General features: G+C 44.5%; 1 protein-coding gene across 3 annotated transcripts; it reads left to right on the forward strand.

Annotated features, from left to right (window-relative positions):
• Nucleotides 1-33,880: 33,880 nt before the first annotated feature.
• Nucleotides 33,881-37,629, forward strand: LOC146045173 (uncharacterized). Of its 3 annotated transcripts, XM_083163876.1 has the most exons (4): nucleotides 33,881-34,142; nucleotides 34,520-34,594; nucleotides 35,089-35,509; nucleotides 36,427-37,629. In XM_083163876.1, exons 3-4 carry the CDS (start codon nucleotides 35,327-35,329, stop codon nucleotides 36,970-36,972), a joined length of 729 nt encoding a protein of 242 aa, XP_083020002.1. In that variant the 5' UTR covers nucleotides 33,881-34,142; nucleotides 34,520-34,594; nucleotides 35,089-35,326; the 3' UTR covers nucleotides 36,973-37,629. The 3 variants fall into 3 exon arrangements, with proteins under 3 accessions (XP_083020002.1, XP_083020001.1, XP_083020003.1); XM_083163875.1 differs by having other exon boundaries at nucleotides 33,881-34,594; XM_083163877.1 differs by lacking the exons at nucleotides 33,881-34,142; nucleotides 34,520-34,594 and having other exon boundaries at nucleotides 34,654-35,509.
• The last annotated feature ends 23,319 nt before the right edge of the window (nucleotides 37,630-60,948 follow it).

Raw genomic sequence — 60,948 nt, forward strand, 5'->3', positions numbered from 1 at the left:
CCATTCAGTGGTGCATGCAGGGGGGGTTTCTGAGTATCCAGAAACCCCCCTTGAATACCAGTTCGTTTTTTCCTCCCCTTTGTAGGCAGAGGTGTCCAGCTGCAGGGACTTCAGCAGACGCTGATGATCGGCACCGCCAGGGAAGGAGGCCAGCCATGAGCCCAAAGCGACTCGGCTAGTAGTTGGCAGTAGCATGTAAGGGAGGGGGGCGGAGACCAGCCGGGAGCTAGGGACGTCAGCCGAAACTCGGCGGCGGCAGGTAATTGCGAGCAGCGCGAGAGGAGGCCGGCCAGCAGCGCGGGAGGAGACTGACATCTACGTGTGCTGCGAGAGACAGGACTACACCAGTAACGGCCGGATACTATGCAGCAGCAGGGGAGGTGGGTATACATTTAATGTATAGTGTGGGTGTGTAGGGAAAGCAAAATGGGGCACTTGCCACATAAATAGAAAAAAAAGTATTTAAATCCTTAAAAATGAAAACTGTATCCATAACAAACCTTTTCAAAAGTAACATCTCTGCATTTCAGTTCAATAAATATGCTGCCGCTGGACAATACTGTATATATTTATTGCACTGATGCTGTGATGTTGGTTTTCAGAAAGGTCTGTTATGCGACTGTGAACATATGATTTTTATATGAGCATTAAATACTTATTTTCTGCTATTAATTGCCCCAATTTGCTTCCATTACTGTATATTCTAAGAGAGTGTGTATAAATTAAATTCATAGTGTGTTAAATATTGATCCTTGAGGACGGGCATTGCCCGAAACATGTCGGACTAATAAAGGAATTTTTTCACCAGAAAACCGTGAGTGCCGCCTATCATACTCACCTGTATATCCAAGGCCGACCAGCCAGAACAGGAAGGCACCGGGTACATTGAATTTGTATTCACTAGTGGAGTGCTGGACATACAACCATATGTATGTATGTGTGTGTGTATATATATATATATATATATATATATATATATATATATATATATATATATATATATATATATATATATATATATATATATATATATATATATGTACTGTATATATTTATATGTGTGTGTGTGTATGTAGCTGTGCCGGTCCTCATGATAGATATATACACACACACATATATATATATATATATATATATATCCAAGAAGTAATCAGATGGGACTCTGGAGGTTTGAGTATTACTGCACGGCGGCAGTTAAACCATGTATATAATCAACACAACAACACTGGAGTGCGTCAACGTTTTGGGCATCAGCCCTTTATAAAGACATTTATCATGTCTTGATAAAGAGCTGATGCCCGAAACATTGACGCACTCCAGTGTTGTTGTGTTGATTATATACATGGTTTAACTGCCGCCGTGCAGTAATACTCAAACCTCCAGAGTGCCATCAGCTTACTTCTTGGATACATTTTCCCAGCATGGGAACGATTGGCACCTGAGTTGCTGTACATTGCTTTGTGAGTGCCGGGACCCTTCCTGCTATATATATATATATATATATATATATATATATATATATATATATATATATATATATATATATATATATATATATATATATATATATATATATATATATATATATATATAGAAACCCCCCTTTACAAATCCTGCGTTTGCCCCTGCCATTATATGCATTGCATATATTAACCACAGTGACCGTTTTGCAATTAATCCATGAAGCATACATTTTTTTCATAAACTTTGAAAGACAGGACTTGACTATTAATTTATGACCTGCCTGTGGGAGAGATGCCTATTGCATTTTTATCTGACTTATCGTGATTTATAAAGATGTTTAAGAGATCTGTAACTTTTGACTGGTTTCTTTTAAATAAAGAAATCCTACCTAGCCCCTCGGATTCTAATGTAAACAAACGTTTCTTGCCGAGCCATTCCTCCTGACTGAAATTCTTCACCCCCTCTACTAATTATGTTATTTCTCTCTGTACTCTATCCAAGTCCACATTGTCCTTTATATGACCTTGTGCCAAAAAGCTATCACACATTTGGGAGGAATTCAAATAAAAAATACATTAAGAAGTTATGAGATAGCGTCTAATTTTTTGGCTATGTTCACATACTGTAGGTAGTTAAAAAATAAAATGTGTTTATCAATACATTTACAAGAATTGAAAATAACTTCAAACAGGAGATGAGTGATATGTATGGCAACAGAATTATTATTTTCCTCTTTCTAGTTTCTTCCAATTTAAATAGTATTTGCACTTACTTGTTAATTTTTGACTGACCTTCTCCTTCCCCTGAGTGCCCGGGCTGCATAACACTCAGCACGGAGGAGGGAGAGGGGGGTGTCGGGCTCTGCTGCCTGGGCTGCATAACACTCAGCACGGATGAGGGGAGAGGGGGGGTGTCGGGCTCTGCTGCCCGCGCCGACAGTTCTGCCCACAACCATATTTGGTTCTGCTGCCCACCTACTTACTGGTATCCTCTGTTGCTGGCTCTTGAATGTGGGACACTGCTGCTGTTTCCTCTTACCGTCTCACTGCCTTTTTTCTCCCATCGCGCCTGCCCCTTCCGGTATGTGTGTTCCGGCTGCTGCTACTGGGGGAGCACCAGAACGAGGTACACACAGATATATCGGATCTGAAACATCGTGGGTGCTAAAAAGCACCCACGATGTGCCCATGATGGGTCAGATTCCGATGTATCTTATGTTCAGCAGGTGCTACCACCTGATCCAATCTGATGCGCACAGGAATGCGCATCGGATTGGATCAGATGTCACAAGCATCCGATTTTGTGCTGGTTTTACCCGATTTATCGGCCAAAAGTGCCGAAATTGGGTGAAATCGGCCCAAAATCGCATAGTGTATGGGGGCCTTTAGCTTTCAGAGGGTCATCTGTATCAATAGTACAGCTCTTGCTATCTGTGTACAGCCATTGAAGTGTGACTGAGCAGATCTATAATATCTTTTGTCCGTGTATCCGTGAAACTCTGCAGCAAGTGAAACTACATCTACTAGCTTTCAAAGCATTAGCTTAGAATGGGCTTACTAGTCAATAATAAAAAAAAAGAAAAGCAATTTTATATTGCCTAAACAACCAATGTGTCCCAGACAAAACAGAATTTTGGGCTCCTGAGAGAGCAGATCGCACTCCTATATCCCACAGTGAAATGTACAGGACAAGGGGGTTAGGACACAGATGCTAGTAAATGGTATCATCATGGCCCTTTGGTTGATGTGGTGTCGCAATTCATGGTGCTGCTGTATAGGCAGAGGTGTAGCTAGGTGCCACGGTGCACGGAGCAAGGGCATGTCCCCGCCCCCTCCCCCTGATTTGTAGTAGGCAGGGCTCTTGCGCTGTGAAAAGGGGGCATGGCCTAACAGAGCCGGCCCTAGCCTAAATTACGCCCTAGGCAAGATTTTGACTGTTGCCCCCTAGCACCGCCACTAGTTCCGTCTCTGACCCTGCTCCCCTTTCCCAAGATCATCAACCCTCATCATAGCAGTCATCATTTTGGTGCTCCTACCCGCAATATTTTAAATAGAAACAGCGCACCCATTCGGTGCGGTGCCCAAACAGGGGTGTGTTCTTGCTGGGAAGGGGCATGGCCATACAATAGTACCCCCAATTCAAATTATGCCACACAGTAGTGCAACTTTATTCACATTATATCATGCGATGGTGTCCCTTATTCACATTACATCACACAGTAGTACCACTTTACCTTATGTACATTACTCCTCATATTATTCACATTATACCATTAGAAAAAAATCCTGAGAAAATATTGTATTTTAAGCACCTCCATGGCCATACTGCAACCCAGCATAAAGCAGGGTGTGCTGGGCAGAGGAGAAGAGCTGCAGCTGCTGCTGTCACTTAAGGGGACGGGGCCCGGGGCCCCCACTGGGCCCTTCCATCAGACTTTGGCCTGGGTAATTTTTACCCCCTACCCCTTTTTCTCGGCACCCCTGATAATACCACACCGTAATGCCCCTTACACATGACACACCTTATTAATGTCCTTATAACTATAATGCCCCTTACACATTATGCCAACCTTTATTAATGCCCTTCATACACATAATGACACACATAATGCCCCTTACAGATATGTCACACATTATTAATGCCCTTATACACATGACACACATTATGCCCCTTACACATATGTCACACATTATTAATGCATTTATACATGACACACATAATGCCCCTTACACATATGCCGAACACTATTGCACAACCAACCCATCCACAGACAGGACTCGCACAGCCGCTAACAGCCTCACTCACACACACAAAATAGGCATGCTGCATATCATTTTAATCAGCAGAAGCTGCTGATGCCCCTAGGCATTCCAAATGCCCTAGGCAATTGCCTAGTTGGCCTATGCCTAAGGCCGGCTCTGTGGCCTAACATTATACCACACACCGTAATGCCCATTGCACATTTTAGCGAACTTTGTAATACCTATTACACATAAAGCCACATGCCGTAATGCCAATTACACATAAGGCCACACATGATGCTCATTACATACTTTAAAACAAACCGTAATGCCCATTACATGCTATATAACAAACCGTAATGCCCATTACACATTTGACACATAAGTGACACTTACCTACATGCTCATTGCTAGGAACTTTATGGTTGTTGCCAAGGGGGAGTGAAATAGCTCATTGCCAAGGGGGAATGCAAAAAAAAAGGGGGGGGGGAATATAGTTAATTTGGTATTAATAATTAGCTTCATGTTTCAATATTCAATAATCTCTTTCATTTTTTCATCCAGATATGTTGAGGTCACCTATGTCCATACAACACCCAGTATTGATAGTCTGTTGTTCTGTTGTTGCAGCCCACTCCCCACTGTGCCCGGCTGAGCAGCTGCTATTTTTAGTTCACAAGTCTCCCGCTGGACCGCTAGCCAATAGGCGCTCGCAGTCCAGCAGAAGGATAAGGGACAGGTGACCCAGAAACAAAATTGCGCTTAGTGTTTGAGCTGCCCAGTATTTAGGGTTAGTTGAGAAGAATATTTGCTATAAGCAAAGAAGAATACTCAGTGCTTGTTTATATGAGAAAGGACAATACGAGATTTAAGGGTGGGGAATGAAGATGAAGGTTAAGACAATATGGGAGTGATACCTAAAAGTATAGGGTTAAGGAAACAGAATAGTAAGTAAAAATAATGGAAAAAAAATAAAAAATTAAATGAAAAATGAAAAATTAAAAAAAGAATAATTAAAAAAAAAAATTAATAATAAAAGTAAAAATAAAATGTTCAGCAAATATGTTACAGCTCTTTTTAGATATATTGAGAGGGTCCATGTGGGTGCTGACTAGCTTGCCCTAGAATCTACCTGAGTTCAGATGACGGTAAACAACAGGCGGCTCACTGCAGAGTGTGTGCCGGTCAATGGCTCTGGCTTGTAGCGGCGGCTTCAGGTGACATCACCGCAAACTCCGGTTTCTGCTTCGGGGCTTGGTAGGCAGTAGTGTCTCCTCCACGGGTCACTCTCCTTCACCAACGCATTTCGCATCCATTGGATGCTTTTTCAAGGTCTCGTTGCAACTACTTGATAATGGATTATCGAATACTGTTGTAAAGATTGTTCTGTCTTGCCGTTTGTTTTCTTCCTCTGCACTAGGTATCTTTCAAGGTAGTGGAGTCACTGGATGTAATTCCCCCATTGCTGCCACATAATTGCTTTACTATCAACAGAGTTGCTTTTTAAACATGGTTGCCTACTTGCTTCTGATTGGCTGCTGGACCACAAGCGCCTATTGACTAGAGGTCCAGCAGGAGACTTTAATTGAAAATAGCGGCAGACTCCACCAGGCACAGCAGGGAGCATGCAAGCTGGGGGAGAAGGCGAGCACGGCGGGGGAGCCGGCGGCAGAGCTTGAGTTGAACAGCTCCGGCGCTCTGTGATATTTTGGTGCCCGGAGCTCGTGCTCCACCCTTGTGTATAGGGGCAGGGTCAAAATGACATAATTCACCTCACCCTGCCCCCCCCCCCCACTGCCATAGGCATGCACAGCACATTTTATTAGGGGGTGCACCGTCAAAGGAGTGTGCATAGCTCCACCTATTGGGCATGTCTAACACTGACAATCAGGCATGTTTTCCATCATCTATTGGCACTCGCTACAATATAAAACATCGCTCAGCTACACCATAATCTCCTACCTATTTCAGTTGTAATCTTCTAATTACTCTGTGTAACAGTACATGCAAATACAGTCATAAACATATATGGATGACACAGGTATTTAGTGATATGACAATGGTCTAGTTCAATTAACAATGCAAACACACATATAATTGATTGATGGGCACTTCTTTAAATGGAATACAGTTCTAAAAAGCAAAAGTCTTTGGTTAGGGTATTGCTGATATTGTTATCAGCAGAGGTGTTCATAAGGGTGGGGCACAGCATTAGGGGGTGCCTGTGCACCTCTAACACTCAATGTGCGCACACCTATGCCCACAGCAGGCACTTCCATCTCCCATTTGTGAACTCTCCCATGTGTGAAAGTGTAAGTGTAGTTCAAAAATGCCTAGTATTTATTTATTATTATTTATTAACAGTTTCTTATATAGCGCACACATATTCTGCAGCGCTTTACAGAGGATATTTGAACATTCACATCAGTCCCTGCCCCAATGGAGCTTACAATCTATCTGCCCTATCACATGTATACACAGACATTCTAGGGTTAATTTGTTGGGAGCCAATTAGCCTAACAATATATTTTGGATTGTGGGAGGAAACCGGAGTACCCGGAGGAAACCCACGCAGGGAGAATATACAAACTCCACACAGTTAGAGCCATGTTGGGAATGGAACCCATGACCTCAGCGCTGTGAGGCAGTAATGCTAACCATTACACCATCCGTAACCATAACAATCAATCATCATTTGGCTTTCATCATTTTTAATATAAAACTGACAAAGAGAACAATGGTCTGACTGGTTTCCATGGGTTACTGCATACATATCTGGACCTTGTTATGATATAACCACAGTACATCTGTGGTTATATTGCAAATTGCTACAACAGACGCAGTCTGTCTATATTTCTCATCATCAAATTACATTTCTACAAGTTTTATATATTTTAGTACAATTCCACAACTGCATAAGCATATCCATTTCAACTAACATATGTTATTCATTAGCCCATTCATAAATTCCATTCCAATTCCTCTGGAGATCATAAATACCCTGACCTGACTTTGTTACAGTATTTAAGTTTCCTGTAAAAATATAATTTAGTTAATATATTATTTAGTTTCATACTCATTAATGCTGTAGATCAAATTGAAAAGATGTGTGAGAAACGTGTGTGATTAGGCCAGGGTGATGGAGAGATGTGTGGAAGGCCGGCTGACAGAGTATATAAGATTAATTCCCAAAGGAGGAGTGTGTGTGAGTGACGTCCAATATATGGCCCTTATTCTGATTCGGTCGGTACGGCCCGCGTGCGGCCGTACCGCCGATGTTTGGACTCTGCACATGCGCAGAGGTCAATCTGCGCATGTGCAGCCCCCTTCGCCGCAGACGTATTTCGTCCGCCGCAAAGGGGGCGTATAGGGGCGTGAGAGGCTTCATGCCCTCATTTCCCTATGTGTACGCCCCGCGTTTCATGGGCGTTCCCATGCAAACGCGGGGCGTATGCATGGTAATGAGGGCATGACGCCCTCATTACCATGACATGGGGGCGGAAAGCTGACGTCGCCGGATGTCAGCTTTCAGCCCCCATACAAGCTACCACACGGACGATTGTCCGTGTGGTCTTAGCTTGCGGGAGCTGCCGCGGCGTGCGGGCCTGCCTTCGATGGTCGACGACCATCGAATGCAGGGGGCAGCTCCCACCATGGTGGAGGCGTAGCCTCCACCATTTTAATGCGGATCGCCAGCCGTCCGTGTACGGACGGCCGTGGCGATCCGTCTGGTGGGCGGCCCTTGGTTTGTGCGGTCGGAGCCCCGTGTGCGGCTCTGACCGCACCAACCAGAATAAGGGCCTATGTTATCTGTTTCCATCTTACACATTATAATGCAGAGAGGATATATGATGATAGGAATCATAGAGTACCACAGGCAAATATTCCAATTTCGGATAGTGTAATGGTTAGCATTACTGCCTCACAGAACTGACGTCATGGGTTTGATTCCCACCATGGCTCTAACTGTGCGGAGTTTGTATATTCTACCCATACTTGTGTGGGTTTCCTCTGGGTACTACCTCCCACATTCCAAAAATATACTGCTAGGTGAACTTACGGCCAACAAAATTAACACTCGAATATCTGTGCGTCTATATACATGTTATAGGGAATATAGATGGTAAGCTCCACTGGGGCAGGGACTGATGTGAATGTTCAAATATTCTCTGTGGAATATATGTGTGTGTTATATAAGTAACTGGTAATAAATAATGTTAAAAAAAATAGTTCAGCAATTATACACATAATTAAAGCTGTAGAGTTTTGTCATCTATCTGGATCATATTGGTCAATAGTCCTCATGATTGTTACATTATAAGGTGAATGATCATATAGGACAGTATTTGGACATGCCAAGATGGCTGTTTTACCTTATGCAAAAATGTGAAGTGGTTGACTCCTATTGGAATATAAACTGTTATTTAATAAATAAATAATATTATAACCATATGCCATGTCACCTTAACCCCAGGACATCTGATCCCCCCCATCTACCCTCCATTCTCACCTTTCTGTTGTTACCTGCTCTGTCATGGCCCCATCCTGAACCCCCCACCCTGTTGATCCATACCCCACCCATTATACTTTGCCCCAATTCTGGTGGCCATGAGAGCAGCTGGAGAACATGCTCAGGAAGCCACTGTATAGTGGAGATGGGACTGACATTCTGAAATGATTAATAGTACTATTATTATCAATGTCAGACTGGGGCGTGAAGGGCCCACTGGGGAATGTAATGATAGAGGCCCATGTTTAGGGGTGTGGTCAGTCTTCAGAGGGGGTGTGGCCATCTGCAACATAAGTTTGGCTAAGTATTATAGAGTAAATAGTGTGGTAAATTATAGGTATTTCTGCTATACACTATAATGTACCAGATTAATAACACCAAATCACTGTAGAAAATACACCATGTTCCTGTGCAGTATAAGGTTACATATGTGTAATTCAAGTGCACAATCTGGAACCTGATCCCTAGAGGAAGAGTGGGCCCTATTCCCCTGTGGGCCAGTCCAACCCTGATTATTATCAATATTATTATTTTGACATGGGTCCTATCCCTGGATCCAGGAGGGCCCACTGCACACACCCTGCATCCAGAGTCTGCTGAGAACATGCGCTGGACAGAGGGAGCCACATGGAGACTGGACATTGGCCCCCTCATTCTCTTGATCTGCCCCTAGAACAACTACTGTACCCTCTTCCAGGTCTATTGATCACTAATCCTGTATAACTTATCACAAATAAACAAATACACTATTGGTAAGAGTTCATTCACACAAGCCTTTTAGTCAACTGACTATTAAAAATGTATGAAAATAAGTCCTACACCCTCCCTTCTTTATTATATAGACTCTATGTACTAATGTAAATAGAGCCAGAGGGAATAGTTTTGGAGAAATACTGCATCATATGTAATGGTTTTTTTATTTTTACTCAAAAACATATCAAGATAATGGGTCTGGATATGTTTTCCCCGATCAGTTTAGAGTTTCCCATTAGACCCTCAGTGGCTCATGGGCCTCCTGTGAGCCAGGTCTGAGCTTGTAGTTTGCTATTACTAAAAATGAATGTAACAAGTATGGCTGCTCCAGAAGCTGAAGATAGATCACAGCCATTGTGTCAGTACTTTTATACTTTATTATTGGGGAAATGTTGCATTTATATTTTTACTTTTATAGCATTGAAATGTATGATTACCAACAATGTATTTATTCTTCTTGAATGGCATTGCATATGATGCCATCCGGTACTTGTGTAGTAGCTGGGCGCCCAATTTACATATGTACAGTTGTGGAAGGAAATTGCATCGCATCGCATGTCCCGTTTTAGTGCCATGCGATGCGATGCGATCCCAGTAGTTTATATGCATACAGTACTGATAGACGTTCGTCAGTTACCGTATCTATACTTTACAAATAGCGTAGTCCGTCAGAACTTGCGTAAGTGCTCCCGGTCACTCTGAGGTGATTTGGAGTCAGTGATGGATGCTACTCAGAGTTGTTCCAGTGTTTCAGTGACCGGCGTTCACAGTGCAGGCATGGCAGGCGAGCAAATGTCGATGTTCACCCTGCCTACATCAGAGGAGGAGGCTGTGCTTTTTTCAAGAAAAGCAATTGCTGCCCGTTACGCAGACTTGCTTTAACGGCATCCGACGTGGTGCTGCCACAAAAAGTGTTGCCAAAAGAAGGTCAGCATTCGAGCAGACCACTGGTTCCCTGGATGCCAGCTGCCGTTCCTGACCCTGGTCCGGTTTCTCTACTCCAGGGCACAGGAGCTTACCAATGTACAGTACTGTCAGAGGGAGCTAAATATGTCTATTAAGACGACGGTGCAATATAACGGCCTCATGAGGGAGGCCTGCACCATGGATCTGCTGTCACAGCCACAGACCCAAATTGGAGGCCCTGGCTTGGTGGTGGAGGTGAATGAGACTCTTTTTGTTAAGAGGAAGTATAATGTTGGGAGGATGCAGGGAGACAGGGTCCTGCTTCCTGACCGCCGTTGAAAGGCGAGACACCAAGACCCTTATGTCTGCCATCAATGCAAATGTAGCTCCCGGGTCCGTCATCTATTCCGACTGCTGGAGGGCATATAATACCCAAGAACTGCAGCAGGCAGGGTACGAACATTGCAGGGTGAATCCCAGCTACAATTTTGTCGACCTTGAATCAGGGGTACACACCCAAAATATAGAGTAGATGTGGGGGGCTGCCAAATGGTGCAATAAAAGACAGAGAGGCACTGCAAGGCACCACTTAGAATCCTATCTACAGGAGTTCATGTGTAGGAAAAGTTTAGGAGCAGAAGCTCCGTTTCAAAGAATCTTACATGCTCTGACCCTACTGCCAAAGGCTACTGAAGTGCCCTCTCAGTGACTGCATTTTTTATCATTATTTCATCTTTTCTTAGTATTGTTATTGTTCGTAATCTTTTCATCATTATTCATATCATTATTTAATCTTTTATTATTGATATTACTGTTCCTAATCTTTTCATTCTTCTTATATTTTATGATAATTACTATTCAGTAAATTGAAAGTTTAATGTTAAAATGTGTCCACATTACTGTTTCAGAAGTGTTGTATGACTGCTGTGAATGTGTTCCTTAAACCCCCCCCCCCCCACTATCCACGACACCCCGAAGTGTGGCGAGCGCAGCTGAACGTGCCCTCCCGACCTTTTCATACTTCCACTATCCACATCAGCGTGGAGTTCATCTTATATAGTGTGGCGAGCCACCGAGCCCGAAGCATGGCAAGCGCAGCGAGGGGATGTGGATTACTATACATGTATTCCGCCTCTCCTCGTGGGGCTCGCTGCGCTCACCACATTTCGGGCTCGGTGGCTCGCTGCACTCCCCACACTATATAAAATCAACTCCTTGCGGGGCTCGCTGCGCTCGTGGATAGTGGGGTAACGCTGCGCTGATAAGGCTTAGAGGTGGCTTGGATAGTGGAGGGGTGTGTACAAATTATAGTACAGGTAATGAGGATAGTGGGGGGTGTAGAAATGATAGTACAGGTAATGCATCTCACGCATCATTTAACAGGCGGGAAATGAGCAGTGAATAAATTACTTAGTAACATCGCATTGCACGCATCGTATAACACTAACACTAAAACGGTTACTGCGATGCGATCTTCTTACGGAGAATACCACACTAAGCAAAGTGCTTAGTGGGCGCCTGGGTACTACATAAGTATCTGCCATCCTACCAGGCTGAGTTTGTGCCTTAGGAGTTAAATCCTACTTGAGGTGGGCAGGAGATTTTGTGAGTTCTTTTATCTGTAAGTAGATTTCCATGATTTATTGTTAAATGTAAAGATGACAAATGATTGATCCCCAGCCACAATAGTGCTTTACATGAAATTTTATGACGGACAGTTTTCTGTTGCCTCTGCAGAAGACATTACCAATCATAATAGATCACTAGAGGCATTACTGTAGTCACAGAAAGGAAATAGCACAAATATCGTACACCAGCAGGTGGGTTACTTATATAATAAAGAGACAGGAAATGAAAATGAGTGTGTCTGAAATGTTACTGGCCCAGCCATTCCAAATAAGATTCCATCATGTCTGGGTTAAGTGATTTAGATGCACCCAATTTGTTCATGTCACCACATTTCTATTTAGAGAATTAAACAGCAGTCAGGGCTCTCTCATGGGGTTAAGTGACAACGCTGTCTTTGGTGGCCAAATTCTCATAGACCAGTCTGCTCCATCTACCCTTAAGCCTGTCAGTCAGTATGTTCCTGAAACATTGTTTGCAAACGCAGTACAGTTATCGCCAATTACAGGGCTGCCAATTAGAAATTGTGGGGCCCAGTGCAACTGAAAAACAGTAGTTTGCATGAATCTATGACTAGGGAATAGATTTACCACATAGCAACAGTTGATTGGATGACGAGCAAGCCTCCCAATTATTGTTGGAACAATGTAAAGTGAAACATAAAACAATAACTTAGCTTGTTTTACAGAAAAGTAAGGAGCCAAGCATCTGCTCTCTGAGCAAAAGGTCATGTGACTGCTTGAGCCCACCTTCAGTTAGATTTTTCTTTGGAAGCCTACTGATGGCAAAACCAAGCCTAGATTTGGATGATGAAGAAATGTAGAATCCCTTTAAATACAATGAAAGAATGAATCTTTCCAAATTCAACTGTTTACTGAACTGGCAAGAAAAACATAGTTTGGATTTATGTAAGGAAGTTATGTTATAAAACATAACAGCATGAAGAGCATCCACAGATTAGGCAGAGATATACTGTAGGCCCAAAATGGTATGAATGAGATAGAATGGTTGTTGACTTGATCATGGATTGGGCAAGCAAATGGTAAGACAGACAGAATCGGTTTATGTCTTATTTATTGATGCCTGTGGCTTCTCATGCTCCCCGGCTCACCCAGGAGAAAGCTATTCTGAACAGAGCAAAAAATAGACCTAGCAAGGAAATGGTTGGGTAGAGTGTTTGCTGTTAATTTGAGGGGTGGAGGCCTCGTGGAGTGACTGCTGCTATGCAGGTGTAGTTGGACCTCTTACCTGGTGCCAAATTCTCTCATCAAAAGTGTCGTGACAAACCGACAGTTCTGGTATCTGAACTGGACCTGGACACAATGACTTACTAGGAAGGAGATGAGATGAGTTCCATCCTTCCTAGGCACAGACCAATGCGTCCCCCATCCCACAATGGGCTAAGTGAAAATCATCCTTGGTACTCCTGGCCTCAGAGCCCGAATTGACATCTATCAGCACTTGCGCACCTTGGTGAAAACTTGACCGTGCACCTTGGAACAAAGTTAACTATTCGCACAGAAGAAAGGAAGATAGACAGAGACGACTCACAAAGAGACAGATGAATGGAGATGACACTCACCGACACTAAACTTGCAATTCCTCATAGAAACATAGAATTTGACGGCAGATAAGAACCACTTGGCCCATCTAGTCTGCCCCTTTTTTAAACATGTTATCTCAAACCATATTTTGATCCTTATTTTTTCGTAAGGATATCAATATGCCTATCCCAAGCATGTTTAAATTGTTCTACTGTATTTGCCTCTACCACCTCTGATGGGAGGCTATTCCACTTATCTACTACTCTTTCTGTGAAGTAATTCTCCTCAAATTTCCCCTGATTCAATGCATGTCCTTGTGTTCTGTTGCTCCTCTTCCTGTGAAGAATGTCTCCCACCTGTACCTTGTTAAAACCCTTGACATATTTGACAGTTTCTATCATGTCCCCCATTTCCCTTCTCTGCTCTAAAGTATTCATATTAAGATATTTTAGTCTTTCCTGGTAGGTTTTGTGATGTAGGCCATGCACCATTTTAGTTGCCCTTCTTTGTACAGTCTCTAATGTATTTATATCCTTCTGGAGATATGGCCTCCAGAACTGAACACAATACTCTAGGTGAGGTCGTACCAATGACCTATACAGTAGCATTATTACTTCTTTATTTCTACTGCTGATACCTCTCCCTATGCAACCAAGCATCTGACTTGCCTTCTTCATTGCTTTGTTACATTGCCTACCTGCCTTTAAGTCCCCTGAAATAGTGACACCTAAATCCCTCTCTTCCTCAGTAGTTTCCATTATAGTGCCATTTATACTATATTTAGTCTTTGGATTTTTGAGACCCAAGTGCATGATTTAGCATTTTTTGGCATTAAACTTTAGTTGCCATGCTCTTGACCATTCCTCTAATCTACCTAGATCCTCAATCATTTGTTTTACCCCTCCTGGTGTGTCTACCCTGTTGCATACCTTTGTGTCATCTGCAAAAAGGCACATTTTGCCCTCAATTCCATTTGCAATATCACCAATAAAGAAATTAAAAAGCACTGGTCCAAGTACAGATCCCTGGGGCACTCCATTTGTAACCTTTCCCTCCTTTGACTATACTCCGTTTACTACAACTCTCTGTTTTCTGTCCTGCAACCAAGATCTTATCCATTCAACTATCTTAGAATCCAATCCCAAGCTTTCTAATTTATTTAACAGTCTGCGATGTGGGACAGTTTCAAAAGCCTTACTAAAGTCTAGATAAGCTACATCTACAGCCCCACCTTGATCTATTACTTTAGTCACCCAGTCCAAAATGTCAATAAGATTTGTTTGACATGATCTTCCCCCAGTAAACCCCAAGCTGTTTCGGATCCTGTAAATTGCTGGTTTTAAGATATTCTACAACTCTTTGTTGTAAGAGTGTTTCCATCAATTTCCCTACTACTGATGTAAGGCTCACTGGTCGATAGTTGCTTACCTCTGTTTTCCAGTCCTCTGGGATTACTTCAGTAGCTAGTGAATGGTAGAATAATTCTGGTATTGGTTTTAACAGCTCCCCTTTAAGCTCTTTTAGTATCCTTGGATGTATCCCATCTGGCCCCATGATTTATCCTCTTTCAGTTTTGAAAGTTCTGTGAGGACTTTCTCCGCAGGTTCCTGTAAGGAGACAAGACAACCCTGCTGTGCAGGGCCTAATGCTACCTAGTGTAGCCCAACTAACTAAACTACATCACAAAGCCCTCAAACTGAAAATGTGTGTGTGGTTTAATACAAACTCTAACACATTTAACCAAACTGTGGCCTGCACATAAAACAACATACAACACCAAATGTCAATGCAAGTACAAGTGAAAGGACTGCCCCTTTAAATCTCTGCCATTATACCTTCCCACCTAAAGCTGGCCAGCCCCAAGATGTTCCCGCTAATCCTACTTGGGAACCGGAGAGGTGATAGCCCCATAGCCTATGCACCTCTTAACCCAATTACCCACAGGAAACTGCATGCTCCCCACTGGCTGGTTATACCTGGAAAAGTGACAGCCGCACAGCCTGTCCACCTTTAAACCAATACACCAGGGGAACTCTTTCACTGAGTCTATTGCTGAGGAATGTACTACACAATGGGTATTACACTACTGTGCCTAGTGCCCCCTAATCACTTGCAGGCCTAATGTCTGATCTGCAGCCTCCTAGTGTCTGCCTGAGTGACTTTAGTCTAATGCCAAAGTCTCTTACAACACTGTGCCAAACTCCTACATGTGGGTCAGTCCTAATGCCTGTCAGTGCTCACAGGCCTAGAAGCTGAATGAATAGCCCCAAGCCTGACTCATGGGTCCTCAGGCCCAGCACCCAGCTAATGGAGGCCATGAGCTCAGCGTCTGGCATGGGATAGACATAAGGCTATCCTTACAAAGATTTAAGGATCAAATAGGGTAACAATATGGTTAAAAAGGAGCAGACTAAATGGGCCAAATTGTTCTTTTCTGCCATCAAATTCTATGTTTTTAGGGAATTATAGACCTGTAAGCCTGACATCGATAGTGGGGAAAATACTGGAGGTTATATTAAGGGATAGCATTCAGGATTACTTTGAGTGCGATAAGATTATGAGTGGGAACCAGCATGGATTTGTGAGGTATAGGAAGAAAGGCCATGGTAGCAACAAATGACCTTGGTGATTGTCTAGGGATCAAAGTTTCCATTTTTGCAAATGACACTTAAGTGTGTAAAGTAATAAAATCATATCAGGAGGTTACCTTGCTACAAAGCGACTTAAATTGAAGAAGTGAGCAGAAAAATGGAAGATGAGTCAAGCAACAGCAGCAAAGGCCAGAGAGGTATTAGCATGAAAAAGGGGCATAGGCAAGGGAAGACAGTCTACTCTTGCCACTGTATAATTCGTTTCCTCTTTTTTCTACTGCCAAGTTATAGACTTTTTCAAGGAAGGGGCTGCAGCTTATTGAGGTTTATTTACTAAGATGGGCGTTATATTGAAGATGGGATGTTGCTATGGGTAATCAATTAGATTCTAAATTCTTATTGGTTGCCCATAGCAACATCCTATCTTCAATAGAACTCCCACCTTAGAAAATAAACCCCATTGAGTATGTTCTAAAAATTAGAGCAAACAGGGATACTCCAGGGGAAATTTACTAAGATGGGAGTTCTATTAAACATGGGATGTTGCTATAGGCAATCAATTAGGTAATATCTATTATCTTCTGGAAGGTGCTAAATTAACAAGAAGTAGATTCTGATTGGTTGCCAAAATCCTTTGTGAAACAGAACTCCCATCTTAGTAAATTTCCCCCTCCGTCCATTAGAAATTATTTCTAGGAGTCACCTGACTGAGCATGACCTATGTAACTTGTAGTGAGCCCTGACCTCACCTATAAAATCTAAGCCAAAGAAGTCTGTGTCTACTAGAATAGGCATGTCAAGTGGCCTCAGGGCTAAACTCATTAGTCCAGGTATGGTCATACAGCGAGCTCTTCACCAATGATGGGCCATGATGGCTATACATATCAGCCTCGACCAGCAAATATTTAGAGACTACTAGACTCTAATATGCATATAAACCCTAAAATCCTCATCTGTCATCTCTCACTGCATAGCTATTGCAGAAACAGGCATTCTAAACAAAAAGTAAATGACATTCAGCATTAGTGAATTTGCCTTCACATTTAGTACATGGAATTGCTTTGAGACCTATCACCCTCATGTGAACAAACAGAAGAGTCAACTTCATGAAAAATAGTCCGTGTTCTCCTGGTGCCTTGCATAAACGTTTAAAACCCATGTGTCATCTTTGACTAGGCTTGCTCTGACTAGACTTCCAATGTAAGTCAGTGGCACAACTATTTAGGGTGCAGGGAATGCAACTGTTATGGTGTCTAGCCACTTGTGGGGCCCCAAGCTCAGCAATTAATTCCACTGTACCTTTTTTATTTGTTTTTAAATACAGTATTAGGTGCCACATGCTGGTTTTAATACCTAGGAGGGAGGGAGATGGAGGTGCCCATTGGAGGAGGAAGCGGCTGACCGACAGCTCATGCTCAGACTACTTGATAAGAAACTTGATAATGCACACCTTGGGCCTCATGTCCAGCTCTGTAGTGTCATATTAAATACTTTAGGACTAATGCCCACCTATGTGGTCCCTTGGAATGATGGGCCTAATGCTCAAAAAAAAACCTGGGTAATTTGGGCCTTGAGCCTAGCCACAACCCTGGTGGTCTATTTGGTAATTATGACAAGTGGTTGGACACTGGGGTCCTATCAGTTCTGATGACTTCCTAGCTTCAGCCACCCCTCTGATGGAGGCTCTCCTTCCTTCACCTGAAGTACCCTATGGTACCCTCTTCAGTCCCAATTTGTATCTGGTCCATGGCAGCTTCTTCTAGCTATTTTGAAATGGCTGCCATGTTTCCAGGAAATTCGGTGACTTCATCTGCAGCTGTCTTTTTTGCCAACATCTTCTCTTTTCAGTCCATCTTCTTCATGTTCCACCAACAAACTATCTCTTTCTACATTGTTTCAGTTAACATAAGCTTTTGCTGAGGGGCTCTGCACAGAATGCTCCCCTTGGTTCACTTTTGCCATCTTCAAAAGACATGCAGCATACCCTGAATGGAATGCACAAGGCACCTTTTTAAAAAATAGTGCAGCAAGTGTGTGCTGACTGATACCCCTTTCAGACAGAAAAGTCTGAAAATCCCGGGATATACACAGCATTTCAAATGCTGTGTCATTTTGCTGGGAGCAGCCTGACCCCCCTTCACACAGAAGAAGAAATTACCGGGTTCAAAATTTCTACCCGGTAATTTGCTGAATAACACGGGTATTTCTTCTGTGTGAAAGGGTCACACGGTCATAAATCCCGTGTCCTCGACCCTGGTCAATTCCAGGGTCGGAGACACGGGATTTACGACACGGGTGTGCCCTTTCACACAGAAAAAGGACCCATGTATTTAATAAAATTCCCTGGTGGAACTGCTTCACCCGGGTATTTCATTTTCTGTGTGAAAGGGGTATTACTGATGATGCCTACAGTATTTCAAATGGAACTCTGATTAGACCCACCATAGCCTGAATGGGGCATTAATGATCGAGTGTTGCCGACTGCCCAGTTACTCTTTCACACGAGACAATAGATACCCACCATCCCAAGCCCTTAGTCTACGTAGGAGCTTTGGAGATTGGGCATGAATTGTCAGCCCCAACAGTGCTGTGTCCAACTGTAGCAATTACAAAAAGAAAAAAAATGCTTAGTATTTTTAATTGTAAAGAAAAAAAATCGATTTTCTACACTGTAATTATGTGATCACTCTTCCACTGGAGGCCTGTGGACCAGAGTCACCCGTTCAAGGGATTTTGGAGGGTCCCACCACCCAAACAACCCAAACAGGTCCAGAGGCAGATTTAGACCTCATGGAGCCCTAGGCAAAATACCAATTTGGGCCCTCCTTCAAACAATCCATAGAACTATATTTACTATATTTACCTTGTCATGTACACAGTCTACTGATAAATGCTGCATGGATATGGGAATTGCGTATAAATCTAAATCAAGCCCTAGGTATTTTGGAAGTAGGCTTAATACCTGTGTCACATTTAGCGTAAACAGAATGCACACATACAGTGGATGAAACCATGTTGTGTGTCCAAACATTTTTTATCCTACCAAGGAAAATTAAAGGGACTTTGGAGTGTGGGCAGTTCCATGTGATGTCATGACATCACATGGTAGTCACTCGATGCTCCTCTGGGAACATTTTGAATGGCTAGAAAATCTTTATGGGGCCCTAGGCAGGCACCTAGGTTGCCCTGTGGAAAGTCCTCCTTTTGAATAGCAGTTTTCGGACAACAAGTCCATGTACATATTTGGATGCAAATGCTTAAAAAAAAAACTATAAGCATTCCACAGGAAAATTCCACTACTTTCTCACTCTTTGCAGACATGTGTGACAGGCTGGAAACCATTTTGTACTGGCGTTCAATATGTTAAAAATGCAAACCAGACACATTTGCCAGCTATGAATACAAGTGCTCTAGTAGTTCCCAGAGCAGAATTCAGAACATAAACACACTTTGCAGGGACTGTCTGGTAGTTGGGCGATTACAGTCAGCTACTAATCAGGCAGCAGTCAGGAAGTTATTAAACAAGAATGTAGAATGTAAATCTATCATTAAAAATAAAAGAAGCTCATTCTTCTTAGACAACAGTAATTAAATGTTTGTGTGGACACAGTCTTGAATTAGAGTTGCCTACAAACCAAACTAGGTTATAAGAAGACAATTTGAATTATTTATTCTACTTATTGAGCTTGTTTACACGATGTACGCTAACCAGATTATTTCTGCAGGTGAGTGATTCTCGGCAGTCTGCGCTTGCATCTAAAAGCCCATACACACTGGGCAATTTTGAGCTGAACGTAGGTCAGTTTTGTCATTTGAGCTGCTTTCAGCTCAAAAGCTTCCCAATGTTTATGGGGCAGCGATGAGCGCTGATGAATGCTCCCGCATCATAGCCAGTGCAGTCGAGAGGGGGGGAAGTGGGTAATTTTTATCTGGGCCCAGGTATTTCAGATGTATTAAATGAGGACAGTCACTGAATGCTAGTTCCAAGTAGCCATGTTGTACAAGAACAGTTGAAACAGGAAACCACATCCCCAACTCACAGGGCAACACTAAGGGGTGTATTCAATGCGGCCGGTGAGGGGGTTAAACCACGGATATCGCAGAAAACAAGTGACCCTTGCTGTTTAACCCCTCCGCCGCCTTCTCACCCTATTCAAAGTTTCGGGGGAATCCTCACTGTCAGAGGACGGCGAGGATTCCCCCTAACAGCGAGGCTTGTGGCTAATGCAGAGAGCCTGCTGCATTTAGCCCATACTTTCCTACTTTCGAAAACTAGTTTTAGGAATATTATAGTTGGTAGTAGAATTTTACACAGCACCCCACTGAGGGGGCGTGTCATGCTCCATACAAAGGGCGTGTCTAGTTCCATATATGTGAGATTGTGAAAAGAGATTGTGAAGGTGGCACCTAGAAGCGTGGGTGTGTACTGCTACATCTGAGAGGAATCTTGTAAAATGACTTATATCCAGTGGCGGAGACACCGTAAGGCAGCCCCCACTGCTGCTTGGGGGAGCGTGGGCGCCGGGTGCTGGACAAGTGTCAGTGTGACAGACAGAGAGTGTCCGGCACACTACACAGTATGTGGCTGGTTGTTGTGCTACGGCCGCCCGCCCACCGCCGCCAGCTGCTGCCCGTGCGCTCGCTGATCACTGGCGAGTCGGCACGGGCGCGGCCATGACACTGTGAATGTCAGTGTCATTAAAAAAAAAAAAAAACATTGTCCAATGGGAGGGAGTGCGGGCGGGCTGTCCAATGGGAAGGCAGGTGGGTGCAGCCTGAGATGGTGTCAGAGGCAGGGGAAGCAGCAGTGTCTGCTGGTCCCTGCCTCAGCTTCTCCTATGCGTCTGACATCATCACGTCACACGCTGGAGTGGAGAGAGACAGACAGACTACAGAGGCCAGAGCAAGGAGAGGAGCCGGGAACGGAAGCCATCAGGGCAGGCAGCAAAGGGAGTGTCCCACCCAATCTTCACAGATAGTGAGTTTTTATGTATTTATATATGTATGTATATATATATATATATATATATATATATATATTCAGTATATATATAAAATAAAAATAATAATAATAATAATAATATATAAAAAAAAATAGAAATAGGTTAGCAAAATTTGAAACATAATGTAAATGACAGTTATAAAGAAAAGTATTTTTACTGGAAACAAGTTAATGGATCATAAGAGATAAGTTAGAAAGTTGTGGGGGCACCTCAGATAAAACGACCCCTGGACAAGTGAGTGTGACAGACAGATAGTCTGTCCCACTGCACTCAGTGGCAGAGATACTGTGTGTCCGGCACACTACACAGTATGTGGCTGCTTGTTGTGCCACGGCCGCCCACCCACCGCCGCGTGCAAGTATTTGGGATCACAATGATTTTGTATGATGACTCGGTCCCTTGTACAAAATACCATTCTGTATGCTGATCTCATCTCTAAGTGACCAATAGATCCTCACGAGGAGTGTTGTCTCTTCTTTCCAGTCTGGCCGTCCAGTAATACAATCAGCTGCGGCTCTTACCTTTGCGGAGGAGGGGGGCTGCCACTATGCGGAACCCACCTCCACACTCAGGGTCCCCTCCAGCTGCCACTGCATATCCTAGGCCCCAGCCGCCAGTACTCCTCGTGGGGCTGGCACATGTACAGGAGATTTTTTTGTACTGCGCAAGCCTCTATGGGCTTTTTTTGCAGTAGCCACCAGAGGCATATTCAGGGTCCTGGGTCCGGCGCATGTGCAGTATTATACTCATATTGTGCATGCGCGGAACCCGGTTTTTATAGGCTGCCACTCAGCAGCCCATATAGAGTCAACCCAAAGGGAGGCAACACCTCCCAATGGGACTGCCATGGGTGACTGGCAGGTCGGATGTCCAATAGGAAGTCACTGCCAGTCAGGGTGAAGCCAGAGCAGTCTCATAGTCTTTACATAGTCAGAGAACAGTGGCAGATTTTACCTGGGGGAGCTGCATCCCTGCAGCCCATAGGTAAAAACCGCCACTGAGTACAATAGACTTCAAAATCTGCAGGCTGTTATCCGTCATGGTGTGCTGCTGGAACTGATGCAGTCACTGATCAGTGACATTCACATGCCTGGTTAATCTGTGCAAAGTCAGTCATCACCTGCTGCATGGTGCACCCTGTGTGATAACTCTGGGCTGCTCCAGAGCTTCCACCCACAGGTACTGCTCTACTAGGAGTGTCACTGATATACATCTCAGGGCCTGGCATGTATGTAACACAGAGTTTGTAATTCTGAAATGTTAATAGCATACCATGAAGTCTTTTAGGTGCACAGAGAAGAGGCTTTTTAAAGATGCAATCAGCAGCTTAGGATCGGTTATCCACTGTAAACACATCCCGGCCATATAAAAAATAATGAAAATGGGAACAAGCAAACGCAATGCTCAAGCACTCCTTTTATTTTATTTTTTTTAATGAATATTTTTATTATTCAAAAATTCTTTTACATAAATACAATACATACAAACATATAAGCATAGAAACATACGCAAAGGATTTTTTGTTTTCTTTGTTTCCTTTAAAGTCATACATTAAGAGGTTCTTACGTTGTACACTTTAGTATTTTACAGGTATTGTCTAGGTTATCCGGTCCCCGGCGCCTCGGTAATGACCTCCACTTTTTATTTACTGTGCCTGATATATATTTTTATCTTTTCAAAAGTGCTTGGTGCTTTGTGAAATATTCAATTTATTCGGGTTTACCTTTGTCTATTTTTTATTATCCTATTAATGTGCGTTTCTTCTATTAACCCTCGCTATGAGAGATTGATTATTTTATATCTGATTAGTGCCCATTATGAGTTTAGATATGTGACTCCCCTTCCCTACTGTTTCCAAGTGGTTGTCATTATGTGGCACCGGGTCTCGGTCACAATTGGTCGTCTTCAGAGCCCGTGTTCCCTTCAAGTGTGTTATAGTTGTTATTTATCTAACCATCTTAGATATTATCCCCCTGTACCTGTGTAAACTAGCTTCTTGTATCGGCCTTCTTCCTTTACTCCTTCGCATATGCTACCCAGGCGGATAAATAAAAAAAGTAAAATAGAACATGAAAGGATATAAAAGGAATAACAAGGAAGGGAGGCGGTTGCCCCAACTTAAGATGTCCCGCTCCTATATCCCACATGTCCCCTCCATTCTCATTTTTCTCCCATGATTTTGGTTCCCTGTCTATAGAAAGGGATCTGAACCTGTAGCCTCTTTCTCTATATCGTACCAGGATGTTGTTATTATCGTCTTTCTTATTATTTCCTTGGCAGGAGGAGATAGCTTTTTAACATGGGGCAACCAAATGTCGAAGAACCCCTTCACCCTTCTATCCTTATCTATAACCATCTCTATCCAGTCCATCTGGTACAAGTACAAGATCCTAGGTTTTAATAAAGCAATTGAGAGTGTATTTGAAGCCGTCCATTGTGAGAGGATCGTCTTCCGTGTTGCTGCTGCAATTTTAGCTGCCAATTTCCGCTGCCCTTGCGATAATCTGTTCTGTTTGTTATTTGGCATTATATCCCATATGGCCCATTCAGGTGTCAGATCTATACTAATGCCATAGGTGGTTTGTATGTGTAACACGACTGTCTTCCAATATCTTTGCACCTCTGGGCAGCTGTACATGCAATGGTACAGATCCGCCCCCGATGTTGTACATTTAAAGCAGTTTGTATCCATAGATACTCCCATCTGGAATTTTTTTTGGGGTGTATAATATGCCCTGTGCAGGAGCTTGTACTGCATCTCCATATATGATGCTGTCACTAAATTTTTATTTATTCTGACAAAGGCATTTAGTATAGTCTGAAGGGATGTCCCAGGGAGATCCCTGCACCACTTCACCATCCCTGTCTGTGTATCATCCACCTGGGCCTGTTTTCTTATTTGTTCATACAATAGAGATGTAGTGACACCCCTGCTGGCTTCTTGGCCTGTCACCACATCCAAGCCTCCCATTGACTCTCTGTCTGGTAATTGGTTTATTATACTTACTACATAACTTTTTATTTGAAGAAAACTAAATATTGGGATATTTGCTTCAGGGTATTTTTCAACCAATCTTTCATAAGATAATATTGACATATCTTTCCGATCTAGTACGTCCCGTACAATCCTAATCCCTTCCCTCTTCCATTTATGTATATCCTTCTTGTTTTGTATAAGTGATTCCTGGGTTTTTAAATTATGATATAGCGAGGAGAATATTGAGTTATATGGGGATATTCCTAGCCTTTTCCGTGCGGATCTCCATGCTTTACACGTGGTAACCAGTAGTGGGTTCTCCATGATTTTGGCTGGGAATTGTGCTGTTCTCATATGCAATAAGTTACTTAGGGGGATTTCATGGCAAAATTATTGTTCTAATCCTGTATTCGCAAAGTTTTCTGTGTTATTAATCCAGTCCACTGCATACCTATAGTTAGCCGCCAGCCCATAGCTCCGTATACATGGCAGATTTATGCCTCCTACATTTGTCTTCTGGCTCAGTTTATATAGTGATATTCTTGCTTTCTTCCCTGCCCATATAAAAGTGCTCATGGCGGAATTCAGTGTTTTCAAGTCTGCCTCCCCAATCAGTATTGGTAACATCTGTATGTAATATAATAGTCGTGGGAAGGCCACCATTTTAATCAGGAGGCACCTCCCTATGTAGGATAGAGGCAGGGATCTCATCTCTTAAAATCCGCCAGGATACGTGCTATAATGGGCTGAATATTATTACTATATATGTCCTTAATATGAGCCGATATTTTAATCCCAAGATAGGTAATATATGAGTCTGCCCACTTAAATGGGAATGTTCCTGCCCACCCTTGTTTTGCCCTACTATGTAGTGCTAAGGCATTAGTTTTTGTCTTGTTTATCCTAAATCCTGATATTTGTTCAAAATCCCCTAGCATTTTAGTTATTCCTGGGACTGCTTCTTGTGGGTTAGCGATGTAAAGTAGCAGGTCGTCAGCATAAGCTGATACTTTCAAGACGTTCTGTCCCACCTGTATTCCCTTCCAAGCCTCATCTTTGTAAAACTGTCTGATCAAGGGATCTATTGCTATATCAAACAGCAAGGGTGAGAGGGGGCAGCCCTGTCTTGTGCCTCTATGTAATGTAAATTCTGTTGTATTCATTCCATTAACTGTCAAAAAGGCCTTGGGTGAAGAATATAGTTTCCTGAAAAGTGTGATAAAACCTACTCCTAGGTTTTGTGCGTGCATCACCCTTAGCAGATGTGGCCATGAGACCCTATCAAAGGCCTTATCTGCATCACAACTTATCAGGATAGAACTTCCCCCTGTATTGGCCTCAGCTTGAACTAGGGATGCTATTACTTGTCTTATGTTGTGAACAGATGATCTCCCACGCACAAACCCAGTCTGGGTGGAGTGAATAAGTTTGGGTAGTACTATTTGCAGTCGGTCCGCTATAATAGATGTTAAAATTTTAAGGTCTTGATTTAATAATGATATTGGGCGGTAGGAGGATATTAGGGTAGGGTCTTTTCCTGTCTTTAGTATAACTATTACCCTCGCTTTATTAAAGTCTGCATATGCTGGCTCTCCTGACAACATTGAGTAAAAAATTGTTTGGAGATATGGTACTAAGCAGGGACGTGCGGTGAGGTAAATGGCTCATGAGTCCCTGGCAAGTACCAGAGCCAGATTTGCACACAATATATGAGCCATGGGGTACATACCAGCATTATACACATGTACAGCAGTATACAATGCTGGAGATTCGCTGAGTTTTGATAAGAGAGGTGCAGAAAAGTTATCCAGGTGAGGCACTGCCTCACCTGCCATAGACTTTTTACTCCAGAGTTTTGACTATAAAAATGATTAGAATAATAAAAATAAGATTTTATTTATAAATTATTTGTATTTTTTACATAATTTATCAATTCAAAACACCGGTATATATGCTAGTATGACAGGAAAGGCTGTGCCTCACCTGCCTCACCCCACCGCACACCACTGGTACTAAGTGTGGTGTTAATAACTTATAATATTCTGCACTCAGCCCGTCCGGGCCTGGTGCTTTGCCCCTTGCCAACCTCCCAATCACCCCCCTTATTTCCGGGTCTGTAATAGGCCTTACTAAGTTTAAATTCTCTGACTGCGTAAGTTTAGATACACCAGCTCCCCTTACGAAGTCCATCCCTAAGGAAGGATTATCCAGGGGTGCTTCGTATAATTTAGAACAGTAGTCTAGAAAGGACTTGGCTATGTCTGCAGCCGTGTTTAGTTGTTGTGTCCCTAAACTCAGTTTGGGGATATGTGTTATAGGGTTTTTGCTTCTAATTAGGGAAGCCAATAATTTACCCGATTTATTCCCTCCCCTGAAATAGCGATTCTTTTGGCAATCTATATTGAATTGAGCCTTCTCTGTGCAAAGTGTGTCATATAGGGCTTTCAATTCTTTATATATTTCTTGCGTTTCTGTTGTCCTGTCCCCCAACATGTTAGAATAAGCTACTGATATTTCTTTACTAAGTTCACTATATCTCCTATTCATCTGCTGTTTTTTGGCTGATACGTATGCTATAATATAGCCACGCATGACTGGTTTAGAAGCAGCCCATAACAAGTTTATATCTTCACTGTGTTGTTTATTATCTTCCACATAATTCAGGAAGCTCTTTTCTAAGTGCAGTTTGAAATCAGAAGATTCGGTCAAATATGAAGGGAACTTCCAATTATAAGAATGGGTTTTGGGGCATGATAGTGTTAGGGTGAACCAGGTTGGGGCGTGATCTGTGACTAGTATATCTTCTATTTTTGTATCTCTGATCCTTACTAGCAGTGTTGTTGGTATGAGCCAGAAATCTATCCTGGATGAAGATTGATGTGGGTGCGAATAAAATGTGAACTCCTTGTCTATTGGATGTTGGAATCTCCAAGGGTCACTTAACTGTAAAGAGTCCATCAGTAGGGACAGTGCTGGAGGGGGAACATCCCTTATGGCCTTGTCTGATTTATCTAACCTTTGGTTTAGTGTTGTATTAAAGTCTCCTCCTATTATAATATGTCCTTCGGCCCACTCCTGTAACTGAACATAGAGGTTCGTGTAGAAGACTGTATTCGGACCAACTGGGCCGTATACTGAAACTAATGTATATAGTTCCCCTTCCAGCCTCATCTTCACAAAGAGATATCGGCCTTCCGGGTCTTGCTTCTCATCTATGATCACATATCGCAATTTTTTATTGATTATGATCAATACCCCTCTTTTTTTCTCCACAAAGGAAGCTTGTATATGCTCAGTAAACCAATTATCTCTGTGTGTGCTCAAGTCCCTATCCCTCCAGTGGGTTTCCTGAAGTAATACTATATCAGGTTTCAGTCTTTTTAGATGTTGAAGCACTTTCTTTTTTTTTAGGGGTGAATTTAGGCCCTCCACATTCCAGGATAAGAACTTGACACACTCTTGAACAATCATTCTCCCATTATCCCTAATCTGCCTGTTTACCATACCTTTGCTGATGGGACATATCCTTCATATAATACCATTTCAGCCAGGGATTCCGAGTATCCCCCATCCCAGGTCGCAGGACAAGCCCATGCCTAGAAATATCTGGTATATACATTAGACCCAAAACCAGTGTGGGGCTAGGTCCCTCCCCCACAGAAAACCCACCCACATACATTAGTTTCCCATGGATACTTGTGGTATTATCTATAAAAAGTTCCCCTATTCTCCTACTTTGGTTTCTTTGTGTACTCCGTACTTTTTCCATATGCATGAACCAGTTGGGGATTTGCTTCCCCTGTAATACTAGGTAGGTATTTTGTATTAAATCCCAAACACGCCACTGCAATAAGCAAACCAAAAATACCAAGAGCATCAATATACCGTACCAATTAGAAAACCAGTCTCCCCATATCCATAACATATTTAAGCTGCAAATGTTTGCATAATTCTACTCAGTTGGAGTCAATGCCCTTGAAGCAAATGCAACTGGTTGTCCTTCTTGCATCAGGCAACATCCCGGTCCGATTTTACTTGAATCACTCGGTATAGTGACTGGCTTGGGGACATCATAATATTTTCACACAGGTGTAACTGTGACCAAATGCTTTATTTCCTCCAATGCCTTGTCATGCTCAGAAGCCAATGTCATATTGTATCTCTATCCAGAAGTCTGCACAGGGGTTCACATACCTCTGAGAGGCTAGACATAAATTTGGCTAGAAATGTCACAAATCCAATCAAGCGTTGCACGGACTTTATATCAGTGGGTATTTCCAAGACCGCTCTATCTTTTTCAGGGACGACTTTTAAACCTTCAGAGGACAGAATATGACCATGAAAATTAACCTCTTTCAACTTAAATTGTAATTTTTTCACACTAATTAATTTCACTTGTTTGCAAAGATCCAACAGTGCTAGCAATTTGCGGTCATGATCAGCCTCTGCTTCCTTTTCAGTCTCACCACAGCCAACTACAAGGACATCATGTTGACAGCCAACTCCAGTCACTCTAGAACTGGAAAATATAGGATGGAGAGATGCAGGTTGCGCTGAAAGCAGCTTGCTATTAAAGTTACAGTAAGAAGGGTAACACAACACCCTTTAAATTGGAATGTGAGGAGTGTATCTGTGACTTAGATAGTGAGCGCTGTAATCAAAAGAGTGGTACTCCCCTGTTTTGATCATTTCTTTTGAAGCTCCTCGGCAGTCTTTTTGAGGGAGCCGTATATGCAAGACAATAAATTACACAAACACTTTGTGTGATACTGATAGGTTGATTCCAGTGTTTTACATTTGGTTGGGAATGTCCCCTTATTTTTGGTACATATAAATATGATGGAAATGGATTCAGGGAATTATCCCCTTTCTGGTAACTCACAAGTGTCGGAGTTAGTCAGGCGTATCACAATATTCTTGGTCTGCTTTGTCCAGATTGTGGATAGAGACGATTCATAAGCCACAACTAGCGTAAATTAGTTGACTTTTAATTAATTTTGTTAAAACATCAAGTGTAAAAAAAGTGGGGTACTCATCTTTGGGGTTTGCAGAGTTCAGCTGAAAGATGGAAAGAAACCAGGAAGAAACGGGGCCCCGTTCCCTGGAGTGGTCAGTAGTCCTCTTTCCCAAATGATGAGGTCACCCAAAAGGTCAGTCAGCACCAATACATTTCGATCTGCAATCCAGATCTTTTTGAAGGTGTTCTACCCTGCCCCCTCTCCATGAGTGATATCAGCCTTGTGCCTGCCCCCCTGATGTGTTGCCTCTCTGGGCTTCTCCCAGAGAGGTGAAAATAAAAGTAGTCAAGTATACCCCTTATCCCCAAAAGCAGGAGACTGCTGCCCACTGGTGGAAATTGGGACAGTTGGGTGGAATGACTGCATGTTTAAAAATATTTCTCTGTTATTAGTTATAAATCACTTTGGGAAATTGATCTAATTAAAATATAGCTTATTCAGTGGGCAGTATTCAATGAAAAAGTTCTCCATGCATGGAGAGCGTTTTATTTCGCTCTCCATGCACTCTCCGTGTTCCGGAGGGCTCGCTGCCACTCCTGCTCCCTCTATTCAATGTGGTTAAGACTCGCCGCCACTCGCGGAGAGTCTTAACCCCTGCAGGGAGCAGGGAGCTTTCAGGGAGCCGGAAGTAGCCAGAGAGATTAAAGTCTCCCTGGCTGCTCCAGAGGACTGTGGAGGGGAGGGGGGCTCTCCAGGACCCAGGCTGCACCCCCCTATAGCCAGCGGGGGACCTAGTATTCACTGCACCCGTTTGTGCATAGTTACGTTCGGGTGCAGTGAATATATGAATATCTAATGAGCGGCTCGAGCGCTCGGGCCCCCTGCTGGCTGCACTGTGTAAAAAAAAAAAAAAAATGTAATTTTTTTTTTTTTTTTTTATTAAATATATATTCATGTGCTATAAGCACATGAATAAAAATAACATGCCCATTCACAGGAAAAAAAACCTGATTTTTTTACACCAAAATTAAAAAAAAAACCTTTACGTTCAAAAGTTCACATTCCAGCTCTCCATCAAAAGATGGAGAATTGCTACACGGAGAGAGACGGAGAAAATCACTTAAAAAGACGGAGAATATTTCACATTGAATAGGGTTGCTCGCTTTTGGAGAGCAAAATGCTCCATCCAAGGCGAACAAAGCACAAATTCTCCACAAAACACGGAGAACTTTTCTCATTGAATACTGCCCAGTGACTTGGGGAAATATTTCTAAACGCTTGAAGGTAGATAACTTGTAGAGCCATCTTTTTTTTAAACATAGCATGTAAAATATCAGTTACAAGCTACAGTAACTGATTGGCATCTCTCTCCAAGGTTTGATACATCTGTCCTCCAGTCTGTACTGGCTCCTATGTGGAAGCCTTTCCTAAGCAAAACACTGCCATTTTCGAGGCCACAATAAAAACATTCAGTATTACTTCCAGTCAAGCAATACAAATTGTAAGTTGTAAAATGTCTGGCTCACTGATGTGACAAGAAGACTGAGCCCACATACAGAAAACTATTACATAATAGTATGAGCAATACCCACAAGATGATAATGTTTATCAGCAACTAAGCATCTATCACTGTTGCTAAGGGCAATAAATACTGTACATACATTTTAAAAAAGGCTAAAAAAACACAACAAAAAGTCATTGATAGAGATGAGATGAGATGTTAAATGGAGTTACTATGAATTGCATAACTGTAAAAGTTATATAACATGTTTATGGAGAAGAAAGAATCCAAGAACAGAATGGAAGAGGCAGTGAGTGATTAACCCTTTACTTGTGTTACATCATTTGAAGTGGGACTTTGTGTTTTGTTCTTATATGGTAAGGACCAATGAGGTGCCGTGTGTGCCCCTCACCCATTCAGACACAAATATTTTTTTATCTAAACTTACATGGTGAGGGGAAGCTGACATCTTCTGCTCGTCTGTCAGGCTGCAAGTGTGACATCACTGACCAGCGTCACACTCTGAACTTGCCAGCATGGAGAGGCAATAGCTGAATGCTTAACAAGAGAGTGGTGCAAGGAAAATAAGGATGCTGAGGACCATGGGGGTCATTCTGACCATGGGGGTCATTGTGCCCTGTGCAGTTGGTTGCAGTTGTAGTTCCTTCACCTTCATTTACCTGGGTCAAATGGCTGGAATACAATTAGTGGTGAGGATACACTATAAATCGCTGTGTACAGTGCATGTGCATGCCATTCAATGTTTGTGTAATTCAGACAAAATATAACCAAGTGGTCTGAAGCCTCTGAATTGCTAAACAAGCCAGATGCAAATATACATATATCCTGTATAATAAAAGGCTAGCACTGCGTCTCACCTCTTTGGGGGAAATTCAAGTGTTTTGCATCCTGTTGGCCAATAGATGGTGCCCAATGGAGCAATTCAAGTGTTGCTCCATTTGGGCACAATAACCCTTACTAGTTACCATTATGGGCGGATTTAGGCGGTCACGTGCCCCAACCCCCCCCCCCCCCCATCTGTGTGCCGATGCCGTGCCTGCTGTGTTGTCATGGAAACCCAGAGCAATTGACTAAACAAAGAGATGAGCAAGCAGGAGGAGGAGTTTGCAGGTGCACACTAAATATAACTATTATGGGCTTGTCCACAGCGTCCAGGTTACCTCAATAGGACAAGTCCCTAACACTACTCTGAGACAGGTCCTATTGAGGTAACCTGGACGCGGTGGACAAGCCCATAATAATGGCCATCATTATGCTAAGAACCTCATAAATGCAATATAGCAATGATATTAAAAGGTCTAGCATTTATATTTAGTGTGCACCTGCAAACTCCTCCTCCTGCTTGCTGCACTACGGGTCTCAGCAGGTAGCACCTCATATGTTCAGGGTGTGCAGTTTAGGGCCCCTCCCCCTATGTACTGATCTGACTGATCCGTGCAGGCTTCTGACAAATACCCCAGGAAAATGACGTGTATTTTCCAGGCGTATTTTACCGGCAATTAGTGGCCGTATCCTGCTAATTATCAGCAATATATTATATACTGCCACTTAGTAAATTAGGAATCACCATTCTTTTGAATGGTTATTCGTATTCATATTCTTTCGCTGGCATATACATTCGTATTTGTAAATACGAATATGAATGTGCCATTAATACGAATATGAATACACATATTTTCGGCAAAATATAGTAAATGCTGAAAATACGAATATAAATAAAAGAGAATACGGGGGAAATTTACCAATATGAAAAACCAAGTTTTTCGTATTGGTATTTCCCCTACGGCTGCATACGACTGTTTTAGTCGTATGCAAAGTCGTGTTCCGGAGGGGAAATTACAAAGCAGTCAGATACGACTCCCCTCCGATGGTGTAACAATTCGTATTAGCGGCACATATATACGGCCGCTAATACGAATTCGTACAGGCAGTCTGCACGGATCACTTAGATCCGTGCAGGCTGCAGGGTGTAAAAAAATAGAAAAATTAAATAAATAAAAAAAAAATGGCGTGGGGTCCCCCCCACAGCCGAAACCAGCACCAGGCTGATGGAGCCGGGGCCGGTAATTAAAAATCAGGGAACCCCGATTTTTAACAACCAGCCCCAGGCTCCAGGTCCGGGGCTGGTTCCCAAAATACGGGGGACAAAATGACTAGGGGTCCCCCGTATTTTAAGAACCAGCCCCAGGCCAAACCAGCCAGCAGGGTAATGTCACAGCCGGGGGACACTTATGATATAAGGTCTATTTGTCGGGTTCCCTGATTTTAATTACCGGCCCCGGCTCCGTCAGCCTGGTGCTGGTTACAGCTGTGGGGGGGACCCCACGCCGTTTTTTTTATTTATTTATTTAATTTTTCTATTTTTTTACACTGAAGCCTGCACGGATCTGACTGATCCGTGCAGGCTTAAAGCAAATACGACAGGAAAATGGTGTTCTATTTTTCTGTCGTATTTGCGTGGGTGTTTCACACCACTTAGCAGCCGTATTATCAGTACGGCTGCTTAGTAAATCAGAAACCACCATTCTTTTGAATGGTGATTTCTGTCGTATTCTATCAATGGTGTAGACATTCGTATTTGTAAATACAAATACGAATGTTCCATCTTTAGGACTACGAATTGTTGTATTTTTGGGATTGTAAATCCCGAAAATACAAATTCGTAAAAAAAAGGTGTATTTCTCCCTACGAATACACCTTTTTTCTACGAATCCATTTTGGTAAATGTCCCCCTACATGTTAGGAGGAAAAAACCTCAAACTGCATGTGCAGCCATTAGAAATCCTTACTGTTGTAATCCCCTTGCAACAGGCCTTCTGATTAGTCCCAAGAAGCCCTTTTTCCCATTTAGCTGGATTCATTACTACCAAATGACTTTTCAAGTTTTAGAAATCTGTTTACAGAGGTTAATGGTTTCTTTATGTGTTTATACTATAAAGAGATACAGACAGTTAAAACAGAATGGCAACAGTGTTGCAGCTTGCAAAAATCAGAACAGTTTACATTGTAACAAGGAGAATTCAATTACTGAAGGAACACATGAAATACAATGTATGGCAGATGTTCTCTTGGTCTTGCAATAACTATACATTGAACCACTTATTATACTCCTTTCACACTGCAACTCTAAAATGGTAGATTGCAGATTTTTCAGTCTTTTAAAACAGTTAGGGGCCGTACACACCAGGACGATTTGGCATAAAAATCTCCGATTTCGATGGGTCGTACGAGCGTTTGCTATAGATTGGTGCAAAATCTTTTGTTTTAAGCCCACAATTTCGATCCGATGCGCGTACCCGCCGGTCGTAGGTCGGATTGAAGATCCTACCTACTGCAGTAAAGATCTGTCAATCCGACCTCAGATTGGGGGCTGATTGTATGCAGATTGCGAGATGATCGTGTGCACTTGCCTCGTCAGACCGTCGTCAGATCCTGCTTGTTTATACTCATTTCCTGGTCACTCCCTCCGCAGCCATTTTGTGAGACTCGTGGATGGTACAGGATAGCAGTGACGGAGGATCCTGGAGCACAGCCAAATTGAAGACAGGTATTTGGACCTTCCCTACCCACCAATGCATTAGCTACCCACCAATGCATTAGCTGCCCACCGCTGCCCACCAATGCATTAGCTACCCACCAATGCATTAGCTGCCCACCGCTGCCCACCAATGCATTAGCTGCCCACCGCTGGCCACCAATGCATTAGCTGCCCACCAATGCCCACCAATGCATTAGCTGCCCACCACTGCCCACCAATGCATTAGCTGCCCACCAATGCCCACCAATGCATTAGCTGCCCACCAATGCCCACCAATTCATTAGCTGCCCACCAATGCATTAGCTGCGCACCAATTACCCCCCAGTGCATTTGATGCCCACCAATGCAGTGCAGTGATATATCTGTGTGTGTCACCCCCTCCGCAGCCATTTTGTGAGACTCGTGGATGGTACAGGATAGCAGTGACGGAGGATCCTGGAGCACAGCCAAATTGAAGACAGGTATTTGGACCTTCCCTACCCACCAATGCATTAGCTGCCCACCAATGCATTAGCTGCCCACCACTGCCCACCAATGCATTAGCTGCCCACCAATGCATTAGCTGGCCACCAATGCATTAGCTGCCCACCGCTGCCCACCAATGCATTAGCTGCCCACCAATGCATTAGCTGCGCACCAATTACCCCCCAGTGCATTTGATGCCCACCAATGCAGTGCAGTGATATATCTCTGTGTGTAAATGGTAAATAGCAAAACCACAGCAGGTCATGCTGGAATGTGTAGTTCAACTAAAGCAGGAGTGTCAAGGTTGGCCAACACTGGAATAGATGAAGCTGTGTACACTATCACCTTGTTTACAATAAAAAGGAAACTGGTTGGTGAAACTTAAAACTTTATTGTGATATTAACAAAAGTGAACCTGAAATAAAAGAAGTGTCTTAACAATATATAAACTATAATCATTTAATAATTTTTTTTATCTATTTTCTTATAGACATGTCTCAGGCTCTGGCAAAGGAGCGTGACTTCGTCGAAGCATTTATCGACAAATACAGGGAGTACGAATGTCTTTGGAAGACGAAGTCCAAAGACTACAGTAACAAAATTAAAAGAGCAAATGCCCTGGATGAGTTGGCCAATTTCAGCCGTTCATATCACCCTGAAGCCAATGCGGAGTGGGTGCGGAAAAAATCCAAAATCTCCGCACTGTGTTCCTAAAAGAGCATAAGAAAATGCAGACCACCAAGAGATCTGGTGCCGGAGCCGGCGACGTGTATGAGACCTCCTTGTGGTACTACAATCTCTTAACCTTCACCCTGAGTCAGGAGGCACAGAGGACCGGACTGTACCTCATGGTGGAGAGTGAGGGGGATGAGGTGTTGCAGACTGTGGATGAAAGTTCCCAACCATTGTCGGTAAGTACAGACCCGGTATTGACACATGTCCTTCCTCATTATTTTTTTGGGCCCGGAGAATAGGTTCAGTCCACACATGTCTTTAAATGTGGTTCTCCTGCCAATGGACAGCACCCACTCCATTAAAATAGTCCTTGTACTGGTCTCTAACCTGCATGGCGCGTGTAGTCCCCCTATACTGTTGCGCCGGCGTTTCCACAGAGGATATCTGCACTACCTCCTTTGGCTCCTCTGGGACCTCTGGTGGTGCTGGGCCTGTAGGCCTTTGTGGTCTTTCCTTGCGGCGCAGTAAATTGTGCAGGACACAGCACGCCATGACGACCCAGTCTATTTTGTCCACCCTCAGGTTGATGGCAGTATGGAAAATGCGGAAACGGCTTGCCAGGATACCAAACGCACTCTCCACAAGCCGCCGTGCCCTGGAAAGCCTGTAGTTGAAAATTCTTTTGTCGTGGTCCAGGCCCCTTTTGGCATATGGCTTCATGATGTGCTCATGAAGGGCAAATGCCTCGTCTGCCACGAACACAAAATTGAGCCCATGTTTGGTTTCCTGGACCGACGGCAAGTGAAGAGTGTTGGAGGTGAGCCTCTGGTAGAACTTGGTATCCTTCAAAGTTCCACCATCCGAAGCACGCCCATTCCTGCCAACATCCAGGAAGATGAACTCGTAGTTCGCATTAACCACAGCCATTAGAACGATACTAAAGTATCCCTTGTAATTGAAGTAGTAGGAACCACTCTGTGCAGGCTGGTTGATGCGGACGTGTTTGCCATCAATGGCTCCTCCACAATTTGGGAAATTCCATGTCTCTTCAAACTCTGCAGCGATGTTTTGCCAATCCTTCACGCTGGTAGGGAACTGTAGAAATAATAAATAAACTTGATTAATAAATTGAACTTTGTATTTGTTTCCACAGCAACACAGTGCAGAGACAGAACATTCACCGACCCTGGACCTGTCTGGATTGTCGGAGTCTCCAGGAACATCGCAAGGAATATCCACTACACCCACACCGCCACAACAGGCCTGTAAAAAATCGCGCCGCAAGGAAAAGAAAATAGACAACCCAGAGGAGGAATTACTGATACGGGCCGAACAGGTTCTACGTAGGCCTCCCGACCGATTTGATGCTTTCGGGAAATATTTGTCTGACGGCTTACGCCAGCTGAGTCCAACCCAGCAAATGGCCTTTGAACGCATAAGCAGCGAGCTATTGTTTTTTGGCCGTTTAGACCGCCTTACATTTGAATGCAACATAGCTGGCCTTCTTCCCTGCCAACAACCACCAGGGCCTACTCCCCCAGCACCCTTACCAGTCCCTTCCACTTTGCCAAATCAATCTCCACCTGTCCAAGCATCCTCCGCACAACCTTCAACTCCAGCCCGCTATACCCACCTGTACACCTCATTATTGCCTGATTTCACAGGAGAGCAGGACCCTCCGGTTTTACGTGAATTGTAAAACCAATTCTTGCCCTGTTGGTATGGAGCAGTATGACACATGATGCATGAGGCGCAGATAAAGCCCATGCACACGTGGCGCATGGTGTGGAGCAATGGGGCCGGGACCACTGCTTCTGCACTATGCACCGCGTGTGCATGAAGGTACTTTGATTATCTGCGCCACAAGCACTGTGTGTTCTACTGCTCCGTACCTCTAGTGAGTGCGGCAGTAGGTTTTAAAGCTCAGTTTGTTACAAAATTTTTGACTTGTTATAGCACTTTGGTCTATTTTTATATTATGCGTACCTAATGTTTCTAAAATGACACTTTTGCCATTTGCACATGCATGGAGCAGTATGACACATGATGCTTGTGGCGCAGATAAAGCCCATGCTCACGTGGCGCATGGTGCGGAGCAATGGGGCCGGGACCACTGCTTCTGCACTATGCACCGCGTGTGCATGAAGGTACTTTGATTATCTGCGCCACAAGCACTGTGTGTTCTACTGCTCCGTACCTCTAGTGAGTGCGGCAGTAGGTTTTAAAGCTCAGTTTGTTACAAAATTTTTGACTTGTTATAGCACTTTGGTCTATTTTTATATTATGCGTACCTAATGTTTCTAAAATGACACTTTTGCCATTTGCACATGCATGGAGCAGTATGACACATGATGCTTGTGGCGCAGATAAAGCCCATGCTCACGTGACGCATGGTGCGGAGCAATGGGGCCGGGACCACTGCTTCTGCACTATGCACCGCGTGTGCATGAAGGTACTTTGATTATCTGCGCCACAAGCACTGTGTGTTCTACTGCTCCGTACCTCTAGTGAGTGCGGCAGTAGGTTTTAAAGCTCAGTTTGTTACAAAATTTTTGACTTGTTATAGCACTTTGGTCTATTTTTATATTATGCGTACCTAATGTTTCTAAAATGACACTTTTGCCATTTGCACATGCATGGAGCAGTATGACACATGATGCTTGTGGCGCAGATAAAGCCCATGCTCACGTGGCGCATGGTGCGGAGCAATGGGGCCGGGACCACTGCTTCTGCACTATGCACCGCGTGTGCATGAAGGTACATTGATTATCTGCGCCACAAGCACTGTGTGTTCTACTGCTCCGTACCTCTAGTGAGTGCGGCAGTAGGTTTTAAGGCTCAGTTTGTTACAAAATTTTTGACTTGTTATAGCACTTTGGTCTATTTTTATATTATGCGTACCTAATGTTTCTAAAATGACACTTTTGCCATTTGCACATGCATGGAGCAGTATGACACATGATGCTTGTGGCGCAGATAAAGCCCATGCTCACGTGGCGCATGGTGCGGAGCAATGGGGCCGGGACCACTGCTTCTGCACTATGCACCGCGTGTGCATGAAGGTACTTTGATTATCTGCGCCACAAGCACTGTGTGTTCTACTGCTCCGTACCTCAAGGCAGAAAAGTGAAATGTTTTATATATTTTTGGACATGTTATTGCACTTTGGAACAGTTTGCAGTTATGCGTATCAATGGGTTCTATTTTTGTACCATTTGTATTTAATCCAAAAAAAAGGAAAACTAAAAATGTGTGGATGTCAAAGTTTGATTTATTTTAATAAAACATTATATGTTTTCACTACAAGTGTGTGGTGTATTTTTCCTTACCTTGCAATACTCGTGCTGCAGTACCTTCACGATTGCTTTGCAGGTCTCGGGGATGATGAGGCCCAAAGCTTGCGGGGAGATGAGGGATCCAAACTTCAGGTCAGCCAGAGACCGTCCTGTAGCCAGAAACCTCAGGGTCACCACCAGCCGCTCCTCAGCAGGTATAGCCATGCGATACTTGGTATCTTGCTTCTGGATGTGGGGGGTGACGAGACGCAGCAACTCATGGAAGGTGGCATCATCCAAACGTAAGAAATTCCTATAATCATTGGGATTATTCTCACGAATTTCCAGGAGCAGTGGCATGTGAGAACGAGCCTGACGGCTCAGCAGCCACTGCTTGGTCCAGCATGACCTAGCTCTTCTACGCTGGGCCCTCAGCTGCCTCACCCTGAGCACAGCATAGGAAAGCAGAAAATCTTGCTGGTAAGAATCCATCACTGCAGACTGCATAATGGACACAGGAAAAGCACACTTTGTAATGCCAGGCAAAAACAAAGCAGAGCAAACAGCTATGTACAGCGTTCAGCAGGTATACACCAAGCCTCACTAGTCACAAAGCACAAATGCACAGATCTAAAATGGCTGCTGTTATTTGTACCCCACAACTAGTCCTGCCCATTATTTAAATTTCAAAAACGACAGTCACTGTGCACACACGATGCACCAAAACGACAGTCGGACGACCATCGCAAACGACTCGCGATCGTTTGACGATCGTAAGTAAAAAATACACCATCTTATGCAAATCGTGAGTCTGGGCCCGGGGGAGCACTCCCGAGAAGTTCACAGCAAATCGGTTCACGATCGCCGCACGATCGTGATCGTTCTGGTGTGTACGAGGCCTTAGACCTGCAGTGTGAAAGCATCAGTTTTAAAATTACCGGTTCAAGAAAACCGGTAATTCAAAACGGGTAAAAAGAATGATCCTACACAGTTCAGACCCGTTATTTGTGCAGTGTGAACGGGTCTGAACCGGTATATTGGATCCCACACTGATGTCCCCTATGCCAGCACTCCCCCCCTCCCCTGGTACCTGGCAGCTGGTACCCTCGCTCCCCCCCTCTCCCCGGTACATGGCAGCTGATACCCCCCTCCCCTGGTACCTGGCAGCTGGTACCCCTGCTCCCTCCCCTGGTACCTGGCAGCGTGTGTGGATCCGGGCAGCGCGGTCCATGCTGTCTTTACTGCAATACTGTGTGTGGGCAGAGGGCTAGGTAGGCATAGTTTAGTGGACGTGCCAGGGCCGGGTTGCTAGTCGGCATGTGCCCGGCTGGTGCATGGTAGGAGGAGACTGCAGCAGGTGCGGGCAGTTTGTAGTGGGTGCCGCACCGGGGTTCCGGGCAGCGCGGTCCATGCTCGGGAGGCAGCGGGGTCCATTAGGAGAATGCAAATTAGCGGCGGGGTCCCTGCGGCGGATGGTAACTAGCTGGTTAAGCAGCATTAGCAATGTTAAACCATTTCTACTTGGCAAAGAATTACAATCATACTATGTTCTTAATTCTACACAACCAGGTGGACTGGACTATTACTGTTAGCTTCCACTCAACATATCTTCTAGTTTAACCCTTTCAGTGCCAACATCTCTGTGAGAGATGCTCAAAATATCTGCTAAATATGCCAGCGTCGCTCACATTTGTTATTTAAATACAAATAAAAAATGTTGTGTAAAAAATATTATATTTCCTATATAAGGTCATTATGATGATTACAAATATTTTCTAGGCAATTTTCACCCCTATCTTGACAAATTCACTTGGCATTCAAAGGGTTAAATTTAGAAACAATTATATTCTTTCCAATAATCATCGCCCTTGCATGTTTGTTATAAGATCCTGCCACTCAGCTTAGTCTTTATATCCTTACTATCCAGAAGAGGCAGGGCTGAAACTAGGGTTTTCATCACCTGAGGCAAGGCATTTCTTTTTTTTAACCCCAGTGCATTGCTTTGCCTAGGGCCACCAGTGGTGTAACAATAGCTCCGCAGACCCTGCGGTGGCTTGGAGGTGCTAGGAAGGTTTACGGAAGCTATTGCTGGGGGATAATGGGGCCACTGATGAATCTGTCACTGCTGGCAGGGCGCCCTCCCCTTCCCTCTCCTCCTCACCACTGCGGTGCAGTCCATTGCTGCCTGCCGGGAACAGCAGATAGAATGTCACTTGCAAAATGGCAGCTCCCTCACAGCAAATGGTTTTTAAGGATGCTAGAGGAGTCAACGACCTCCTTTTGCATCCTAAATAACAGTCTGCTTGGTACTTATGCAGTACCCAAATGCCCACTAAGCACTTTGCTTAGTGTGGTATTCTTCGTAAGAAGATCACATCGCATCGCATTACCTGTTTTAGTGTTATACGATGTGTGCGGTGGGATGCCATGTGATGCCATGCAATCTTACTAAGTAATTTTTTTCACTGCTCTTTTCCCACGTAGTTATTGCATCGCATCGCATGCCATTGTACCTCATGCAAAATCTCATGCGATTGCATGCGATTTTTTAGCTGGCATTAACTGTACTATAATTTGTACAAACACCCCCACTATGTACGCCACCTCTAAGCCTCCTAAGGCGCAGCGTTCCCCCACTATCCACGCCACCCCGAAGTGTGGCAGCATAAGAGCGGCAGCGTAACGCGACCTCCCGACCTTTTCATACCCCCAATATCCACGTCCGCGCAGAAATGATTTTATATAGTGTGGCGAGCTCAGCGAGCCACCGAGCCCGAAGTGTGGCGAGCTCAGCGAGCCACCGAGCTTGAAGCATGGCAAGCGTAGCAAGCCCCGCAAGGGAACGTGGATAACTTTACATGTTTTCCGCGTCCCCTCGCCACGCTCGGTGGCGAGCACACTATATAAAATCAACTCCACGTCGACGTGGATAGTGGGGGTATGAAAAGGTCAGGAGGACGCATTCTGCCACCCCTCGTGGGGCACGCTGCGCTCACCATGCTTCGGGGTGGCGTGTATAGTGGGGGTGTTTTAGGAACACATTCACAGCAGCCATACTGACACAGTAATGTGGACACATATTAACGTTAAACTGGGAATTTACGTAATAATGATTATTAGTAATGATGATATATGAACAATTACAAAGAATATTAACTGTAATAACGATAATTCATAACATATATGAAGAATAATAAAAAGATAAGGAACAATAATAACAATAATAATAGATTAAAGAATGATTAAAAAGCAGTCACTGAGAGGGCACTGCAGTAGCCTTTGGCAATAGGGTCAGCGTGTGTAGAATTCTTTCAAAAGGATTTTCTGCTCCCAAACTTTTCCTCCACATGAATTCCTGTAGATAGGATTCTAAGTGGTGTCTTGCGGTGCCTCTCTGCCTTTTATTTTGTAATTTGCAGGCCCCCACAGCCGCTCAATGTTTTGGGTGTGTACCCCTGATTCAGGGTACACAAAATTGGGTACTTGTTTCCTAGCACGGCCACACCGATTTACATCGGGGTGGTCGTGTCGGAAAAATCGGGTCGATCGCATCGCATGCGATTTGGTCGCATGCGATGCGATCGTCGCGACCGACCGATTTTGGACCCGATTTTTTTTTTTTAATTAAATGTAAATCGGGTCCCTGGGACCCGATTTTACATTGGATTCAATGTAAAATATTCCCAACCCCCCCAAATGTCACGGCGTACACCCCACCCCACGACAGACGCCAACCCGAAGCGTGGCGAGCGCAGCGAGCCCGCGAGGGGCGGCGGTGCGCGTCCTCCGACCTTTTCATTCCCCTACTATCCACGTCGGCGCGGAGTTGAGAATAGAATAGTGTGGCAAGCGCAGCGAGCCACCGAGCCCGAAGCGTGGCGAGCGCAGCGAGCCCCGCGAGGGGACGCGGATACCTTCACAGGTAAACGCGTCCCTTCGCGGACTTCACAGGTGTCCGCGTCGCCACGGACACCTGTGAAGCCCGCGAGGGGACGCGTATAACTGTGAAGGTATCCGCGTCCCCTCGCGGGGCTCGCTGCGCTCGCCACGCTTCGGGCTCGGTGGCTCGCTGCGCTCGCCACACTATTCTATTCTCAACTCCATGCCGACGTGGATAGTAGGGGAATGAAAAGGTCGGAGGACGCGCACCGCCGCCCCTCGCGGGCTCGCTGCGCTCGCCACGCTTCGGGTTGGCGTCTATCGTGGGGTGACGACGGGGACATCTAAAATGTGAAATGGGTCATATTGGCCCATTTCACATTTTTCACATTTTTTCAGGATTTCAATGTTAAAAAATCTTTTAACATTGAAGCCTATGTAAAAATCGGGGGCATCGCGTCGGGACCTATGTTAATGGTCCCGACCGACGCGATGCCCCCGATATTTTACCTTTCCCGACACGATTTCAATGTTAAAATATTTTTTAACATTGAAGCCTATGGGGAAATCGCGGGCATCGCGTCGGTCGCGTCGGGACCATTGTTAACGGTCCCGACCGACGCGATGCCCCCGATATTTTATCCTAGCCGGCCAAATGGACCTGATTTCAAAGGAAATCGGGTCCATCTTATGGATCGTGTACCTTAACTAAAGGTACACGATCCATAAGATTTGTGGCCGTGCTAGGAAACAAGTACCCAAAATTGTAATGGTGATTCACCCTGCTGCAGTTCGTACCCTGCCTGCTGCAGTTCCTGGATATAATACGCCCTCCAGCAGTCAGAATATATAACAGACTCAGGAGCGACATTAGTGTTGATGGCAAGAATGAGGGTTGTGGCGTCTCGCCTTTCAATGGCGGTCAGGAAGCAGGCCCCTGTCTCCCTGCATATACCGCCAAATACCAATTGCTGGGGCAGCATCCTCCCAACGTTATATATTTCCTCTTCACAAAGAGGCTCTCGTCTACCTCCACCACCATGCCAGGGCCTCAAATTTGTGTCTGCGGCTGGCACAAGAGATCCATGGTGCACGCCTCCCTCATGAGGCCGTTGTACTGCATCGTCGTCTTTATAGACATGTGCAGCTCCCTCTCGCAGTACTGCACACTGGTTAGCTCCTGTGCCCAAGAGTGCACAAACCGAACCAGGGTCAGGAATGGTAACTGGCACCCGGGGAACCAGTGGTCCGCTCGAACGCTGACCTTCTTCCGGCAACACTTAATGTGGCAGCGCCACATCCCTTCCTTTACAGAGAGCCTCACTGGATGGCCGTTCACGCAAGTCTGCGTAACGGGCAGCAATTGCTTTTGCTGAAAAAACAGCACAGCCTCCTCCTCTGATGTAGGCAGGGTGAACATGGACATTTGCTCACCTGCCATGCCTGCGCTTTGCACACCGGTCACTGTAACACTGGGAAAACGCTAAGAAGCATCCATCACTGTCAGCTATTCTCCTCAGAGTGCCTGGGAGAACTTACGCAAGTTCTGACTGACTACACTATTTGCGTAGCTTAAGCTTATACAGAAAGCATAGCTACGGTAACTGACAAACGTCTATCAGTACTCTATGCATATAAGAGTACTTTCAAATATATCAAGGGCTTTAACAAGGTACAGGTGGGAGACATTCTTCACAGGAAGAGGAGCAACAGAACACGAGGACATGCACTGAAACTAGAGGGAGGAAGATTATGGGGAAATGCGAGGAAGAATTTTTTCACAGAAAGAGTAGTAGATAAGTGGAATAGCCTCCCAACAGAGGTGGTAGACGCAAATACAGTAGTACAATTTAAACATGCTTGGGATAAGCATATTGATATCCTTACAAAAAAATAAGGATCAAATATGGTTTGAGGTAACATGTTTAAAAAAAGGGGCAGACTAGATGGGCCAAGTGGTTCTTATCTGCCGTCAAATTCTATGTTTCTATTAAACTACTGGGATCGCGCTTCTTCAGGGCCAAGAAGAAGCTGATCTGCGAAGCGCGTGCCGCTAGCGGTGCACAGGCAGATTCAGCTCTCACACTTTGTTATTTTTCTCACAAATGTATTTACTGATTTATGTGATTACGAGTGGCTTGACTCCGCAGCACTAGCAAGGGCAATCAGCTGCATATAGTGTGGTGCTTTGCCCCGATACCTAGTAATATCACGTCCAGACAGTGCCGTGCTGATTACCCAGGCATTGGCAACTTATGGACAGCCGGAGACCTTAACGGCACAGACAGATCCCTACGTGTGGGCCCGCAGTGGGTGACTGTCCTGCCTAAGCCATTAGGTGTCCAGGTGGTCAAGAACATATACCCCATTGAGGGAACCCTATTAAGGGATTTATACCGAATACAAAATACTTGGCTATTTGAGGACTAACATATTACAGGCTTGTTCAGCATAATTACCAGACCCGACTCACGATAAAAGAACCAGTGATATCGGGGTGCTACTGTTCAGAAACACCACATAAAATATTTGAATAAACACAGCCCATGTAACACATGTATACACTAAAAAGGTATCAGTGAATTTGAGAGTGCGTTCTGTCTGCCACCTTGGTTTTAAATACGTCCATCCTTTTCTTGTTTACCTTTGTCCATTCATGTCATTTTAATATTTCGCAGTATTAGTATTGATCAATAAAAAGTAAATTTTTATATAGCTATAGGTGCACCCAACCAATAGTACATCCTTCTTTTGTGTTGGAGCTATATATCTGCTTTTGTCCTATGATTGCACACCCCCAACCATACATTAATTATTGGATTGCAATTGGAATATATAGGGGGTCCTCACGTATAAATTTATAATCTTGTGCGACCGACACCCCTCTTCTTTTTGTTGTACTTACTAGATTGTAAGCTCCACTGGGGCAGGGACTGATGTGAATGCTCAAATATTCTCTGTAAAGCCCTGCGGAATATATATGCGCTATATAAGAAACTGTTAATAAATAAGACAGCACTGATCTGAGGGCCATTTTAAGCCCAGTGATTTGTCTCCTAAACTTTGAAACTGGCTTCTAGATTTTGCAGTCCTGGCACACATGCATCTTGATAGAAGCTTCTAGAGCAGGCATGTCCAAACCATGTCCCTCCAGCTGTTGTGAAACTACACATCCCAGCATGCCTTGCCATAGTTTTAGTATTCCCTAATAGCAAAACTGTGGCAAGGCATGATGGGACTTTCACAACAGCTGGAGGGCCATAGTTTGGACATGCCTGTTCTACAGCATTACATCATGCAAATATATGGTGAAAACCTCACATGGCTTGCACACTCCCATAAACAAAATAGTCGAGTTCTATTAATCTTTTTATTTTGCAGTATGAGTAATTGGGTAAGTACATTAATATTACTTTGTACCCAGAGGCGTACCTAGATATTCGTAGGCCCCATAGCAAAAGTTTTTAAGGGCCCCCTATTTAGCAACTGATGGTGATAAATGTATGTAAAACATATTAATTAGACAGCAAATATGGGCCCCCATTCAGCTCTGGGCCCCATAGCAGCTGCACTCCTTGCACCTATGGTAGTTACGCCCTTGTTTGTACCTCTCACTGGCATATCTCCCAATGGTGGGGAGAGAGACGCATGTGCCTGAAAATAGGTGTGGCACACAGTGCGGGTGCATGGGTTTGTGACCGAGTGGTATGTCCACATTTTTCAGTCAAACTGCTTGGCTGCTCTCTGACCCTTTCTTAGCGCAGGATGTACCAACCCCCTGCGGTACATTCCACCATACATCGCACCTCTACTAATCGCATATGTACTTACATTTGCAATTGGTAACACTCGCAATAAGAGTTGCCCTTTGCCATGGCAAATGGTCCCTTGACTTCCGGATTTTAGCATGCACAAAGTGGTGCTGCGGCCATGGTGGATTCTGGGAGGGATCTGATCAGATCCCTGTACAGCATCGATGTGGAAAGCAGCCCATAGACTTCTATAGGGTAACCTACCCTCCGCATCAGAAACCCCCTCCCCAGCCAGCTTGACATTGTGACTGATGGATGGGAAAATGCCCAAACTCTGACTGTACCATCAATCTCCGGATGTATGAGTGCTTTGCACCAAGGAGCTTAATAAGTTGATAAAATCTCTGCATTATACGTTCCCACCTAGGCTTACCATGCAGATGATAACCATATAGTTCCGTATATGACATCATACAAAGATAAATGTAAAATTGGAGATGTATGATGCATCTTATCTACTTTACTTCTACAATGTTGGACTCCTAGTAAATGTAGTTTAATACAGACTGTTCCTGCTATATAAACTGTTCACGCTATCTCTGTTCTAATGGGCTACCTTCCAGGTTATTAGTAACTGATTAGGATGTTACATGATCTCATTATCCAAACACTTATGTTATTCTCACATGACTACTGTGTTTCTAGGATACAAAATATTGCTGTATTATCATTGTCATACATAAAAATAATGGTATATATTACTTCATCCTTCAGCATCACCTGTCAACTTACAACCCATCTTCAGTAATAAAATATACTGCAAGTATGTTATTAAAGTCTTATTTAACTTACAGTAATATAATAATATTATAAAATACAGAATTATTGCCTTATGTAACCCTTTACCAAACTGCTCACATACAAAAGTCTGTAGATCGGACATGGGGAAAAGTGTAATTTCTAGCACTCACCTAGTGATTGCATTTACACAATGGCCTGCCTCCATATTGACCAGTACACAATGAAGGGGGGAGCAGACATTGCCTTTCTGGAGGGAGGGGGGGGGGGGGGTGGATAGATTCTGTGTTTTTTTTATTTTTTTCCAGCATTTTCACAATGACTGTAGTACTGGATTTCGGAAAGTGGAAGTGTGTGGAAGTGGTGCTACTACTGTGACTTTCATGTGTGAAAGTGGCACTATTACTGTGGCCATTATGTGTGTAAACTGCACTACTACTGTGGCCATGATCTGTGTAAGCTACACTACTACTGTAGCCAATATGTGTGTAAGCTGCACTACTACCATGGGCATTACATGTATAGGTGGCACTATTACTGGGGGCATTATGTGTAAGTGCCACTACTGTGTATATACATAGTTACATAGTAGGTGAAGCTGAATAAAGACTTGCATCTATCTAGTTCAACCTATGTTTATAGTAGCTTATCCAGTGTTGTATAGTATGTTCTGATATTTTAAAGACAGATTATGTTACTTATGTTACCCATGGATGTTTTTAACCAATAAATGTTTATCCAACCTTATTTTAAACATATTTATAGTGTCTGCAGACACCACTTCTCCAGGAAGAGAGTTCCAAAGTTTGACTGCTCTGACTTTAAAGAAATTTTTTCTTATAGATGAACAAAATATTTTTGTAGTGTAACATGAATAAGATCTACTACTATGTGACGTAATATGAATCAAGGGCTTACTTGAGGTGTGATGTGAATAAGACTGTGCTACTGTTTGGTGTAAATACTGTGTTTGATACTAATATGTGGGCACACCTCTTCATTGTGAGACCACACCCCTTTCTTCAGGCATGTGCTGTACCTTTGTAAAGTATGGAAAGGCGCATATATTTCGAATTTTCGCCGGCCCTATATAGCTAGATACATTTTACAGAGCAGCTGATTGGTTGCCATGGACAACTTATCCTTTGGCACACTATCACTGCTTCATACATTTAAAATATTGCCTCTTATAGGGGACCCATTTACTATGGATTGCATATTATGCAGGATCTTACCGCCCAGGATCACATTGCAATATACAATCCCATTGTGGTATTAATCCTGTAGGGAAAAGGGCACCTAAAGGAGCCCATCCCTGCGATTTGCTCTGCCACTTCTGGAAAGTGCAATCATAGTTTCATAGCTTATTGGCTACTGCCTTTTTTTTTTTTTCAAATGGCGGTAGCTGTGAAAGCCAATATGCAGAATGCTTTGTCTCTTACTAAATGCTATTCTGGGAAACACTGACACCATGTGGTAAAGTTCATAACTTCCAAAATCTTCTCATTCTGATCAGTAGTGTTGCTAATGTGGAAATAGTCCATGTTTATACTAGGGATGTGAACCGGACACTTTTTGGGTTTTGGGTTTTGTGTTCTGATTACCTTGAGGTTTTGGGTTCTAATGGGTTTTGGCAAAACACCTCCTAAGTGTTTTGTGTTTGGATTTTTGGGGTTTTGGGTTCTAATTTTTTTGTTAAAAACACATAAAAACTGCTAAAATCGCAGAATTTGTTGTTGTTTTTTTTGCTCCTATGCTATATTAACCTCAATAACATTCATTTCCACTCATTTCCAGTCTATTCTGAACACCTCACACCTCACAATATTGTTTTTAGGGCAAAAGGTTGCACAGAGGTAGCTGGATAACTATGCTAAGCCACACAAGTGTGCGGCACAACACGTGGCTCATGTAAGAGTGGCACTGCAGCAGCAGACAGGATGGCAGTTTAAAAAAGTAGGCCCCAGAAAGACTCCTATCTGGCTTGATCGTGCACTGTTTACCATGTGCAGCCAAGGAGCAGTGGGCATTTCGTGCAGCACAGAGTTTGTCTGCAAGTGTGTAACTGTTTCGATCAGTTTAACATCCAACAAGACCCCTATCTGGCTTGATTGTGCACTGTTTACACAGTGCAGCTGAGGAGCAGTGGGCAATTGATGCAGCAATCAATTACTCTCATTAGTGGAATGCAATCAGTTGTATGCATTGAAAATACAAGTCCTTCATACGAATGACTCTCAGCAGTGGGCACCAGACCATATGGTAGATACGGCAGTATTAGGCAGTGGGCCCCAGACCAGACAGGTAGATACGGCAGTATTAGGCAGTGAGCCCCAGACCACACATATAGATATGGCAGTATTAGGCAGTGAGCCCCAGACCGGACGGTAGATACGGCAATATTAGGCAGTGAGCCCCAAAACAGACGGTAGATATGGCAGTATTAGGCACCAGACAGGTAGATAAGACAGTACTAGGCACAAGACAGGTAGATACATCAGCAATACTAGTATTGTGCACCAGAAGAATTTATAATAATTAATTTTATTATTAGGTACTGCTTGGCAGTGGCAATCAGTGGACAAGCAGCATGGAATTATTTTTTACAGTCCCACACAGCACAAGTATTATTTTTTTATTAAATTAGATATAGCAGCCTAGTATGTAGTTGTACTACTAGGTAGGTACACTTAGGCAGTAACACTGCCAGTGGCAACAGTGGACTGAGTAAATAATACTGGCAACCTCTATTCACAGTATTCAGTGCAGGCAGCACCAGTGGACTATATATAATTCAATTAATTATAAATAATATAGCAGCCTAGTAGGTAGAGAAAATAAACTACTAGGTAGGTAGGCAGGCAGTAGCACTGCCAGTGGTCACTACAAAAGGTAGTTATTATATTACACACCACCAGTAGCTTTATGCAGTGCACCAGCAGCATTTATAATAATTAATTTTATATTAGGTACTGCTTGGCAGTGGCACTCAGTGGCACACGTCAGTGCACAAGCAGCATGGAATTATTTTTTACAGTCCCACACAGCACAAGTATTATTTTTTTATTAAATTAGATATAGCAGCCTAGTATGTACTAGGTAGGTACACTAGGTAGGCAGTAGCACTGCCAGTGGCAACAGTGGACTGAGTAACTAAACAATACTGGCAGATTCAGTGCAGGCAGTGCCAGTGGACTATATATATATATATATATATATATATATATATATATATATATATATATATATATATATATATATATATATATATATATATATATATAATTATTAATATATAATATAATATTACAGGCACAGCACCAGAGGTAGGCCCCAGCACAGAGGAGACAGTAGTACTACAGGTACACCGTTAGACTGTTCTCCTAAGCCAGGGCTGGGCAATAGCGGCCCTCCAGATGTTGATGAACTACATATACCAGCATGCCTTGCATCAGTTTCAACATGGCCACATAGCAAAACTAATGCAAAGCATCCTGGGATGTATAGTTCATCAACAGCTGGAGGGCCACTATTACCCAGCCCTGTCCTAAGCAGAGAGGAGAACAGTACATAGCAGCACTGAGGAAGACAGCCCCAGCAAATAAAATAATTAATTAAAGCACAGCACACCAGAGGTAGACCGCACAGAGGAGACAGTAGTACTACAAGTAAACAGTTAGACTACACAGCAGCACTGAGAGACAGCCCCAGCGATTAAAAAATATTGCGGTCAAGGTCAAGCTCAAGTTTAAGCCCCAGCAGCAGCACCAATACACCCTCTCCCAACCCACTACTCAGGGGCTGGCTGGCAACTTTCAGCCCGGGGGGCACACACAGGCCAGTGGCCCCGCTATTTCTACAAGGGCATGAAATGGAAAATGGGCATCGAAATGTTGGAGGCCTGGTTTGCTTAATGTGGGTGCATGCAGCATTTCCAATTTCCCACTCCGATTGAATGCGGCCCTAAAGCTGGCCATACACTAATGCAATTTGCCCACCTTTCACCCGATTTCTCAGCCTGATCTGTCAGAATTGGGTGAAAAGTGGACAAATCGCATCAGTGTATGGCCAGCTTTAGGGCCGCATTTATCAAACCATATTTGCGGCTAAATCCCCCAAAACACCCGTTTTCAGGGGTTCGCCGCAAATATTAAGTATCACTGAAATGTACCAAAGGGGAACCGCAGCAGGAATTTTCGATCCCTGCTGTGATTCCCCTCTGCCGGCCACATCCCCAATAGGTTTTTATGGGGGATGCAAAGCTGCCCGATGTATCAACTTCGGGCAGCCCGGCTTTGCATCTTTGGGTTATTGCCATTCTGAGACGGTGATAGCCCATTGTAGCATTATGGGATACTGATTGCACTGCTGCCGGGGCAGTGTGGTTAGCTGGGTTGGCGGGGGTCAGCGTTAACCACATGTGCAGATCCCGGGCTTCCGGCTGAGCATATCACAGGGACAGGCTGGCAGGTGATACATTCCACTTTACAATGCGATCCTGGGCGGTAATATTCTGCCCAGATCGCATTGTAAACGCGATAATTGATAAATGGACCCCTTAGTACCAAACACACACAAACACACTAAAGAAGAAAACACCCCCCCCCCCCCACCACCACACACACACACAGACATGTATGCTGCACTGTTGTATTTTTCTGCACAAACACACTCACATTTAATATGGAAAACAGCAACCCCCCCACACACACACATACATATATGCGCAACACTTACACATATTTTTACACACACACACACACACACACACACACACACACACACACACACACACTGACATGCAGACAGACTTAAACACACACAAACACACAATAAAGAAGAAAACTGCAGCCTCACACATGTATGGAACACTGGCACATGGATGTTTCCACCCACACTCATACCCCTTTTACACCAAAATCCCTGGTCAGACCCTGGTCTTTGAAAACGCTAGTTTCCAGGGTTGGACCCAGCTTCCTACCCCATTTACACAGCACTGTGACCCAGGTTGGACCCAGGTCTGTGCCGTTTACACTGAACCTGGGTCAGCCCTGCTTTTCCCTATGGATGACATTAAAAATGTCCATTTTAGGACTGATAAACTGCCATCCAACCTTCCTTCATGGATTTAAAATAAAAATTAGAAGACGTGACTAGTTAGCATTGAAAAATGTTGGTTTGTTTATTTTGTTACATAAATGATACTGCATCCAATTATGATTTCTGTGTGCACTGCCCGTATCCTTCCTGCTGTATTTTGCCACTGCAGCGCACTGTGGAAAGGCGTCCAGCACTTCTGGTATCCTTTCAGCACTACCTGGATGTCCCAACCTGGGTTGGGACCATTTACACCGCCCACGACCCAGGTCCAACCAGTGTTCAACCCTGGTCAGGACCTGGGTAGGAGACCAGTGTTACTGGACCTGGGTTAGCCCCTTTTACACCAAAGTTGACCTGGGTCCAACCTGGGTCCAACCTGGGATTTTCGTTGGTGTAAAAGGGGTATCAGAGTCAAACACACACATTAAATAAAGAAAATAAAAGCCCCCCCCCCCCAAATACACACACATACATGTATGCCACATTTACACATAGTTTTACACACACACACACACACACACACAAAATAAAGAAGAACCCCCCCCATACACATGTAAATAACACTGAGACATGTATTGTTTGTTCTTCTGTTTATCACACAACTCTTATAGCAGATATCCCCACCCCTGTCCCTTCTTTCCTCCAATGCACTCACCCAGCCCAGCTCCTGTAATGGGTGAGAAGGGAGGGATCAGGATGGAAGCTGCTGCTGCTGCTGCTTAGCTGCCCGTGAGGAGAGAAGTGGATGAGGTCGCGTTACAGGAGGGGAGGGACCAGCCTGTAGGGCAGCACAGTTCATTGGTGGCTGGTCCCAGGGGAGGGGCTGGCCACAGCAATGAGCAATCCCGGACTGCAGCTGTGTGTGTGGTGTGGCTGCGCGGTGTCACACTGTCAGTGTCTCAGACTGATCATCCGACTTCTCCAGCTCTGAGCTTGTGCACTGTCAAAGATCTCAGTCGCAGCCAGGCCAGGAGCACATGTTGCTCTACCTTCTGGCCACAAGTATATGCAAGCACAGCGCTCCTTTTGCTGCCTGCGGCCCCAAACTGTTACATTGTACTGGCCTGGGGGGCAACTGGCACCCTGCCCCCCTGCCCAGCCCGCCACTGCCACTACTAGACTGGAGTGAAGATGGCGGGCGCAGCAGCCGCTTTTAAAGCCTCGCGAAATCTGGCGCCGGGAGATGACGTTCTGACCACGTGGACGGACCCGAGTCAGGCGGGAATCTCCGAGTGCTGCTCGGAACCGGGCTCGGAATGATGACGTCCGTGGGGACTCGGATCTCTGGAATCCGAGTCTGCACATCTCTAGTTTATACCAGATTTAAGGGTCTATACAAAGGTGCATACACACGTACAGATTTTTCTGTCTGATCTATCTGGTAGTAACAAAAACCTGAAAATGTATGAGAGCAAATGACAATCAAAAAATTGTTCCCAAACGCTTGAAAAACAGACAGTGATCAGTCAGACAAATTGTTTAAATCATTCTGATATAACAAATTTATCAAAGAATATCTTTTTTTCTGTTTTCTTGTATTTGGGTGGACATTTTTGATTGTCAAATGCTCCCATACATTTCCAGGTTTTTGTTCCCACCAGATAGATCAGACAGAAAAATCTGTACGTTTGTGAATCAGAGAAGAGCTTTTGCTGTTGTAAACGGCATCAAATGGTATAATAAAAAACAGCTGTACAACATTCTGTATCCCAGGCATGATAATAAGCAGCAGTACAACATCCTGGTTTTAATTTACTCCCCAACGTATTTAAAACCAAAATATTTAAAGGGAAATGCTTTCAATAGCAAAACAAGTGATGTTGTGTTTCTAGAATAAAATATAGAAACACTGCTGTATTAAACTTTGGGTTTAAAAACACCACAAACAAATCTAATTTAAATGACCTAGTCTACATCATTACAACATAGTTGCCTACCCATCTGCATTCTGCAGGAGACTCCCTGAAATAGCAGCAATCTCCCTTTCTTCCTCCATTAGTCTAGCAATCTCCCTCATGTCACCTAACCCACATTACACTGTAAAAATGTTTGGGAAAAAAAGAATGAGAGATAGATACATTTACATTGAATCCTCAGCACCATTTGCCAGCACTTTAGCAAGTATAGTAGCTCTTCCTAACTGCTTTGGGACTCATCTACAGATGAATCTGGCCTCGTTGTTGCTGGTGATCTCCCACGCACGCGCGTCTCAGTATTCAGGCGGCGAGGCGGACGCAATACTGTCCGCCTCCCGCTCGAGGGGGCTGGGGGGGACCCGAGGCACTGCGGGGGGGGGGGGGGGGGGGCACCGGGCGACTGAGGGCAGCACCGTCGGAAGGGGACGCGCGCGCACCTCGTGCGCGCGCATCCCCTTCCGGCATACAGATGGCGGCGGGGCAGGGGATGCAAAGATGAATCCCGCTACATCTGTACATGTCATTTTATGATATGCCTCTCAGATGTAGCAGCACACACCCACGCTTCTAGGTACCACGTTCACAATCTCTCCATACATGGAACTAGACACGCCCTTTTTAGTGGAGCATGACACACCCCCTCAATGGGGCACTGTGCAAAATTCTATTACCAACTATAATCTCCCTGAAACTAGTTTTCAAAAGTAGGCAAGTATGCATTACAATAAGTGCCAATTCTCACCACCACCACCAACCCCGCTGCAGCCTAATCCTAACCCTCCCCTACTGCCAGAGGTGAAAGTATGGTGCTACAGGCCAGTTCGGCGTTCCGTTAATAGATTGGCAGCAAGTACGCAGTACCGCTTGTCCCTCCCGTCCCACAGCTGCATTGAAAACTTTAAAATCAGTAACCACGGCATAACAGACTGCTGGTATGCTGAGAATGGCTGTCTCTCAGCCAACCAGTAGCCTGCTACCATGGTAACGGCCGGTGACGAGGTGGGGAAACAGCTATGTTCCCGGCTTTGCCTGTCTTCTATGTCCAGCCCCAGCATGCTCTCTCTCCACCGCTGCGCCCCCCACATAGTATTGACAAGCAGGCAGTGCTAATTAGTGTGCACCTTCTGGCTACCATAGTCCCAGCTCTCCCAGTCCCCCTCTGGGCATTGCATGCCCTCGTGCGCGCGCATCCCCTTCCGGCATACAGATGGCGGCGGGGCAGGGGATGGCGATGGCGACGTCATCGCCATCACCTGCAAAGATGAATCCCGCTACATCTGTACATGTCATTTTATGACATGCCTCTCAGATGTAGCAGCACACACCCACGCTTCTAGGTACCACGTTCACAATCTCTCCATACATGGAACTAGACACGCCCTTTTTAGTGGAGCATGACACACCCCCTCAATGGGGCACTGTGCAAAATTCTATTACCAACTATAATCTCCCTGAAACTAGTTTTCAAAAGTAGGCAAGTATGCATTACAATAAGTGCCAATTCTCACCATCACCACCAACCCCCCTGCAGCCTAATCCTAACCCTCCCCTACTGCCAGAGGTGAAAGTATGGTGGTACAGGCCAGTTCGGCGTTCCGTTAATAGATTGGCAGCAAGTACGCAGTACCGCTTGTCCCTCCCGTCCCACAGCTGCATTGAAAACTTTAAAATCAGTAACCACGGCATAACAGACTGCTGGTATGCTGAGAATGGCTATCTCTCAGCCAACCAGTAGCTTGCTACCATGGTAACGGCCGGTGACGAGGTGGGGAAACAGCTATGTTCCCGGCTTTGCCTGTCTTCTATGTCCAGCCCCAGCATGCTCTCTCCCCACCGCTGCGCCCCCCACATAGTATTGACAAGCAGGCAGTGCTAATTAGTGTGCACCTTCTGGCTACCATAGTCCCAGCTCTCCCAGTCCCCCTCTGGGCATTGATAGTACAGCAGCATAATGGCGGTGTGTCGGTCTTTGCTGTTGCCGGTTAAGAGGAGCCACCACGCACCCAGAGAGGGTCGGATCCAGGAGAGAAACCATACCCCAGTATCAGCTCAATGATGGTAAGAGACCCCAAACATATGTCATCACTTCCGGTTCCGGCGCGGATGTAGGAGGACGCAGTCCACGGGTCCTCCGTTGTCTCCCCGGTGCCTGTCGCCCCCCTAGCCCCCGGAGGGTCCCCGACGCCAGCGGACAAGACGCCGGAGCATCCCGGAACTCACCCGCAGCCGCCGATGTCACAGACAGGCTGCACGCAATAGCAGCACCGCCGCCACCAGATGCCGGTACCGGGTCCCCAGCCCTCCCAGCCATACCGCAGCCTGCCGCTCACCATGCTACATAACACCAATATGGGTGGGGAAGCCCCAAGAGATTAATTAATAATTAACAATACCGGACGCCGATGACATCACAAGCGGGCCGCAGGTGGTGATGGCGCAGAATTAAAAATCCACTGCAGAGCACTTGGGCCCCTCAACAGTAATACAGCCTGCTACCCGACAAGCTACACCTCCCTGACACAGGAGTAGCAGACCCCTATAGGAAGCACCGGCAGGGGATGGAGAGATTCCTCTCTCCACAGATGCCGAGGTGGTCACAGAAGAACCGAGCAGCAGCACCCAACACACAGACCCGGTCCAGGTCACAGCCACGTATAAAGATGTCCGCCGAGCAGGAGACCAGAAGGGACCCATCTTCACAACAAAACACACAGGTACTGTACTGTTCACACAAACACCTGGTGACATATTCAGAGGTGGTTAAGGCCATACAGGAGACCATGGGGCCCCTTATGGAGAAGCAGGCGACTAAATTTAACGCTGCCATACATGACCTAACTACACAACTGAAGCAAGTAACCCAAATGCAACACACCACTGAGTGCAGGGTGGGTGAGCTCTTCCAAGATGTTACAACACTCAAAAGTTCTTCCAGCAGCCTTCAGAATAAATGCTATGAATTTCAGAACAAAATAGACGATCTGGAAAACAGACCGAGAAGGAACAATCTCAGAATAGTCGGATTGGATGAATCCATCAAGGGTCCTGACCTATACAAATTCTTGCAAATAGCATTACCTGAAATGCTGTAAATAATGGATCAGTGCGGAGACATGGTGGTGGAGAGGGCGCATCGTTGGGCCCCACCAGAGCAGCACGTGGAAACAGAGGGTGGTGATATTCCGTTGTCTAAATTTCCTACATAAAGAGGCTATTTGGTCTGCATCCAGGAGACATCAAGACCTCATGTGGAATGGGGTGAAAATATTTTTGTTTCAGGACTACTCGGCCGAAGTCACAAGAGCACGCAAAGAGTTTGCTCCTATCTGCACGAAATTTGCATTGTTATACCCGGCCCGGCTGAGAGTGTTTGAAGGAGACACATCAAAAGACTTTATGTCGGCAGTGGACGCTGAATGCTATTTGGTAGAGCAAAATGGTGAGACGGATGCTGGCTCGGCATGCAGGGAGGCACCCGGGACAGCCAATTGATAGAGTAGGTGAAGTAAAGTTTAAAGTATTGGGAAGTTGAGGTCTAGGGTATCGATAAGGAACTTTTTGTTTGTTTTCCTTTCCCCCCCCAGGAAATTGGACAGATTTGACTGTTTACGGCACGACTTTAAGAGATAACTTATGTCTATGTGTAAGGATTCTTCTATCGAAGTTGCCATAACCTGAAAGGGGGGGAGGGGGTGAAACTGTTATAATACCTGTTCTGAAGTCTATGTCCCACAGTTATGGAGGTAGGTGTAAGTAGATCACAAAGAGAACACCGATTTGAATGGTCTCAACATTTTTTATTCAAGTTAGAATAATAGTTGTCCTTTGATAGAGTTAAGGGGATCAGGGATTAGTAAAGTTATTTGTATAGATACCTTATCTGTAATATTACGGCCAGAGTTTAGACGGTTGGGGGTTTTTTTTGGGGGGGGGGGGAGGTGGGGGGTATTAGGAGGACTGGTTGGCGGAGCTGGTAACCAGGAAGTTTCTGATTTCATGATAATATGGCCTCCACGCTGGCTTATGCTGGGCAGTGGCGGCTTCTGGTATGTGTTTTTTGTTTGTCTTGTGTCTCCCCTAGGTCTGTCTTTTCTTCCCCATTTGTGTCTTCCTTACCCAAAATTGGGGAGCGAGATGTTGTCAAAATGGAATGTTTAGAGCTTAGCAATGTTGACTCTTAAACTAGGAACTTTAAATGTGGGCGGGTTTAACACACATGCAAAACGCAGGAAAATTCTGCCTTATCTTAATAAAATGTCGCTTGACATAGCCTTCCTCCAGGAGACCCACCTTGTCCCGCGGGAGGTACTGAATATGCTGTGCTGGTCTGTGTTGGCATCCGCGTCGTATAATTCAAAATCGAGTGGGGTGGTCATCCTGGTGAGGAATACTATCGATTGCAAAGTGGTAAAAATGGAGGCAGATGATAATGGGAGGTATGTCATCATAAAGGTGATTATTCAGGATTCTCCATATGTTTTATGTAATATCTATGCTCCTAATTCTGGTCACAAAAGGAATTTTATGCATCTCTGACGGCCAGGCTGGATTCCTGGGGGGGGGGGGGGCAAACATTGATTATTGGGGGGGACTTTAATGTAGTGGCATCTAACACTATGGATAGAAATACACCTGCCCCTAGAGAAACTAGTATGTCGGATAACAATGTACTGTATCTGTGCGACAGATTCCAATTAGTAGATGCTTGGAGGGCATGTTACCCTATAGAGAGAGATTTTACTTGCCTATCAGCGGCGCATGGCACCCTGTCCAGGATTGATTATGTCCAGATATCTAGCAGTCTATTCCCCAAAGTGGCGGACACCAGAATAGAGACAATCAGCTTGTCTGATCATTCTCTGTGTTGGCTACAGTTGGCCGCCCAGGTGGACAGGGGTCCCATCCGTCAGTGGAGATTTCCAGCTTATCTTGCAAACTCCATTCAGTTTCGCTCCATGCTGGAAGCAGCATGGATGGATTTCAAGCATAACAATTTAGAGACAGAAATGGATGATCCTCTATTATTCTGGCAGGCGTCTAAGGCCGTCATGAGAGGAGTGATAATCTCATACTGCAAAAAAAGGGATAAGGAACTAGATAAAAATTATTTGGAGGCCCAAATGAAATTGACTAAATCATTTACTGACTATAAGAATAACCCAACGGGAGCTACTAAAGCAATCTATTATAATGATAAAGGGGTATTTGATAAAATTCTTTCAGGCATAGAAGCGAAATTTAGTTTCCATAAAAACAGCAAATTTCACCGCTTCGGAAACAAGCCAGGGAGATTGCTATCCCATCTATTAGCAGGTAGACGCTCCCCTAATATTGTAAAATCAATTCGAGACATGGGCGGAACCCTTAAAAAATCTAATGCGGACATTGCCAAAGTTTTCTTTAATTTTTATTCCAACCTGTACTCAACACCAACGGTTGATGACGATGCTAAGGAACAGTTCTGGGCTAACCTTAATATGCCAGGACTCACTGATGCACAGAAGGAGTCCCTCATTTCCCCAATCTCATCAGAGGAGATTCAAAGTACGATTGCAGGATTAAGACAGGAAAGGCCCCTGGACCAGATGGGTTTGCTAATGAATATTATAAAATCCTGACTTCCAGGTTGGGTCCCCCAATGGCAGCAGTGTTTAACGCAGTAATGTCTGGAAAGGCCCCCCCAACTTATTTTAATTCATCAGTAATTCGTGTCCTACAAAAACTGGGCAGAGATCCGGAAGACCCAGGATCATATAGACCTATATCTCTATTAAACACTGACTACAAAATTTTAACAAAAATATTGTCAGATAGGTTGAAATTATTGTTGCCGGACTCAGGTGCATCCTGATCAATCTGGGTTCATCTGGGGACGGCAGTCGGTAGTAAATATACGTAAATTCTTGACAGTCATGGAATGGCTTAGAAATCATCCCACCACAGAACAAAACATTGTGCTTTCTCTGGATGCAGAGAAAGCCTTTGATATGGTAACATGGGACCATGTGTTTGAGACGATGAAGAGGTTTGGCGTGCCTCCTCCATTCATTGCACTCATTCAAAGGTTATACTCCTGCCCTGCCACTCAAATCCTTAATAATGGGTTCCTATCACAACCATTCTACACTAGACGGGGTACAAGACAGGGATGCCTGTTATTCCCACTACTCTTTGCCCTTGCCCTAGAACTTCTAGCCGTAGCCCTGAGGTCATCGTCTGCATACTCGGGTATTAGGGTTGGAAAGGAGGAAGTCAAACTGGCGCTTTTTGCTGACGATATTACTCTTTGCCTCGAACCCTAATACTGCTGTCCCAGAAATAGTATCCTTAATAGAGCGACTCAGCTCCTTCTCTGGCTTCAAAGTAAATTTCACCAAATCTGAGATGATACTCACAGGCTATAATGAACGGCCTCCTAGAGACTGCATGCACTGCTCGGAAGGAGGGAGGAACGGGTCTCTGTAGCTTCAGGTTGCAGTGCCGGCGCTGCTGCCCAGAGTAGTTGGACAGGTACAGCGGCAACTGAAGAATGGCAGCAGCAGCACTGCAGAGCAAACTGGCATAGCTGTGGGGATGCAGAGAGGCTAGAGAGCTCCTCCCTGCACTGAGGAGCGGTGGCAAGCGGCTGCTCTGTAAAAGAGTGTCAGACTGACAAACTGGGTGACAGCAGGTGCCTGCCAGCTGCCGCCCATAATAGGTGCCGCCCCTAGGCCCGTGCCTCAAGGGCCTAGTAACAAATCTGGCCCTGCCCATGGTAGCAGAACCACAGATATACATAATACTGTAAATGCCCACGGTAGCAGAACCACTTCCAGATCCAGGAAAAAATGATGGGGGACCACCACAATCAGGGCTGCCGACAGAGGGGTGCTGCGGGCACAGCAGTCCCTGGGCCCGGACAACCAATTCTGCCCACCGCACCCCCACTTCCCCCTCCGCAGTCAGGGGTTGTGGT

The sequence above is a fragment of the Crinia signifera genome, chromosome 11 (assembly GCF_055691185.1).
Source record: "Crinia signifera chromosome 11, ASM5569118v1, whole genome shotgun sequence".
Taxonomy (NCBI): domain Eukaryota; kingdom Metazoa; phylum Chordata; class Amphibia; order Anura; family Myobatrachidae; genus Crinia; species Crinia signifera.

What these genes read in the sequence shown, in the direction of transcription:
- LOC146045173 (XM_083163875.1), top strand. Translation starts at nt 35,327, where the DNA reads ATGCAGACCACCAAGAGATCTGGTGCCGGAGCCGGCGACGTGTATGAG. An exon ending in AAAGTTCCCAACCATTGTCG is followed by an intron (nt 35,510 to 36,426) that starts GTAAGTACAGAC and finishes TTGTTTCCACAG; the next exon opens with CAACACAGTGCAGAGACAGA.